The sequence below is a fragment of the Pararge aegeria genome, chromosome 11, assembly GCF_905163445.1.
Source record: "Pararge aegeria chromosome 11, ilParAegt1.1, whole genome shotgun sequence".
Lineage (NCBI taxonomy): Eukaryota > Metazoa > Arthropoda > Insecta > Lepidoptera > Nymphalidae > Pararge > Pararge aegeria.
Genome location: NC_053190.1, coordinates 4773099 through 4836958, shown reverse-complemented (window position 1 = coordinate 4836958; position 63860 = coordinate 4773099). Strand labels below are relative to the sequence as shown.

The 63860-nt window shown below is 36.5% G+C and overlaps 1 protein-coding gene across 1 annotated transcript; it reads left to right on the top strand.

Annotated features, from left to right (window-relative positions):
* The first annotated feature begins 3327 nt into the window (after positions 1-3327).
* On the top strand, positions 3328-61938 carry LOC120627291 (serine/threonine-protein phosphatase 6 regulatory ankyrin repeat subunit B). The gene is made up of 19 exons (XM_039895235.1): positions 3328-3657; positions 32169-32270; positions 39432-39533; positions 40163-40279; positions 43810-43902; positions 44687-44900; positions 46714-46910; positions 48751-48849; positions 50972-51116; positions 53158-53315; positions 53542-54769; positions 54839-55038; positions 55148-55684; positions 55946-56152; positions 56236-56929; positions 58605-58825; positions 60056-60184; positions 61224-61359; positions 61712-61938. Exons 1-19 carry the CDS (start codon positions 3328-3330, stop codon positions 61936-61938), a joined length of 5136 nt encoding a protein of 1711 aa, XP_039751169.1.
* The last annotated feature ends 1922 nt before the right edge of the window (positions 61939-63860 follow it).

Genomic DNA, 63860 nt, shown 5'->3' with positions numbered 1-63860 from the left:
GAACGTAGTGATTTTGCAGCGGGATCTTAGACCATTAGTTGCCAAATTCAGAAAAAAATCAAAATTTCTTTATTCATGTAGGCCTATCACAGGCAATTTTGAAGCGTTCATACATATATATGTTTACATAATTGTAAGGGGATGATAACTTCGTTCGTTTTTTTTTGTTATCATCATCTCACAGTAAATTAATATTAAGATATGAAGTTAGAGCAATTAACATCTAAGCTTTTTTTATCGTTTACGTAATCCTTAACATTTTAGTAGGATTTTTTTGTAAGCTTGCGTTTTATATAAACTTTGAACTTATTGAGAGACATCTCAAAGTTACCATTCGTTAATTTGTTAATAAAATAAAATAATACATAGGGTTCAGGCCCTTGAATGAATTAGCAATTTTATGTAGCCTAGTAAGCTGCACAACGAGTTTATTTTTGCATCAAATTTTTATATTGTTACAATCCATAACTTACAAGCAGGTGATTTTGCAGTCAACGGTTATCTAGAGCGGGCAGTTACCTTGGCCAACGAATTAGTTTGGTCATCCAAAGGGGCAATGCTGCCAGCATCTTAGGAACTGTGCCTCGCTGCGGTGGTTTCGAGGACGTTTTAGATTTTATTTTGTTTTAAATAGTTTATTTTAGGTTATATTTATAAAACAATTAGTTTATTTTAGGTTATTGGCACGGACGGCCGATTGGCGCAGTTTGCAGCAACCCTGCTTTCTGAGCCCAGGGCCGTGGGTTCGATGCCCACTAATGAAAAATGTTTATGTGATGAACATGAAGGTTTTTCAGTGTCTGGGTGTTTATATGTATATTATAAGTATTTATGTATATTATTTATAAAAATATTCATCAGTCATCTTAGTACCCATAACACAAGCTACGCTTACTTTAGGGCCAAGAGGCGATGTGTGTATTGTCGTAGTATATTATATTTATTATTTATTTATAAAACAAATGTGACGTTTATCTTGTAAAAAAATAATATTTGAAGGATACTTAAAAATGGAATCGCATAGTTGGTAATAATATGAGGGCCGTCTTGCTAGAATCCTTGAAACGTTCCATCTATTCACTTTTCTTATACAAATAATACTTTGGCTATTTCAGAGCGTAGGTAATTTTTCGGATTTGGATCGGACGTAGTGCTCAAGCGCTCTAAGGGGGTGGGGGAAATTTGCATGTTTCGTCACAGGCCGTCGCGTGTGCCTATATACACCCCACTTCCGTAGGGGTCGGCGCGGACTGGCCTCGATACGGCTAAGATCAGATACGGCAAGTTTAATTTTTCGCTATAATTTAGTGAATGAACACAACTTCATAGGGTAAACCTGCGACAAAACCTTTGGGCTTTGTGACAAAAGCGCTCATCTTCAGTGTATTGAACTGAAGGCAGACGTTACTTGGGATAGTCAACAAGTAAGAAACTTTTTTCTCAAAAAGAAACGCGCGTACCTACATAAGTGTGCACGTAAGATTTACCTTATACTTCTTAAGCGTTAACAACGATGATTAAGTTTGTACGTATTACTTATAACAAAAATAAAAAATAACCTCAGTAAAAATATTTCTCATTTGAGACTCGCCGTAACTTTTTCATCTTATTTTTTTTTAATTCTACTACAAGTTAGCCCTTGACTGCAATCGTACACGGTGGTTTCAACGCGACATCGCATCTGCAAGAGTTGCATTCGGAGAAGTGTCTTATGTATAAAACGTGCCGAATATACAATTAGATAAAAACAGAACGTGCCGAACTAATAAACCAATAACATAAATATATAACGAAAGTCCATCTACGAGTAGCCCCAAAGTAAGCGTAGCTTGTGTTATGGGTACTAGGATAACCGATGACGAAACCATTAAAATTCATCACACAAACATTTTTCCAGTTGTGAGAATAGAACCCACACCTTTGAACTCAGAAATTAGGGTCACGGCCCACTGCGCCAACCTGCCGTCCAAAAATATAACATAACATAAGTGTCACCATATCCAACCACACAACAAACCGTCTGTTAATCGCTGATTGTTAACAAAATAATTTTAATGTTAATTCGGTGCTTATATCACCTGTCTGAATAATGTCTCACTCTGCGTAGCCTTCATGAATTCCATCCCTTAAAGAAGAGGGCAGCGCGATTCTAATGTCAGTGAGCTTCGAATTTGATATAAAACATTGGTTGGTATATTTTTTTACACGGTAACTATTACAAAATAATCAAAAACAGTAATAATCAAAAAAAAAAAAAAAAAGCTAAAACCTAACTCAATATAAAGCTCCAACATATTTTTAGTTAGTAAGTAAATAACACACAAGCAGAGGCAGTATGCAGAGGGTGTCGAACTACAAACTAGATTTCGAATTGGAAACATCTTTAGGCTAAGCTAAAAGATTCGTGACGATGCTGTCTGTGGTTACATTGATAGCCATCTGTTAATCAAACGTTTAGTAAACGTTAACTATTTGAACGCATAAATAGTACCTTTGATAGCGCTGGTATTCAATAAAGCCGATTACTGACTGTAGATTTAAGATAAAATAAAAATGGAATGTTATATTGAAGCGTTTCCACCAAACCCCAAGGGGCCAGCGTGGAGGACTACGGCCCAAATCCTTCTTACTGTGGGAGGAGACCCTCGGTAATGGGTGGTTTGAAAGATGATGCTGGATGCGTTTAATAGCGATGCCGCCGCGTACCCTGGGAAGAGAAACAGCGATTGAATGAGTATACTCTAGTTGGTTTCTAAGCGGTATCTCGATATATCGTACGGATAGATTTATAATTGAACTTAAGATGAAAATTACCCAAACTTGGGGCACATGAGGTCACAGAGTACTTACATCGTTACATTTAAGTACCTTTTGCTAGAAATATTATCTCCAAAAATAACCCATTTCATGGTACATTATTATCATGACTAACTTGCAAAGTTGAGCAGCTCTTGAAAGAAGCGTCGGTATTCATTTATTTAAAAGTAAAAGAATGCAGAAAACGTCAATATCCCACAAATCAAATTCGATTTCGACGGCTTACGTAACGAAGAATACGTGCTTCATTTCAAAGCCTGTCTCCATTTCACAAAATATAAAAAATGGGTCAATGTATGAGACATTTTGAGACTTCGCCTTTTGTAAGTTTGTTTGTAAATCCAGCTCGTGTTGCCGTCGCCTTTATTTACTCGAATCATGCAAGAAGGCGGCTGGGCTACGCAAGTGCCGCAGTTATGGTCCGCCCGCCCTACGATTAACATCGCTAGCTAAACCGACCACCATGCTCCCGCGAAATGTGCAAGTGCCTTGTGATTTAGTAATGTGAGAATGTCTCAAGTCCCGGGTGGAAAAAAGGGCGGGAAGGGCCCGCCGAAGAAGGTTCCCGAAGAGGACAAGGAGAAAAAAGTAGAGGAGAAAGATGAGACGTCATCTAACAATGGAGACAAGAAGGAGGTTAAGGAAGGCAATGGGATACCTGATGTGCCCAAGCCCCCGAGTGCGGGGGTCAACATGCGGGAGGTGGCGGCGAAAATCCTGGTGCTGGCGCAAAAGAGTGAGTGGCCGGCGGTGGAACAGACCCTTAAAGTGCTGGAAAAGCTGGTGGCAGCTGGAGGAGAGGATACAGTATCAGTTCCAATGGCTGGTATCATAGATCCGGTAAGTTTATAGCAATATAAGATGGGTTAAACGCGATGTATACTTTGCAGTTGAAAATTTCTTAGCTTAGTTTGTTTAGCGTCTTTCTAGACCAAGTCGTGCTAAAAACCTTTCTAACTTAAGCATTTAAGTTAGCAAATAGAATAAACACTCCCAAACCTGAATAATAATATTCTGATTCACAACTTAAAATAACTTCCACATAATTTAAGCCTTTACACAAGTACAAGATTCTAGCGGAATTAATTCAATAATCTGAGTAATAGAGCAGCCAACTCTTCAGCGTGTAAATTATTATTTATGGTATAGAGCAAAATGCCTAGGAAGCAGCGCTCGAAGTAAGGTAATACCCAAGAACCAAGTCACGCATTCTTATATTTTGGTTTATATAATTGTACATAACTACATAAAACGTAAACATAGCACTCGTGCGTAATCTTGTAATAGTGCCCCGTTCGATGGAGGTTAATATTTATTGCTTTTCGGAAAGAATAAACCTACTTTTGTTATTTATTACATGCGCTAGGATTAATAAGTGCAGGAAGGAAGCCGGAGTACAGCTATTTCCATTCTCATTTAATTACTTAATTAACAGAATGTGTTTAGCAATATTCAGTCTATATCGAGTCGAATGCTTTTCTGGACAGGTATTTCACACGGCTTATGTTTAACAGATCATCGGATATAGTAAAATTTACTGACAAAATATAAATTTGCACTGCTAAAGATATGTAAAAAACGATAAACGAAATAAAAACCACATTAAAAATATTGATAATAGTGAAATTATAATCAAAAATATTGCAAGTACTTGTAAACAACATTCAGTGAACATTTCCCTACTAACTTTTGTGGCCTATCTTCAACTACTCAGATATATTTGTGGACTCTGAAAGCTTAGGGTCACAAAGTATTTTTTAGTATTTTCAAACAGTCTCATCTCCAGTTTGGCGAATTAAGTAAAGAGGTTCACATAGATGTTAAGTAAGAAACGAAAATGATGTAAGAAATCCGACATTATTTATAGGTTTTCAGTACCTTTAAATAATGTCGGATTTCTTACATCATCTTGAGGAGATTAGAACCAAAAATGGAATATTTGTTAATTTTTTCATAAATTTGCAACAGACTTCCAAAAGTATTGAAATAAAATGTGAAGAGTTACGTGCATGCCCCATCTAGTTGGCATCATTCAATGTTTGAATGTATTATATATATATATATATATATATATATATATTATATATATATATATATATAAAGGTATAGAACAGAGTTCCTCAAAGTTCTGAAAAACTTATGGAATCCCTCCGTTTTCTGTCCGTCCGTGAGTGTTTATATGTATATTTTGAGCATTTATAATATATATTATTCATGAACTTAAGTTAAGGCATATAATAAAAGACAATGAGGAAGACCAATCTGTCGATGGAGAGATGATATTGTAGAATTTGCAGACCCCTTGTGGCACAGAACTGCTCAAGATTTTCAAACCTGGAAATGGGATGGGTTACAGTGTAATTGCCTAATTACATACTAACAAAGCTTATAATAATAATAATTCTTAAAAATATTCATCGGTCATCTTAGTACCCATAACACAAGCTACGCTTACCTCGGATCTAGATGGCGATGTGTGTATTGTCGTAGTATATTTATTTATTTATTTTTATTTATTTATCGAATCTAATCCAATTAATTAAAGCTACTTGAACTAATCTTGAAGTTTGGAATGGGGGCATATCATCTGGCACAAGTTATAAGGAAAATCCAAAAAATAGTGCTTTCAATTCCTGTTTTAAATTAGAGCTAAAAATAGGATAAAATACTTAGTCATTACGTGGAGTATGTATAAAAGAAATGGATTGATTTGTAGATTCCTTAATAGGTTATTACTTTTTTTTCAGTTACTATAATAGTTTTAAGATGTGACCTGACAACGTCTTATAATTCGATGGAGCCGGCTGCACGCATGAAAAAACATGACGTATGCGGCGTTACCTCGCTCTGAGGCGTTCCATCCAAGGCTTGAAGTGCAAGCGAGAGCGCGGAACGAGCGACAAAGAGGCACAGTCAGCCTCCGCGTTTGACATCTGTCTCTCTCCTACTTGAGTGAGCGATGCGTCCGCGTGGACAGCTTCTATACAATAATACATTTACATGTTTTCGGAGAAAAATCATCAGTATTTTCTTACGACGTTGTCACGTTCAACTATAGTCAGTAAGCCGACTTTACAGACAACCAATTTTTTTTTAATATTAATAACGGGCAAATGAGCAAGCAAGGAGCCACCGATGCGTTGCCGGCTATGTAATGATTATTAATTCTGAGTGCTTGTTGCACTTGGCATGATTTTTCTTATGTCCGTACCCTGGAAAACCGATATATGATGATACACAGCGAGCACATAAGCTATGGCGGAAAATTATAGTGTATCCCGACAATAATCTCATCCTACATCCTGCAAAGACAACAGCATAAGTCCAGCAGATGATGAATTTTATGCCAATTTATTTAAGTGAGGTTTAAATACAACAATATAGCATACGAGATAATGCTAAAAGCTATCCACTTCAAATACATTATTGAGTAAAATTCAGTATATCTAACAATCGTAGTTTCACGCCGGATAGTTGCAGCGGGCAGCGACCCTGCTTTCTGAGACAAATGCCGTGGGTTCGATTCCCATAACTGAGAAATGTTTGTGTGATGAACATGAATGTTTTTCAGTGTTTGGGTGTTTATATGTATATTAAACAAAAATAAATATACTACGACAATATCGCCCATCGCCATCTAGCTCCAAAGTAAGCGTAGCTTGTGTTATAGGTTCTAAGATGAGTGACGAATATTTAAATGAATAATATACATAAATACTTATAATACATATAAATACCCAGACACTTAAAGAAATTCATGTTTATCACACAAACATTTATTAGTTGTGAGAATCGAACCCACCACCTAGGACTTAGAAAGCATGGTCGCTGTCCACTCCGCCAATCCGGCCGTCGAAGTGACTGAGGTTCAAGCGGAGGGCTCACTTGATGATAAGTGGAAAACATTGCCTATAAACCGACCAAAACTTCACAGGATGTACAAAGAATATGTCCTGCAACATGCCGCCCTGATTCCGTCGACCTGAGGACCAAGAACTTAGCACTGCAACAATACCGCTTATTGACTTATCCCTATCCCTACTAATATTATAAATGTCAGTGCAAGTTTGTTTGTTACGCTTTCACGCAAAAACTACTTAACCGATCCACATGAAGTTTTGTACACATATTCTTGGAAGTGTTAGAAGTAATAAAGGATACTTTTTATCCCGACATTAAGCTTGGTTCCTTTGGGAGAGAGGATCAGTGTTTGACGATTTTACACCATAACTCCGACAAATTATAACCGGTTTAAATAATTATTTTTGTTCTATAGAGGTTATAATGTGTTTAAATTTTTTGGTTGGAGATAGAGGATAGAACTCCTCGGCAAACCCCTCATTTAAGGCTTAGCGATACTGAATATTTTTTTAGATGAACAACTAAATTTAATGCCACATCAAAAAACAAAATCAAACGTAGACGAAGTCGCAGGCAACAGCTAGTAAATAATAAAATTAATAAATGAAAAAAATACTTCCTCGGACGAGCTCCATCGCAGAAAGCTCTTGAATGTATACACTTTTATTGTACACCAAAGAAAAAAAGTAGTTACAGAGATATAAATACATATCAAGAGAGTACAATTTGGTGGCCTTATCGCTACATAGCGATAAGGCCACCAAATTGTACTAATTGCTCTTCTACTACTATTAAAAAAAAATAGCGGATAATAGGAAACAAAGACAGTTTTCGCAATCCCCAGACATCCAGGATGAGGACAGGATGTTAGTATTAATTACCCAATAAAACGATACCCAAAAATTAAATATTTCGTTCCTCGTAAATATTTTATTTCAACCAACTTAAGTTCTTACCATACTACTAATTAGATTTGGAAGAACTCAGGTTGTAGGACACATGGCGGCCCATTGCATGACGTTGTTCCTTGCACGCGCTGAAGAGTTGCTCTGTTTTTAGGCGGTGGCTTTCCTCTTACCATCAGGTGGGAAATCTGCTTGGTCCGTCGATTATTATCACTTAAAAAAGATACAGGTTCATAGATAGAAAATGCCTCTGACGTTGCTCGATTTTTGACGTCAAAACGCATAGCAACGTTTGGATATATACCCATCAAACGTAGACGAAGTTAGACGAAGTTATTAATACACTTTATTTGTGTTGCACAAAACGAAAAAAAACAATTGACACAAAAAGAGGAAACTTAAAAAGTAGGATAGACAAGGCGGCCTTATCGCTCAGTAGCGATCTCTTCGAGGCAAGCTTAAGTTTAGGAAAACCAAGGGAAACCGATTGTTGTGGTGTACTATTACTATGTACATACTTACGAATAATTACACACTAAAACTTATCTAGAATACACACATAAGATGATAATAAATATAAAATATAAAAAATAATAAACTAAGCCAATATATAATAAATTAAGAAAGTATTTTCTACTTATGAAATCCTAACTAAAATGTGACGTGCACTTTTTCAAATCAAACCGAAACCGAATATTTTTTAGTTGTTCTATCAATTCACTTATACCGATGTGGTAATGTGATGCGGAACACCGAAAAATATGAAGTTCTTCAGCTAATCATACAAAGTAAAGTGGCAGGCAGAAAAAGGCCTGGCCGGAGAAGAATATCATAGCTCAAAAATCTACGACAATGGTTTGGAAAGAGCACCAAATCATTATTTAGAGCAGCGGTGTCCAAAGTAGAGATAGCTCTAATGATTGCCAACCTTAGAGCTTCGTAAGGAGAAGACACCCTTCGAAGAAGAAGACTTATACCGATATCCTTGATATAATTGTTAAGAGATTCAGGGATTAGCATTATAATAGAACTGGTTATATTATTGTTACGAGGTAAGGTCCAGTTATTTTTTTCTTCAGCGATGCTTTTATATCTATCTAGTGTATTTACTTCGCGAAAGTCAAAACTAATTAAAGCAGGTTTTACGGCTCTTTATACAGAAGCTGTAGCTTTCTACTTCTTAACTCTTCTTCCTTACTGCTTGGTATTCTCTCTTGTCTCTTCTTTACTGAACAGCACGTTGACCTTATTTTACATAGACCATCAAATCGCACTAGGTTGTCTACGAGTCAACACAGAGCCAGCGTGGTGGACTACGCCCTTAACCCCTTCTAATTATGGAAGACCCTTGGTCTGTATTGGGCCGGTAATGGGTGGATATGATGAACAGAAATGATACTATGCTGCTTCGTTTTTCTTACATAAGTATCCTGTAAGTTATATCATAAACAATCTTGTTATTACACTCTCATGAAATACGTTTAAATAACTGATAAACAGTACAACAATATAATAATAGTATGAAAAATATAAAACCTACTTATGTATATGCAGAAGTAGGTTTCATACGCTTGAAATAAAGGTAGGTAGTAAGTAACGTAATGTTCAATTGGCCACCTCTTAAAGCTGCTATTGCGGTTTAAAAATTATAGTAATATATTTATTTCCTCACGGATTTTTTGTAGATAATAATGAGTTTTTTATGTATCGTTAAGAGTTTTCTCAGCCAAATAATAGATTTTCTAGTCGAAAATAATTTGAGTCTCTCCAACTTTATTTTACTTGCTGATAATTAAAGTTTCTATAAGTATACACAAGTGTAACATCGGTCTATTAGTTTCAGAGACTACTTATTGGGTACTAACAAAACAACAATAAAATCTTTTAAGTATACTATATACTAATATTATACTTAATGCAATCTATAGGTAAGAAAGGGAAAGATTGTTTCAATATAGGATAAGTAAAAAAATTACTATACATACTAACCCTTCAAAAACATTATTGAAGCTAGATCTAACACTACTTATATATTATAGTAGCATTTTAAATTATTGACTTAAACACGTCAGGATACAAATTATCAACTATGTTATCACACAACATAATATAGCATATTAAACTATTCAGTACTATAAGCAAATTGTACACACTACAACCCAGTTACATTTTTGGTTGGTGTTAATGTTGTATACAGTCGTACCTGTACTGTACAGCAATATATTATTGCCGTCTGACCTTCTGTAGCCAATCTCGCGACTACCATAATTATACAAGTTAGCAAGGGCATACGTAGCCCGGATTTGCTTCATGCGGGGGCGAGACTTATCTAAGTATCTAAATCAAAGATTATTTGTGTACCTGCATTTTTTTTATTATGTAAAACTAGCACTTACAAACCTTCGGGGCTAACACCGGCAGTAGACAAAAATTATATCAAAGATTTTGAACTAAGATTTTCGTAGTTAATTAACATTTCTTACATATATGTAGTTCAACGGTTACATACCACGATAATATTGGTCACGATGGGACTTACGTGGTCCACGATCCATGCAGCTGGGTCGAAATATTGACAAATCCAAAAATATTATCGTGGTAGGTACCCGTTGAGCTATATTTAAGAAAAAACTATATCCCCTGACAGGGGATATAATTAACGTGTCCACCAGCACAGCTAGCATGGGCAGTCAAGAATTATCTCCTCTACACAATTTTTACCCATCCGAAACTAATAATTGATGTTTTTATACTTGGTGACAAGGTTGCCGGGAAACTTACGGCTCCGCTTTTATCTCTCACAAAATAGAAAATTCGTGTAATCTGCCGTACTAGCATTATTGAAATTCTTCCTGCAATACTTTTGAGAGCATACTAATGTACCACTAGGTGGCACAAGATAGTCTCATGGGAGAGAAAGAATTAAAGTATTAATCCAATACGCTACTCTAATGCCGGCTGGCGAGCTGGTGAGACATGAGACCGTTAAACTATAAATAAATAAAAATTCTGTACTCATCTTCATCACCATCATATTTGTATATTATAAGTATTTATGTGTATTATATTCATAAAGATATTCACCAGCTATCTTAGGACCCATAACACAAGCTATGCTTACATTGGGGCTAGATGGCGATGTGTGTACTGTCGTAGTATATTTATTTTATACGTTACTTGGGTTTAAATGGCTTTTTTATTTAATTTTATTTATTTATTCAATATAATTCAGGGAAAGAGAAGGGTTCAAGCCATAATCCACCTCGCTGGCCAAATGCGTATTGGTAGTCTTCACACGCCTTTGAGAACGTTATGCAGAACTTTCATGCATGCAAGAATCCTCGATTTTTTCCTCCACTGTAAAAACAAGTAATATTTAATTGCTCAAATTTAAATTCTGGGTTTCGAACTCGGTCTCACTGAATCGAAGGCTGAAGCTCTAAACCACTACGCCATCACCGCTCTTACCTTTGCCTTATAATAAAGTTGAATAAGTGCACTTGAAATGTCACAAACGCTTTGATGCATTTCAATATGAAAGTTTAAGTGTACAAGATTTAAAAATTCGGCTACATAGTCTAGAAGGGGGACTGTATGTTCGATATCATAGCAACCATCGCGTGCAAGCTGATGGCTCCCCGAGACATCTTTCCAACTTTTTACTGCTTCAACTTACCTCCCCTAAGCTGAATCGATCATGACAGTCATGTATGATTTGTTGAATATTTATATCCGTACATTTCTGTTTATATTTGCGGCAAGCTTGTCCTCCAATTTTAGCTTCTGATCAGTACATTTTTCTTCTCGAGGAGAATAATGTACATATACAGAATGTTTATAGCTTTCTAAGTGTTATCAACTCTCAGAGAATTTGCGAACGTGTGGAAATAATATCCAAATTAAATAGGTGTAATTGGACCTTCTAGAGCAGGGCTCGTTTGGAACCCTCGAAGCTTTTGGTTTACGTTAGCGAAAGAAGTTATCACCATCCCCTTACTATTATGTAAACATATATGTATGAACGCTTTATAAGTGCCTGTGATAGGCTTACATGAATAAAGAAATTTTGAATTTGAATTTGAGATTACTGCCATGTGGAGTGTTGGGCAACAGTTACTGTTCCGATAGTTGTTTCAGTCAATGGTCTTCTCGCGAAAAGCTTCGATCAACATCGTAAGAAGCTTTCGCTTGCCGGTTGCTTAGGTAATTAAAAGCCCCGCAAGCGGAGGTGTGGTATTTTTTAAATATAATTTAATAACATTGTTGAAAATTAAAAAAAAATGTGTGAAATAATATACGAGGATAAATTTCTCCTGTTACCCATTTTCATTATTGGGCAGGTGGACAAGTAAATTTTATCAGGTCAGCCAGGGTAAACATAATGTTTTGAATTCGTTTGTGGAAAAATAAATATGATTTAATATTTTTACAGGGTGACTTGGGTACATTATTTATTATTTTCTAATTCGGTTACACGTTGTAAGACAAAAAATATTGCTTGCTCCAAAACTTTAAAATATTTGGCATCACTTTCCTTGAATATATAATAGTAGTAGTATAGAATAGTTCCAATTAAGATACTTACATTTAATGAGAGGCGATTTCAAAGCAAGTTATAACGTACGCTCAACGTAATTTATCTCCTTACGTACGTACCTTCATTGCTCCATTCAGCGCCAAGTACAAGTGCCAAGTGTATAGACAAGTGAACCGACTCACTAGTCGAGACCTCAGAACAATAAATAGCTCAAAATTCTGAGATCGAGAAGCTTGTGTCTTAACAAGCAACCTAAGTCCCTTTAGAAAGTAGGTAGGTAGATGAGCTACAAGATGGTCCCTTAATAAAGCAATCTTAAAAACAGTTCCTGTTAATATGTTAAGCGCCTATTATACGCATTTGTGCGAAATACAACGAGTTCTCTTAAAAGATACCTGGCATCGATATCTTTCATGACTCACCCACAGCTTTTAGAGAAAAAACTCCCCGAACACTTATCGGTGAGTTAAATTTTGTGTAAATTTTTTTGCAAATTAAGTTTACACGACGCTTTATCAATGCTATGTGCACTTGTCATTGACGTGCATATCAGTCCATGTTTTTGTGTGTGTGCTATGTTTAAAAAACGTGTAATATGCTCGTTGTTAGTGCTCTTGAATAAATAAATTAATGAATATGTTAGGTACTCTCTCAAAAACCAACATCAGAGTGGTTTTCTAAAATACCTCCTCGTTCTGAAGGAAGACTGGGTTAATAATGATGATGATAGTTTATGTATCATCATCAACAGGTAAGAGGTTGGTGATCGCAGTAGTAGCTGTGATAGCCTAGTGCTTCGGTTCACTTTCGGGGTGCCGAGTGACGCACCTCTAACTTTTCTAAGTGCCAAGAACATACGTTTGAATTAAAACACTTGCTTCAACGGTGAAGGAAAACATCGTGTGGAAACCTGCATGCCAGAGAGTTCTCAATAATGTTCACAAGTGCGTGTGGAGTCCACCAATCCGCATTGGGCCAGCGTGGTGGACTAAGGCCTACACCCTTCAATTTGTTTTAGGAGACCCGTACTAGTGGGCCGGTAATGGGTTGATATGATGACGATGATGATGATGGCCGCAGAGGGCTTTCTAAATGTTATTTGGCCGCATAGTTTGGGAGTGACAAGTTTATGTTAGGTACGGATATACGGGAGTATTTAAGTGAGGTATCAGCGTGGCCAATACAACATTACGTTACGACCTTTAGTAATTATGTAGTTAAAGCGGGTGAAAACGCGGGGAACAACCAGTTAGTAATAAACTGGAAAGTTACAAAATACAAGCTTATAACACAAATAAACTCGAAGTAACATTATATTAATTACATTCATACCTATTGAATAACAAACGCAAAATAAACAAACTATCGTACACGTATAAAGGTGTCTGTCACCATTTCTTGGAGAGAAAGTTCTAATCCACTTTGGAAATTATACAAATTCATTAAGTTTTAAGGGTTCCTTACTGGAGTAATTCCAACAAGATTCTCCACTGTCCATCCATTTGTTCTGTCAATGCCACAGACTCTATATCCATATCCAGTGGCGTGCATACAGGGTATGCACAGGGTATACATAATGCACATAATGCAGATGATATAAAATGAGAAAAAGTTAACTTAAGTATTTATAACTCGTACTGGAGATTTTCTTCATTTATATAATCTGCATACACTGTGCATACCCACCATGCACGCCACTGTCCTATATCATGACTGTAATAGGTAGAAAATTAAAATTTATATTTCTGTTGTCAGTAAAAAGTTATTTTTTTTTCGATTATAAGTTGGACCTCGACTGCAACTCACCTTCTGATAAGTGATGATGAAAGCTAAGATAGTAACGGGCTAACCTCAGTGGCGTGCATAAAGGGTATGCACAGGGTATGCAGATGATACAAAATGAAGAAAATCTCCAGTACGAGTTATAAATACTTAAGGGTAAGCTTTTTGTAACTCATACAATGCCTATTCTTAAGTTTTGCATGCACGCCACCATTCTTATGCTCGCCACTGGCTAACCTGTTAGGGGTATAAAACCCATACCCCTAATCGGGGTCTTCGTGATATCATACCGGAACATCATTGTACCTATAAAAGGCCACTGCTGGACTAAAGACCTATCCCAACTGAAGGGTTGGTCCGTAATCACCACACTGGGCAAACGGGTTGGTGATCGCAGTAGAAGATGGAAGTAGCACAGGAGACGCTGCTACCGGATCTCTGTTATGTTCTCCCAGTCGCCTCTTATGACACCCGCGGGAAGAGAAGTGGTACGTCTTTATCAGTAGGGTGGTAACTACCAGTGGTGTGCATAGAGGGTATGCACAGGGTATGCAGATGGTATAAAATGAAGAAAATCTCCAGTACGAGTTATAAAAACTTAAAGGTAGACTTTTTATAATTCTTACAAAGCCCATCTTTAAGTTTTTAATAAATCAGCAGTGGCGTGCATAGAGGGTATGCACAGGGTGTGCAGATGGTATAAAATGAAGAAAATCTCCAGTACGAGTTATAAAAACTTAAAGGTAGACTTTTTATAATTCTTACAAAGCTCATCCTTATGTTTTTTATAAATCAGCAGTGGCTTGCATAGAGGGTATGCACAGGGTATGCAGATGGTATAAAATGATGAAAATCTCCAATACGAGTTATAAAAACTTAAAGGTAGACTTTTTATAATTCTTACAAAGCCCATCCTTAAATTTTTTTATAAATCAGCAGTGGCTTGCATAGAGGGTATGCACAGGGTATGCAGATGGTATAAAATGATGAAAATCTCCAATATGAGTTATAAAAACTTAAAGGTAGACTTTTTATAATTCTTACAAAGCTCATCCTTAAGTTTTTTTTAAATCAGCAGTGGCTTGCATAGAGGGTATGCACAGGGTATGCAGATGGTATAAAATGATGAAAATCTCCAATACGAGTTATAAAAACTTAAAGGTAGACTTTTTATAATTCTTACAAAGCCCATCCTTAAGTTTTTTATAACTCTCTCCAATACGAGTCATAAACACTTAAGGGTAGGCTTTTTATAACTCTTACAAAGCGTATCCCTAAGTTATTTATAACTCGTACTGAAGATATTTTCATTTTATATTATCTGCCCACTTAGTGTATTCCCTGTGCATAACCTGTACTCACGCCACTGGTAACTAGCAACGGCCGAAACCTTCCGCCAGACAAGACCAGACCAGAGAAAATTTGAACGAACCCGGTACCTCCCTTTTAAAACTACAGAGTTCACCGCAGCGTCCAAGACTCGCTCGTTGGTAACCTCGTTCAGCTAGTGCGTGTTATTGACATCGGTATGTATCGTGATTTTTCCGGAGATGTCAGAACTTAACAGAATGTCAATATTGGCGGGATGTCAGATTAGCGATTGCAGTCTGAGATTATTAATTTATTATTTTCATCACCAATCCATAACCGGCTCACGACAGGGTACGGGTCTCCTCTTAGAGTGAGAAAGGTTCAGCAAGTCCAAGCTGGTCAAGTGCGGATTAGTAGACTTCACACGCCCTTGAGAACAGCATCGAGAACTCTCAGACATTCAGGTGTCCTCGCAATGTTTTCCTTCACTGTTAAAGTTTAATTGCAAGTTATCAGAATTTCGATTAATTCAGTCCAACATCTTCGTATCACAGAATTTAGTCAGTATAACCTTTCTTATTAACAAGAAATAGCGACTAATAATCTTTATTCTGAAGATTTAGGAATTTCTTTATCACTTAGTTTAAACCGATAGACGCCCACTGCTGGACATAGGTCTCTTGTAGCGAATACCACAATCTACGTTCCTGAACCGCTTGTTTCCATTTGGCTCCTAGCGACTCAATGAATATGATATTTATTGATACTTACGGAATACCAATCCGCACTGGGCCAGCGTAGTGGACTACGGCTTTATTCCCTTCTCATTATGGGAGGAGAACGTCCTGAATGAATAATTGTTAAGAACTTTACTTCTAAGGAGGTAGTTCTTTATTTTACAATTATTCATTGTAAAGTAAAGAACCTCTCTTCTGAGGATGCTCCGGTTTCGGAGCAAAACGTGCGTAGATGGTACATTGCTGAATATCTGTTTGGTGTGGATTATAAGGATTAAAGAAATTATAAATAACACCATACAGATTCTTCTGCCTTTCACGGAGTATAGCAAATTAAGCTTAATTTTCATAACATATCATAGATTTCCGCAAAGTAAACGCCTGCTTCTATCCAATATATATATGCTGGATTTATATACAACAAATTGGCACCACAAAATTACTTACTTAATCCGTATTTCGGTACTAAAATGCCCCTATTACTCTATTCGTAAGCTAGCCCCGATGGTCAGCCCCTTATGTTGGTGGCGTGAGGAAAGTGTGTCAGACGCTATCGACTACGTCAAACAGTAAAATTATATAGTTCCTTGGGCCAATTTCGTATATGCATTTGTTGTGAAAGTATTCTTAGATATTATAATAATCCAAAAATACTTTCCTCAATTAGATATAGGTAAATGACGGTGATAGCCCAGTGGGTAGGACTTCGACTTTACTTTCGCGATACCAAGTTCGAATTTCGGCACGCACCTCTAACTTTACTAAGTTATGTGCGTTTTAATTACTAAAATATCACCCGTTTCAAAGGTAAAGGAAAACATCGTGAGGAAACCTATATGCCTGATAGTTTTCCATAATGTTCTCAAAGGCGTGTGGAGTACCTCCAATCCGCCATAGGCCAACATGGTGGACTACGCCCTTAACCCCTCATTGTGGGAGGAGCCCTGTGCCCTGTGGTGGGGACCAAGCGAGATAAGGCAAAGTCCACCACGCTTGTCCAGTGTGGATTGGTGAATTCATATTATTATAAAAATTATATTAAAATGCAATTGAAGAAAAAAGTGGCACGTGTAAATAAATACCTGACTAATACACCTACTAAACATCTTATCGAAAGTTTGTGTCAAATATTACTATATTATTAATGTACTGTGTATATTATAAATGCGAAAGCGTGTTTGTTTGTTTGTTCTTGCTTAGCGCCGTAACTAAGCGACCATTCAACTAGATTTTAGCATATAGTCTGTGGAACGGAGGGAGAGTTATATAGGCTTTTGATTCTAGGAAAACGATTGTTTAGGTTGTGAAAACCTCACTAAACGCGGATAAAGAAAGCGGGCCACAGCTAGTGAATCAATTAAACTTGATGAAATTATATAAATAAATCTACTACGACAATACACACATCGCCACCTAGCCCCAAATTAAGCGTAGCTTGTGTTATGGGTACTAAGATGATAGATGAATATTTTATTTCTGAATAATATACATAAATTAAAAAAAAAACATTCATGCTCATCACAAAAACATTTCGCTGTTGTGGGAATCGAACCCACGGCTTTAGACCTAGAAAGCAGAGTCGCTGCCCACTGCGCCAATCGGCCGTCAAATTAATTATATAATGCCCAATAATTGATAAGAAACGGTAAGCAAGCGGCGATAAGCACTGAAAAGTCAAGAGATATAGGCACATACTTAGGTACAATACCAGCGCGATACTGATACGATCGTGATAAGGCGATTGATTACATAGATCCCTGGCATTCTTCCAGCCGTCCGACTACCTAATGCTTTTAAAATCTTTGTTTCGTGCTCGATAAATGTTCCTACTTTAACATCCAACGGCCGACTGGCGCAGTGGGCAGCGAGTCTTGGCCGTGGGTTCGATTCCCACAACAGGGAAATGTTTTTGTGATGAACATGCATGTTTTTCAGTGTCTGGGTGGTTATCTGTATATTATAAGTATTTCTGTGTATTATATTTATAAATATACCAGCTATCTTAGTACCCATAACACTAGTTACGCTTACTTTGGAGTTAGATGGCGATGTGTGTAATGTCGTAATGTATTTATTTATTTACATACAAATACTTATACTGTGAGAATTACTCGTAAATATTGCTTACGCTGCATGTAATCAGTACATTTCACTTTTTTTTTATTTCACTACAAGTTAGCCCTTGACTGCTATCTCACCTGGTGGTTGATGATGCAGTCTAAGATCGTAGCGGGCTAACCTGTTAAGGAGTATGGTAGTCATACCCCTAATCACACTACATCACTTAGCGGCACGTCTTTGCCCGTAGGGTAACTAGCTACGGCCAAAGCCACTAAAGCAGACTAGAGAAAATTCAGAAATTAAAAATTTCCAAATTGCCCTGCCAGGAATCGAACACGGGACCTTTTCACAGAGCTAACCGTTGCACCAGGGAGGTCGTCTTAAAACTTGTACTGAATTTACCCTACTAGTATGTATTTTAAAATATTAATTGTTCCGCGATTTCTGAAGGCATGCATCCTGCTTAAAGTATGCAACTTATATTTTATTCCCAAAAATATTTTTTTTAAGTAAAATATAATATGTCTGGCATCGATAATTCAGGAAGTGCAGCCTCCAACAAAGAAAGCAAAATGACACTATAATTTTAATGCTTTAACTTTTCACTATGCCACATCTGTCTCCTGTTATTTTATGCATATAACTTATACAAAACAATTTCGATGTTTCACATCGGCCAGGCCTCTCGTGACGGATAACACATTTTTCTTTTTTATTATCACCAACTCACAGTCTATGAATTAATACAAAGCTTTTTTATCGATTAAGTTATCCTTAATGTTGTTAAGATCGTTCTTGATCGAAGTGGTCCTGATTGTTCTATATCCTAAAATTGAGGTCCCGCTTAAGACACTTGTTTACTTATATTCCTGAGCCTGTTTCCGTACTTCGTCCGATGTCAGAAGACTCATGCCACTACGTAGAACTGCCAGTTGCCAGTATGACCACTCATGCTAACCATTCTAGCTAACCGAGCTAACTAAACAAGCCTAACTGGCCGCCCGGTCGCCTAGTGCTTCAAGGAGTGATGCTGAGAAGCCAAAGAATACGGCGCGTCGCGTTGGTCAGCTACTCCGTTTCTTTTTCTACATTTATACTCTCGAGGACGGCCAGTTATATACCTAGGATAAAAAGGTTTTTTTAATGGATAGTTCCCTGTTCTAGTCCTTCAATCTGTTCATAATTTGAGTATAGGGATACAAAAACTCCTTAGCCATATTTAGGTTTTTTCTCTGGCCTTTGCGAATTATAACTAAACTCAACAGATTATTGTTAGAATTTGCACTAGGCAGCATATCTCGCACATTATTGATCGAAACGTAGATCAATGAGTATATAAACACTATACACCTACTTTAGCTACTGAGTGCTTATATACTAATTGTCCTTACCTATAACATCAAAGACTAGAAAAGAACTAACTCAATGTCACTTGTCACGGAAATAACATGCGTGTGCAAACATAGGTACTTCCGTTTGATTTTCTAGATACACCCGCAGTGAGCCACTGCAGGATACCCAGTGCTGCTAATTATGCTTTGAGTTGAACTTCTTTTGTTTTATTAACAAAGATACGCCCACGTTTCTGCATATTCATGGCCCTTTCATTTGACGCAGCATTAACTTTTCTAACCTTTTAACTACTTTCTAAACTTTTGAAATGCAAGTATTCATTATTCTGAGAGTAAAGCAAAGCAAGCTTCTCCTAGGATTAATATCGGGAAGGATAATGGCAAGAATGTATAAGAAAGTTTTACAGCACATGTAACACTTATTTGAATCTCTATTTGGATTTGGAGTGAAATAACTAAACCTAAGAAACTAAACGCGTAAAAGTTGGGTACTATTCCGTTTATTGGGTTTTTTTTTTCGTTACACGAACCATACATAAACTCTTTTATCTTTGAATAACCAACAAGCCACCATATCTGACAAATTCAGAACAATATATGTTCTTCTTTTTCTTTTGCTTTTTTGGCTTTTAGGTGTGCCAAATCGGCAAACAATATATGTTTAGTTGTTCCTTGTTTAAAAACGTGCAGAGTAACGCCTGCTTCAATACGAAGTCTTCCAAAGCTTCTATCGGTAAAAACGTTACGTTACTATTTCTTAATACAGTATGGCTCTAAGTTAGAGTTTGTTTACTCTTTGCTTGGGCAGTCTTTTACATGGCGGTAATAAATAAACAGGTAAAAAAGCATAGGAGTAAAAGACACAAAAATGTTAAAGAAGAAATGAATTAAAAAAATCTACTATCACATCTATCAAGGTAATCCAAAGCCGATTAAACCAAGGTCCCCCAAGAGCAATGTCCGTGAGTTTCAAAACGCACCTTCCGCCATTGGTACATTACTTACGCCTGCCCTACATAATTTTTGGCCGTAAAGACCAGCTCAAGTGACCGTTAGTGTGTCAAGGGTAAGAGGGCAGGAGTTTTGCGTGCGAGCCCAGAGTAATCGATGAGAGATTTCCGACCTTGGTTCAAACCACCATCCTTGGAAAAAGCTGACCTGTCTAATACCTACCAAGGCCATTTCTAATGTTTTAAACGGTAAAGTTAATTTGGTTCGGCACTTTTAGGTAGGTATATACAGAGTTTGACGTCACCAATTAACGGTTAAATATGATCATCGAGTTTATTTATGGATCAACTAATGTCAATCCTAAAACGATTGGGGAACGAATTTGTGAAGTTTAAAGCGAAGCAAGACCGATCATTGAGATAAGTTTTCATAGAACATGATGATTGAATAGCGTATTCAGCTTAACCCTCCTCGCTGCCTAAATACAAGTAGGTAGATTGCTAGATAGAAACTCTTTATTGCATTTACAGAAAAACAAAAAAACAAAATAAACAAAACAAAAAGTAAATAAATATATATACGCAAAGGCAAGCCTATCGCTTAAAGCGATCTCCTTCAGCCTTTGGTTGATGAAGAATGTTTGATACGGAAAACGGGATAGTAGGTAGTAGATAAACAGGTTAAGTAGTGGTCTTTCATCAACATTGTAATTTCGACTGATCGTCCGTTGCTGGACGGAGGTTTTTGTAAGGACTTCTACTACAACGCACGCACCCACGCACACAATTGGTCGGACAGAGTCATACTACAGCAAAAACAAATAATAAGCAGCATGTCAGAATAATTAGTCACTATTAAAAGATCGTAACGTTAATAAGTCTTTTATAATATTAAATCAGCTCAGTCAGTAAATGAGTCAATAAATTATGTTGAAGATAACTATAAAAAAGTAATACTATACAATGTCCATGCATACTTTTTATTAAACGGATGCAAGACATAATAATTGACGGTTTCTCAGTGGTCAAGCCGAGGATAGGTAACAAATAAAAAAAATAAAATAACAGACACTTTCGCATTTATCATAGTAGTGTCGATTATATAACATTTAACAACAATCTTCACTAAAATGTTTTGTTTAAAACAAAATACCTACCTACTTTTGTTTATAGGTACATGAATTAATTTTTAATTTTGAGATTATTTGTAAACGTTGTGAAAACCTGTAATAAGCTGAACATTCACTTAGCTCGCAACGTAAAAACTTGGACAAGAAAAAATGTATTAGCGGTTGGTTTTCCTAAATAAATAAATAAATGAAGTACGCCACGAAACCGATTAGGGGTATAATTTTAATATATGCCATACTCCAAATGGGTTAGCCCGCTACCATCATAGCATTCATTATTTACCAGATGAGATTGCAGTCAAGGGCTAACTTGTAGTTGTAAAAAAAAATATTTCACTATTTTCGAGTAGAAACAAGATAACCGTAATCTTGCAAGGTAATTAAACCCGCATTCAAATTAGGTATGCACGTAAATAAGAACATAGATAACGAATTAATTGTTTATTGACACACATATTTTACACAGTGGGATTTTAGTGGGTATTGACTTATAATATATATACGTACCAGTGTGTATTCTATAGCGGACTATAGGTTTTTATTATTATAAGGGATATCATAATTAAAGCAAATAAAATAATATTTATTCATAAGACACACCAGCAATCAATTGTAACAACATTCATAAAAAAAAAATTATGTGTTAGAATTATAAGTTCTGTCTAGTGGCATTATAATAATCAATTATATATGTGGTGTGGTGTGGTGTATACAGCATTATCGTTGTTACCTCCGGTCACATTATAAAAAAAAAAAACTAAAATAAAAATTTTACTAAAAACTATTAAAAATAATAACGTAAATATGAATTAAGCTATAACATAACAGCAGCAGCTTAACAACTTAACAGATTGATAAGTAATATTAAATTAAAATAAGTATTAAGTATATGACGACCGCTTCTTCTTCTTCTTCTGCTTGCGGCTCAGGTTCGTCTGGTCCCTGGTGTCACGTCGACCGGCTACGATCTATTGTGACGCCGCTGTCTAGATCTCCCAGCAAGCGTTGGTCGCCTTCAGGAAAAGCAGCACTTTCCTTGCTGGAAGAAATTTAGCATCCTCTGGTTGCATTATGTGTTTCCCCAAAAGAGTGCTGCGTTTATGCATCAGCGCGTGGCAGGAACAGATCAAATGTAGCGGCGTCTCCGCAGCCTCCTTACAGAGTCTACATAGATCTGTGTCCTGCAGCTTTAGGTTGAACATGTGAACGACCGCTAAGGAGATAATGTAATACTTTCATCATAAACCAATACGGGCCGACTACAGGGCACGGGTCTCCTCCCACAATGAGAAGGGGTTAAGGACGTAGTCCACCATGCTGGGCCAGTGTAGATTGGTGGACTCCAAACACCTTTGACATCATTATGGAGAACTCTCGGACATGCAGATTTACTCACGCTGTTTTCCTTTACCGTTGGAGCAAGTGATATTTTAATTGATTAAAACGCACATAAGTTAGTGGTGCGGACTGGGATTCGAACCCGTTCCACCTTAAGTGAAATCGAGGTCCTACCCACTGGGCTATCACCGCTTCTGCTTTCGCAATACTTTAGCAAGCAGCATTAGTAGAGCAATATTAAAGTAGGCAAATATAATTACTAAGTGGGCGAATTTCATAATTCATAAAATCAAAAGCGATAAATATCAGTCGACGTCCATAGGTTGATGTTATGATGATAATGTTCTGTCTTAAAAATGCTATATTGTTATAAATATATAGTGAAGCTACAGTAAGTATTTCTTTAAATTTTTACGAAGGGATTCGCGTGATTTAAGTTTATATGACCGTACGGCTCTTTTCTGCAAATTGATTGACAATGAGATCCGGTTGCTTGCATTGCAACAGAATTCCTAAAGGAACCGAAAACGAAGATACGGACATTCGGCTAGTATTTATTTATTATTATATTTTCTACAAGCTGTCATGAACGTTTTAAAGTAGGTACTGAGCCATTACTTATGGTTTGGTACATATACAAGTAACTGTACATGTATATTTAACATTCTTTTTTGCTTATAGCGACAATTAAATACCGTAACCCACTTGGACTAGTCACAGAAAACTATGAATTATTCATGAATTTTTATTCAGAAAGCAGTTATTACTAACGGCTGATATTAAGTAGAGTTTGTTCGTTAGTATTACCACATGTATTGCTGAATACTTTCAAGTATAAAGAATGTAGAGTAAAATTTCTTACTGTTCTACATTCTTAATGTAACTTTTTTGACAGTTCCTAACCCGTTACTGGGGTTCAGTTTTTGTTATATATATAAATAAAGCGGTGATGGCCCAGTGGGAAGCAGTGACTTCACTTTCAGGGGGCCTAGTTCGAATCCCAGCTCGCACCTCTGAATTTTGTATGTGCGTTTTAAGTAATTAAAATATCACTTGCTTCAAGCGTGAAGGAAAACATCGTGAGGCAACCTGCATGCCTGAGAGTTCTCCATATTGTTCTCATCGGTGCGTGGAGTCCACCGATCCGCACTGGGCCAGAGTGGTGGCCTAAGGCCTTAACCCCATGTCATTATGAGGAGACCCGTGCCCTGTAGTGGGCCGGTAATAGGTTTATGTGATGATGATACAAATAAATAAAATAATAGCTAAGTACCTACTGTTATGTCAAAATAACAGTTTTTGACTACCTGCCTGCGAAATGCTTATGAAAGGAGTTAAGCAGTATTTTCATTTAACCAAAACTTCTGTCTGGATGTTCGTTTGTTCTTTGTAATCCCCGTAATTACTGGACTGATGACTTCTTGTAGACAATTTAATATTATTAAACGTATATGGATAATTTTGGGGCAGACGTGTTCTGGAGTGTAGACTTTTTTCATCCCCAGGGATAGCACACTATTTTATCTTCTCCCACAGTTATACTTTCTATACGTTAACTCTCCGCACTTGAAAACAACATACGTATAATATCGAAAATGAAGAGTTCCTATGGGATTCATAATAACATGTGTTTCATAGTAAAGGTTACCTATGTTTGGCTCAACCGCTGAACCTATTATAGAGAAAGAACAATGGCATTTTTTTTTTTTGATACATTAGCGTCTACCAATGTGATTAATATAGATTTAAATAAAATGTTTACTTATTTATTTTTAAATGATGCTTATGTCTAAGTCTGGAAACAAAACCATTTTTAATGAGAACTCGATTGACTAGTAATATTTTTCAGTGCTGTGTACCAACCTGAAGTGCTAACACAGATAATCAAAGTCTCAGTTTGTCTTAAGTTTACCTAATGAAAATAGTTTGTAATGACAATGTTGCTTGGAAGCATCCGGCTTCGCTTTCATCTCTTACAAGATAGAAAAATGAATTTTAAAATGTGAAATGTAAATTGTTGATATTGAAAAAGAGCAACTGCTGAGTTTCTTGCCGGCTTCTTCTCGGTAGAATCTGCCTTCCGAACCGGTGGTAGAGTCACTACACACAGACAGACTTGACGTTTCAAAAGTGCTTATATTAGGTCTACTTGAAATAAAAGAATTTTGAATTTTTGAGTTTTATGCAAGCAAAACAGTAAATGTGAAAATGCAGATTTCTTTTATCTGAAATGCAGATGGTATTGATTTTAACTTTATGACAAAACTGAATATGTTTTCCAATATTTTTTATTCGATTTTAACTACCTACCTAAACCTTATATATTTGACAATAACGTATTTTATATATTTATTTGTTGAAAAAATCTTTGAAACCAAAGAGGATGCAAGCACTACGTTAGCAACTTCATACCACAGTATCGTTATTTCCTGACTTTATTTAAAGGTCCTTAAGAGGAAAATGTTTAGAAATTCATAACACATTAACTAATCTCATATCTTTAAACGAGCAATTCTTGTATATATATAATTGGAATCTCGGAATCGGCTCCAACGATTTTCATGAAATTTAGTATACAGGAGGTTTCGGGGGCGATCAATCGATCTAGCTGGGAAGAATTTTTAGAAAATGTCATTTTATTTGTGTTTTGCGGTAATAACCGATTTGGTGCAACAAAGTTGCACGGGTCAGCTAGTTTTTCGTTAATATACGCAAGAAAATAAACTCAACAAAAACTTGTTAGGAAGTTCGACATTGTTCGCAGCAGAAGTCACAAACACCTTTGCTGTGTCAAACCTACCTACTTGATACAAATATTTCTATAGTGTAATACAAAGCAACAGTTATTCCGATAATTCAACTTTTCCTCAATTTCATTGACCTGCATCAATTATATAGACATCCTTTATATTCAAACTTTTACACACAGCACAGTTGGTTCAACTTTAGTGACATTTGAAATCACACACACATATTTATCGGCGCTACAGTGTTTATTTATTTCATGACACGTTACAAAAATTTTAAAGTTTAAAAGCCCCCGATTTTTGTTAACGTGTGTAGTATTCTACTAGAAGAAAATATAATTCACCATTCAGGAATAGCAGCCATATTTTTTTTGAAAATTGTCATGGTTTACAAAATTTCCCATTTTCCCCATTTTATGGTAAACGTTTAGAACATTAGAGGTAAAATAATCAAGTGACTAACCGCCTGTTCGAGAAACACTGCTAAAATGGAGTGGTTTTATTTGCACGTTGTGGTTTTGTGTGTTCTTAATTCTGTGTAAAGCAGTGTCTCTCAACGTGTCCAGCAAAGGGTTGATATGGTGATGGGAGACATTAATGAGCAAAAGTAGGTACGTGTGATCCATTCTTAATAACGAAACAGATGAACATACCCGATAATGAGTAAGCAGTTCGGTCAGCGGCGTATTAATTCCACTAAAAGCCTTCCTATAACGGATATTGCAATTTGCAGGAAGCTCCTTTCAAAAGGTAATGCGGCTAACCCGAAATTCAGGACGATAGGAAATTGTAGGTTAATAGCAATTTCACTTTAACGAATTCTGACTATTTTGACATAGATATATTTAAGTTCTTAATTTTTCGCTCTATATTTATTATTGACCTAGCATTTCTTATTATAGTAGTACTGTTGTCAATTTTTGTTTAACTTTTTACGTAGTTTTAATTATAATTTGTAAGAGAAATATAATCATATTAATCGGTTATTTTGTACTAGAATCCTTTGGACACCTCTTAGTGGTTCTTCTCACTTATTACAAGCTAAATATTACGAGTAATGTATAAATTAACTTTAATATGTATGGTGATCAAGCTATTGGTGTTTCCTTAATAAATAAATAAATATTGAGTCTAGTCTAATTCTACCACGGATCTCGAGGACCTCAGATCGATTCCTGGCTCGGTACAAATATATAGTTATATTAATAAAGGTTTTTCTATTGATAATATATGCTAATACAAGTGGCGCCTGACTGCACTTTCACGTCGTAAGTCTAAGATAGCAGGCTAGTCTGTTAGGGTTAAAAATTAAGCCACACTTCTAAACGGTTTCGGAACGCTACATCGCTTAGCGGCACATATTTGTCAGTAGGGTGGTAGCTGGCCACGACCGAAACACCAATAAATCGGTCGACTAACTCATCTCCGTAGTTAGAGTAATAACTCAATCCACACCCATACCTCGGCGAAGTGCGAACACGTCAAGCGACTGTGATAACAATTGCTTAGCGTAATCTTAATTCCGCTGTCCTTTGAGAGTAGAGGCACCCTGCAACATTGATTGGGTGATGACAATGATGGTGATGACATTCATGGCCATACCATCGAAGTAAAAATGCGCCATACTTTCATTAACTTAAAAAGAAGATGAAAGTTTCTATGGAGAAATTATCTATAATAAAAAGTTATAAAAAAATGATGTCGTAGAAAACCGCTTGAAAAAACTAATATTATAAATGCAGAAGTTTGTATGTTTGTTTAATCATTTATTTTATATATTTAGAACATAAATATTTATGTGGACAGTATTATGGTATATTATAGTAGATATATAGACCGGCAATAGTTTGATAATGATGTGATAATTCCAAAGTTCAAAATATTGCCTCAATTTCCAATCATCAAGCCTTATCCTACTGTCCTAGGTTTTATCGCATAATAACAACTTTTCCTACTATTCCGCAACATATACTGATAAATCGGGCCATGTTTGGTCTCATGACTCGGTGGTATAATCTTTTATATGTAAATGACATTTTCTAACGGCTACATTTGGCGCACCCAAAACACCATACACAAAGTTTCAGTGTAATTCGGGTCAGAGTTTTATTAAGAGCAATAAAATTTTATGCTAAGCAAAATTATTATAATTTAAGACTGTGACTTTATTAGTAGCGTTGGGTACAACTGATCCGCAGGGTGAGTACAACATGCGTAAATCGTGCAATCTTTGCTGTCAGACGTAACTTTTGTATTTAAGTGTTGTATAAAGTCTATCTTTTTCCAACTTGTCGTAATATGTAAACGATGTTTTCATTACTTTCAGTAAGAACTATGTTTTTAAAATAGTACCAAAACTTATTAACATTTTCAGAACGATCTTTACGCTAAAAAGTAATTAAAAGATTGTTTACATAATAAGACGTTAGATAAAATGAGTGTACAAAACTGACGTTGGACAGCAAAGATCGCGAGTTTTACGCCTTTCGCATGCTTTCCGTAAGATACGTTATCACACTGCCGGGGTTAACTACCATTGCCTAAACCAGTACTATTTTAAAATTATTCTTTATACGGCATACCTTACCGATCTTAATCGATTCGAGATAAATTTTCCTAAATTTAAGACACTTAACAAGTTAACAAGTATTAGTAGTCATACTAAGTTTTATATCTTACTGTTTTTCTACAGTAGACTTAAATCATAAGGTATTTTGTAAAAAAAACTCAACGTCAAATTCAAATTTTTTATTTTATTTATGTTGGCCTATCACAGGCACTTATGAATCGTTGGTACATAATATATGTTTTCATTATCGTGAGTTGATTAGTGATTACTATGTTCGTTAACTTACACCTAAGCTAGGAGGGTTCCAAACGCGCCCTGGTCTAAACAGGGCCCACAGTTCACTTAGCAGATAAAGGTAAGGTACAACTATTTTTAGAGATCAGCAGCATTATCATCACGTCAACCAATGGAAGTCCTGATGGAAGTCCACTGCTGGCCATAGGACTTTTGTAGGGAGTTCGAAATACAACGATCTTGTGGCGCTTGTGTCCAGCGGCTTCCTGCGACTCGTTTGTCAACCTTGTCCACTGTCATGGCCAGAAATACCAGGGCGTCGGGTACTAGCAATAGATTAAAGATTTATATCCTAGATACATAGATTTGGCATCTGCTTTGATTCTCCTACCAGGTGATATTATAAAGCAGGTCGTCTGTTGTTCCCGAAAATCATTACGTCTCTCATACTCGTAGGTTTGACCCAACCTCTTTGAACCTCTTTGAATCCCAACCTCTTAAAATCTCTCCGGGATTCCACATTTAAAACAAATCTTAGTTACAAATTCCATATTTGAAATCACGGAAGAACGATATTACTCACTTTGTTTCAAACATTTAACTTAAGGGTCGTTTAAAACACGATTTAAACGCAATTATTCTTAATCACTAGCAGCTAATTATCACTAGGAGGGTCGCCATTATAAGCCCATTATTGTGTCACAGGGTGCAGGCGTCACGCGAATTTTCTCCTTAGCAGAACGCTTAATTCCTGGGAAATGTTAATCATGCAATGTTAAGATTGTACACACTTTGTGAGTTTACAAAGTAGTGCTGCCGGAAAATCGATTGTCCATTGATACTAACGTTAGTATTTACGATACGTTAGATAGTGTTGTATCATTATGATATAAATACTCGTAGTTACAGGCACACGAGACTTAACACCTATGCTGCAGGTTTATGGTTGGATATGTTCTTATATGCCCTGCAAAGTGTTGTTTTTTTATAGCCGATGATTTTAAGCCATCTGCTTGGTCACTATAAAAAAACTATTATGTCAATTTATTGTAACACGACACTGGTTTTTTTTTATGACAATACACACATCGCCATGTAGTCCCAAAGTAAGTAAGTAAGTAGTAAGGTTTATACAAAATGTTCCCAACTAAATAGTTTAAGCACTACCGACATCTGTTGTGAAGATATTAAATATTAAGTATATTATTTTAGACCTCACTGGATATAGGATAGAAGCAGGCATTACATTGCGGAATTCCATGATATATTATGATAATTAAGCTTAATTTGCTATACTCCGCGAAATGCAGGAGAATCTGTATGGTGTAATTTATAATTACTCAATCCTTACACCATACAGATCTTCGGCTTCGCACGTTTCTCTCTAAAACTGGAGCATCATCAGGAGGTGTTAACTTCACAATGAATAAGTGTTAAGTGACTCACTAAACAACTATTCAGTAGGAGTATAAGGATAGGCGTAATAATAAATTACACCATACATATTCTCCTGCTTTTCGGAGTATAGCAAGTTAAGCTTAATTTTCATAATAACTCACTAGTTGGTTTCAAAAGAAACATACATGGGACAAAACAAATCACAAACGTAAAATATATCGGATGGAAAAATTGGTCTTCAGGAGATTATTTAAGTTGGCAGTTAGGTAAGGTTAGAGTTAGTAAAATTGACCTCGTTAGCGTAATTAATATTCACTCTTCCCCACACCTTAAAGGTGTAAAGCATATTACAACTGTAAAAACTAATGGCGGTGAATAAGCAAAACAATTGACCAAAGGGTGAGGTTCGACCTTCTGTTACACTTTATAGCTGTGAATCAAGCTTTTTAGCGTTGAGGGTAAATCTAGCATTTTTTTATACTATACTAACTTAAAATGGATTAAGAATATAACTATGGTATCGGTATTTACGAAGCGGTGATAGCGCAGTGGTTAGGGCTTCACTTTTCGAGTTAGAAACCCAGCACGCACGTCTCACTTTTCTATGTTATGTGCGTTTTAAGTAATTAAAATATCACTTGCTTCAACGGTGAAGGAAACATTGTAAGGAAATTGTGAGTTCTTCATAATGTTTTCAAAAGCGTGTGAAGTCCACCATTCCACATTGGGCGAGCGTGGTGGACTAATGCCCAAACACTTTACATTATGGGAGGAAACTCGTGCCCTGTAATGATTGGTATGCAATGTTTAGGTAGTTCTAGAATGTTCATCAATCCAGTAAAGGTTACAGCAAGGTGAGCAGTGTTATATGTATAAGTTCTAAACTACTCCCTCTGGTGAGAGATAGGTAAATGTTGATTATTAAGACATTAAGAGGAAGATGTTGATACATTCACAAATATACGTTGGTACATGCAGTGGCGTGCATAGAGGGTATGCACAGAGTATGCAGATGATATAAAATGAAGAAATCTCCAGAACGAGATATAAAACTTAAGGATAGGCTTTGTAAGAGTTATAAAAAGCCTACCCTTAAATATTTATAACTCCTACTGGAGATTTTCTTCATTTCATTTCATCTGTATACCCTGTGCATACCCTTTATGCACGCCACTGGGTACATGGTTTGATTAAAAATACAGCTATCATTCAAATCTCTTTAAGTGTTTTCTGGTTTGAAGTGTCAAAGTCAAATTAAACACTGAAATCTAAGCGGCTTTGCAAATTATCAACACGAACTATTCAAACCTAACTGCAACAATTTGCATACTTAAACACTGTTTAGCACTGCAGATATAATTACGGAATATTAAAGACAGAGTTTGCGTAGCTGCAAAATATTAAACAATTTGTATATTTTGCGTTTTAAACAACTTTTTAAATATGCGTACTTAAATTAAGTTTAATTCGCTCGAATGCTTTATCTCGAAGTTTCATCAAGATCGGTGTAGTAGTTTGCTAAGACAGCTTAGATAGGATGCCCGGACATAGTTACTTTTACTCAAATAACGTGATTTTAATAGTATTATTGGTTCCCGGTATCAAAATATTGTACATAATATAATAATTTGTTAATTTATTGCTTAACAATAAATCATTAAAATATACCGGGAAAATAAACGGATCTCGATTGATTTTTAAAATCGAAATAATGTAATGTTATAAATGTGAAAGTGGAATAAATAAATAATTTCGACAGTACACACATCGACATCTAGCCCCTAAGTAAAAGTATCTTGTATATCGGTACTTCGATGACTGATGAATATTTTTGTTAATAATATACCTACATAAATACTTATAATATACAGATAAACACTCAGACATTGAGAGCATCCATGTTCCTCATACAAACATTTTCCAATTGTGGGAATTGAACCCACAGCCTTGGGCTCAGAAAGCAGGGTCCCTGCCTACTGCGCCAATCAACTGTCTAAATAGAATGGCTGTTTGTTATACAAAGTCGCCAAAACAGCTGAACGGTTTTGAATGAAATTTTGCTAAGCGATTGATCATAGTCTGGAATTTCACATAAGCTACTTTTTATACCGGAAAAATATAAGGTTCCTGTGGATACAGACTGGTTCAGTTTTTCACAGAGCGAGAGATAGACATAATGTTTTAGGGGTAGTTCGATTAGGGGTATCACTGCCATACTCCCTAACAAGTTAGCCCGCTACCATCTCAGACTGCATCATCATTTACCACCATGTGGGATTGCAAGTGAGATGGGCTAACTTTTATTGTAATAAAAAAATAACAAAAAAAAAAATTGGTTAGAGAATAACAATGGCATACTCATCAAACTTTCCATAGGAACGGAGGCGAGGAAAACAACTAGTTTAAAATAAATGTAAATAACCTAACTATTTGTTTCAGACGACTGGCATGACACCGCTGATGTACGCAGTGAAAGACAACCGGACATCCTTCGTGGAGAGGCTCATCGAATTAGGTTCTGACGTAGGAGCTAGAAATAACGTAAGTTTAGCCTAAAATTACCTTATCGATGGACATAGGTTATATTACGAGAAGAATCTTTAAGAGAAGAATTTATTTAGAAATAATCCGTGAAAACTTAGCTAATCTGCAAGGTGCAATTTCGGTTCGACATGGTGTAATACTTCATTGTGTGTGTTCCAAAATCAAATTCTTATGAAGATGCGCCCGTATCGGAGCCAAACGTGGAGTGTTTTAGAAGATCTATGTAGTTTGAAAAAAATAATTGTTTTAAGAAAGTTTGAGAAAATAATAAATTCCTCGATTCAAATTTTCCTGGTTATAGCTAATTAAGCTTAATTTTCATTGTTTTTTATGTAATGCCTATATTCTATTGAAATAATTCATTTTTCTTTTATATATAATATTATAGACAAGAGCTTGAATAAATCTCTCTAAATCGTACGTAGTAGGTACTGTACTCTGTGTAAAATCTTTCGTAAAATGTCCAAAACTATAAGATTCCTAGCGATATGTTATCTCTTGCAACCGTACGAAGTATTCCCTATTAATTATTTTGTAACTGAATTAACATTAAATGTTTCATTTAAATCAGGACAACATGAATCATGCAAGCTGTAATGCACTTACTTGTACATGTGTGTTGTAGCAAACTAGACGTGCGTAGAGAGCGTAGAGCAATGCATAGCGTGCTACAGATGCTTTGAATGTGAGGGATACATAGATAAATAAGTAGCTAATGAAGAATGCGTAGCAAGGGAGGACTGCATAGCCAAAAAGAGTTTGGTAGCGAGATAGGAACCGTAGCTAGATTGCGTAGCAAGAGGGTAATGTGTAGCTAAGCAGGAATGCGTAGCAAAAGAGTAGCATAGCGAGTGACGAAAGCGTAATGGACAACAAATCTATGAATGTTCAATCTATAAATATAATCTCTAATACATATATATATTAATAATACTAATGGTCAATGCTACTTCTTGAAATTTTGCTGAAATTGAGTTTCACATTTGTCCTTCATCCGCAAAAGGAGTATGTATTTTACTCGTTTTTTTTGGAAACCCGAAATGGAACAAATATAAAAAAGAGCTAGGTAGAGCTCTTTTTGCATATTTATCCAACTCTATTCCTGCTATGGTCTAAATGATGATAAATGCAAAAACCCATAACCCATTTTCCATTAGGATTTAGGGCACTCCATTAGCCACATTCGCTAATGCCTAGCGTTATATCTGATAAAATGAAGTGGCAATTTATAATCACGGATCACGCCTTACAGGCCACGGCGCATTTTATAGTGAGCTGAAGTCGCCGGTGTAAATCATGCAAGGATAAGGGTGAAGTCATAACTTTTTTCGCTACCTATGTGCAATTCGGTGCAATGTGTAGAAGCTCAGGTTAATATTTTTGAAATAGTTATAATTAACGCATATAGAAAAATCGGCACTACCCGTGCAACTTCCGACTTCCCCCACCACTGCGTTAGGGTAGGAATTAAATGTCAAAATATATCTGTACACCGTAAGGATAAATAAATACGAAATAGTAACATTTTAATGCCTATAAAAAGCTTTACCTTTAATGAGTAATATTATGAGGAAATTCTTACTAATACTAACGTTGAGTCGTTTAACGAATTTCCAAAAGATATGAGTAGGTAGGTACCACTTTCATTAATTAAATACCTTATCGTTGACGGTGGTGTACGGTAAAATTCGTAAGAATTTATGATTATACCATAATAATATTAAAATAACTTGTAAAATTTATTGGTTAAAAAGTCATCACATAATATTAACAAAATAGTGCCACCCTGTGTCCCACTCTGGCGTAGTTTTAAACGTAATGTGCCTGAAATTACACCTGAAACCACGTCTCACTTCAGACTGGAACACAGTGAGAGGCACAGTGAGTGCCGGGTGGCAGAAATAAACATGGCAGTAGTACTTCCCCGGACGAGCTCTGTCATCTCTCCACTACTATTAATTAATGGACATAATATCCAATTAATATACGTGTGATAAAAACGGGAGAAAACTTCTATTCCCAGTTCCCGTGCTCTAGCAGGAGAGGCACGTTAATTATATCCCTTGACAGGGGATATAATCGGGGGATATAATTTTGGTCTCATGCCTGTGCTAGCCCTGCTGAATTTTGTTCAAACTAAATTCACTATGTATTCATATTCATATGTAGACAAAAGCATAAATGCCAAAGTGTTTTTTATTCTTTTAAGCCCTTACCTATCACCTTGACTCTGGCAGAGAGTTAGTTTAAAGGATTGATATGTTACTAACATAGGCTGCTTTTTATTACAGGAAAAAAAAACTTTCCCCAAGTGTGAAAAACTGTTATAAAGGCGAGAAACAGCTAGTAGAATTATTTATAAAGTTGTAGGTACATTCCTATGCTATGTACTTCCAGGTTGATTACCAACTCCTGAAGCCTGCTTCGGAGATTGAGTATTATAATTTGTCTCTTGCGTGACGAGAATGTTGAAATCGTACCTAATCTAGATGTAACGGCATTCGTCATGTCGCGACCTTTGTGATTCAAACTTGATTCATTTACGCCTCGTTCTTTCATTATTGAATAGAATCATAAAGAAAAGGCGTAGGGAATAATGTCAGTTCAGTTGTGCGTAATCACTATTTTAGGATTTTCGAGAAATATTAGTTGTGTTTTTTTTTTATTCGATAACGTCCTACTCGTATACGCACACTTACATACCTGCCTAGCAATAAATGTACAGGGGTAAATGTATTTGAAACAAATGCCTGATTATTTTAACGATAACTTAATTGAAACTTAGGCTGTTAAAACTTTAGGGAAATACAGATAGATCATATTTGGATTAAAGTGGATTTAATAGACTTTTATTTAGATTTTTTTGTTCAAAAATATTTTAAATGCTAATTTAAGTAGGTATATTAAGTTTATCCTTTCTAGAAACATCTAAAATGTATATGTTTTTCTCGTTAATTTTATATTATGTTACTACTATATTTAAATCTCTCTGGCTTTTTTAAGGTTGTTTGTTGTAACAATAAGAAAATATTTCCATCAAACATTTTGTTGTTGGTCGTGATCCATTTTTAAACCTCCATTTTGTGGTACGTTTACATGTTTACACTACCTTTAAACAAATTTGAATTCTGTAAACTTAATAAAAATGAAATTCCTAATTTATATCTCATCTAAGAAAGCTATCAGCCAGGTGTTATTAATTAAATACATAGGTGCAAGGGATTTTGCTTTGGATTTGTTCATTTTCACGTAGCACCAACCCTTCGTTTCAATTATGTCTGATAGAGATTAGTATCACGCGATGCACTCGGTGTTTGATTCAAGTCAATCTTTAGACTACGAGTAAACTTTGAAACGAGTTCTCTGGCTTATAACTATTTTTCACATCATTATCTATCACAATTTGCTTAACTGGTAACAATCATGTCAACAAAAAATACGTGTTACAGTAATTTTATAAAATGGTTAATAATTAAAAAATTTAACTTTAAATAAATATAAATTCATATTGCTGGATATTTTATGAAATTGATTAGGTTTTAATCTGATAATATTTTACAAATACTCTAATAATTAATGAATATTTTTCAAGAAACAATAAAAATAATATATTTGATTAACAACTAATATTCATGACATTGAGTTGATGGGTATTTCAATAGAAATACGACTGCATTATCGATTCACTTCAGTCCTACTCGAACGATGCAAAGATACGTGTCTCTTAGTCGTTATCATACGTCAACGTCGTGAAATCAACGAAATTAAAAAAAAAACAAAGGAGGTCGCTACCATAGATATAAGGATAAAGAGGTGATAATTATTTCAAACGGTTCTGGTCTTATTTAAATGTGTTAGTATTAACTAAGTTGTAGGTATTTAGTTTACGTCTCGCCTCTACGGCGTAGGCCAAATCTGCGACACTTTTCAAACATAAAATAAATTATAGATGCATTCTCAAAGAGTAATTTTGACTTTTTCTCACTGCCCTTACTCTTCACTTCACTTCATGACTAATTATATCTAGCTACGTAAATGAACACGAAGCATTCTCAAAGTGCGTAAAATGTTACCATCTTCTCACTGCACTTCACTATAATTTCCAAGTTCCACGTATCTTTACAACATCTGCTCTTTACTAACTGAAGCCTTTAAAAACCAGTATGCAATTTACACGCAACCACTGTGCCCTTTAATCATTATAAAATATTATAATTGCCAAAGTGTCTGTGTGTTCGTTGTCCTTCTTTAATCAATAAAAAGACATTGGGGAACGTCGGTAGGGTGGTAATTAGCCTCGGCCAAAGCCAACCAGACCAGAGAAAATTCAGAAATTATAAATTCTGCCGGGAATCGAACCCAACCCAAGAAATAAATTGCTTAAGAATAGTTTGCATCATGGGGATGAGATACATTTTATCCCGGGAAAATAAAAGTTTCCTGGTATTTTTAAAAACCCAGAATAAACTCTGATAAAATTGCGGTCAACAGCTAGTACCTAAAATATGATTGCGCAAGTGTGTATTGTTGGTTTGTCCTTCGAATACGCAGAAACACAGTGACTGTTTGTCGTAATTTATTGTACTTATATGCACTGAAGAGAGAAATTATGCTACTCTTTTATTTTGGAAAATTTCCCAGTTTCTATGGGATATTTATCAATCGGGATACTTTTATTCCGAAAACACTTATAACACACAATATTTTTTATTCCGAAAACACTTCTAATATTATACATGCAAATTTGAATTTGGTTTGTTTTATACTCTTCTACAGTAGTAAGATATTAAATTATCGATTTTTAGTTATTACTTGAAGCGATGATAGTCTAGTGGTAAGAGCTACGATTTCCTCCTATAACTTTTTTAAGTTATGTGCGTATTTATCAATTAAAATATCACTTGCTTCAACGGCTACAAGTAACGGTTACGGTAAAAGAGTGATATTTAATTGCTTAAAACGCACATAACTCCGAAAAGTTTTCCGAAGTGTTTATCTTTATTAATCAAAACATAAGTAATTATAAACAAAACGTCGATTTAAACAGTCGACTAACTAGAAACGGACATAAATTAGTGATATCTGCATATCGTCTGAGAAAAGTACAGAAATCCTTTGTGGGGATGGGTATATGCTTATATAACATGATACCGAAGGTAATATTAGATCTACCTTTACCTAAGTTTAAACAATATATTAAAACACATTTAACAAATCGTGGTTACTACACGATTGATGAATTCCTAAACGACAAGGCTGCTTGGAAGCAGGCCACTCCGCTCTCATCTCTCAAAAAACAGAAAAATTCTAAAGATTGTTAAACTTTAAAATGATGTTGAAAAAGAGCAATCTGCTGAGTTTCTTGCAGGCTCTTCTCAGTGAAATCTGCCTTCCGAACCGGTGGTAGAGTCACTACAAACGGACTTGACGTTTCATAAGTGCTTATTAATTAGGCCTACTTGAAATAAATGAATTTTGAAAGTGGGAGATGCGAGATCGAACCCAATTCCCCTAAAGGCTGGCCGAAATCTTAACTCACTTGGTCATACACATAACAATCATTAAATTGGCACGGTTTTCACTTTAAAGCGTACGATTTAAGTCAATCTTGGCACTAGTTAACTAGTAGGAAACTTAGCGTGCAATAACTAACTTTGCCTTACCTCGTACTTATAACTAACCCGCAGCTTGCGCGTGACAAAAGAAAATTGCACTTTTAACTAGGTAAATACTATGATTAATTGCAAACAGTTAAATTAATAAGGCTAAGCTGCTTTTGTTGCTGTCGTAAGTAGCGGTGGGCGATGTTGACCCAAGTGGGTGACTGGATGGGTGGCGAAGGTGTACCGAATTTGACATCAATTTTGTCTTCGGACCTTAATATGTATGATACCTACTTGTGTCGAACAAATATTTTTATCACACACACACACACACAAACAGACACACAATCACACAGATAAACACAGTAAAAAACGGGCTTTGCATGGTATAGACGTGTATTTCATTTCACAACATAGCAGGTTCAGGTTTCAAACATAGCAGGTTCGCCATAGTATGGCCTATCTCTGCCATACTATGGCGAACCTGCTATGTTAATAATATTCCCGTTTATGTTAATAAATAATGTGATTGGTAAGTCTGCAACCTACATTAATAAACATATTATTATTTAAGAGGTTGTACTCTGGTTTTTTGATAGTGAAATTTAAGACAATTTAATCCCTATCCCTACTAATATTATAAATGTCAATGTAAGTTTGTTTGTTACGCTTTCACGCAAAAACTACTTAACTGATCCTCATGAAACTTTGTAAATATATTCTTGGAAGTGTTAGAAGTAATATAGGATACTTTTTATCCCGACTTTAAGCTCGGTTCCTTTACACTATAACTCCGACATATTATAACCGATTTAAATAATTATTTTTGTACTATAGAGGTTATAATATGTGTTTAATTTTGCCCAAACTGTGTAGATCTGATGAATGTGGTTGGAGATAGAGGCTCCTCAGTGGACAGGAGCGAACACCTCATTTAAGGCTTAGAGATACTGAATACTTAAATTTTTTTAGAGCTACAACTAAATTGAATACCACATCAAAAAACAAAATCAAACGCAGACGAAGTTGCGGGCAACACCTAGTAGGTTATATTATCTAAGAACCAATTAAATTATTTTAAGTACCAAGGCGCGTAACCCTCAATACTAACGTCTTACTTGCATATGGCTGATTTTCTCATACAATCATGTGCTGGTCAACTGTCCAATTCAAAGCCAACGGGAGTTTATGGTCGTTTCTTCATTACTGAAGATCGTGATCCTGGTGAGATCTCAGCTTCGAGTAGGTTACTTGTCTCCATTGGTTTCTGTTGGAGGCCATTTTGGATATTTTATAGAATCGGCTCGAGTTTGACTCTTTCAACTGGTCAGCTCCTCTCGTTGGTGAACGGTCTCTAGGTTTTTTGCCTTTGGTATTACGAACACTTGGCTGCCCAGGGTTTTCTTAAGATACGTCTCCAGCACCACATCTTGAACGCGTCTATAGATTCCCCTGTGTAGACAGGAGGAAATATAAAAAGAAAGCAGACATTATTCTTTTGTTTTTATATCTATGTCTTGCACGAATTAATATATTTTACATGTTTTAAATACAGGACAACTACAATGTGCTTCACATATCGGCGATGTATTCGAGAGAGGACATCGTCAAGCTATTGCTGTCCAAGAGAGGCGTTGATCCTTTTGCTACGGGAGGAGTAAGTGTTTTTGTAAAATTCGAGCCACCTCCAATAATAACTCATCTGGTTGTAACCACAATATTTTATTTGCAATATGAAAAAAAAAAATTGACGCTGTGCTCTAATCTGAATCGTCCACCAATCCGCACTGGGTCAGCGTGGTGGACTACGGCCTTAACCTCTTCTCGTTGTAGGAGTAGACACGTGCTCCGTAGTGGGGCGGTAATGGGTGGATGTGATGATGAATCTAAGTTTATTTATTTTAAAGTTTGTAACATCTAGTTAATATCAATTTCATTTTTTGAGTCTAATCAAGTCCTTTTCGGCCATCATCATCATCATCAACCCATTACCAGCCCACTGCTGGGTTCGGGTCTCAGTGTAAGTAGGGTTTAAGCCCCGGTCTACCACGCTGGCCAAGTGCGGTTTGGTAGACTTTACACGCCATTGAGAAAACTATGGAGATCTCTCAGGCATGAAGGTTTCCGGGATATTTATATTGCTTGAATTATACACGAACATAACTCCGGAAAGTCATTGGTGCGTGCCGGGGCTCGAACTCGGTCTCCACAAAAGGAAAGCCGAAGCCTTACTTACTAGGCCTATCGCCGCTAATGTTTTATTCACTAAAATCGTTTTATGCACAGAGTCGACAACAAACAGCTGTACACATTGTGGCTAGCCGGCAAACCGGAACTGCCACCAGCATACTCCGAGCGTTGCTCACAGCCGCTGGCAAGGATATAAGACTGCGAACTGATGGGGTAAGTCATAAAAATAAGTAATATAGTACTTACTAGTTACCAGTACCTTTGAATTTATGACGAATAAATTCGCAATATATTTATAATAATATAATCTTTATTAAACAAAACATAAGTAATTATAAAGAAAAAGTAGATATAAACAGACGACTAACTAGAAACGGACATAAATTAATGATATCTGCATATCGTCTGAGAAATGTACAGAAATCCTTTGTGGGGATGGGTATATATATGCTTTTATAACATGTTACCGAAGGTAATATTAGATCTACCTTTACCTAAGTTTAAACAATGTATTAAAACACATTTAACAAATCGTGGTTACTACACGATTGATGAATTCCTTAACGACAAGGCTGCTTGGAATCAGAACACTCCGCTCTCACCTCTCACAAAACAGAAAAATTTTAAAGATTGTTAGACTTTAAAATGATATTGGAAAAGAGCAATCAGCTGAGTTTCTTGCCAGCTCTTCTCAGAGAAATCTGCCTTCCGAACCGGTGGTAGAGTCACTACAAACAGATTGACTTGACGTTTCATAAGTGCTTATTAATTAGGCCTACTTGAAATAAAGAAATTTTGAATTTTAATTTGAAGTGCCGGTGCCCGTGGTGCCTATTAAACAGAGAAAATGCCTGAAGCACACCACTCCGTTAGGGGCAAAAGAAGTGGTTATGTGGGACTTGCACCCACTAAATACTCTGTGTGTCCCTCGACCAGTGGCGTGCACTTAATACATGTACAAAAGCAATGCCTACCCTAAAGTTGATATACAACTCGTATAGGAGGAGGATTTTTGGCGTTTTATGCAATTTTCCCACTGTATGTACACCCTGGTAAGTAACCCAGTGCACGCCACTGCCCTGGCGTAAACCTTTAAGTAAGAGTACGAGATTCACTTGCGTATTCACCGCACTCTCGCCAACGTTTTGGCGAGAGTGCGGTGAATATGCGTAGTGACCCCCAATGCATGGCGGGTCCCATCTTCGATGGCCAGGTCACGGTCGAATCCTCCAGGTAGGAGCACGCTACACGGCACGCCGCCTTCTCAGGCCTGTCAATAGTCGGGTGACGAAGTTCTTGACGACCTCCCTGGCGCAACGGTGAGCGCTGTGAATTTAAGCAGGGGGTCTCGGGTTCGATTCCATGCCATTTGGGAATATATAATTTCTGAATTTTCTCTTGTCTGCTCTGGTGGGAGGCTTTGGCCGTGGTTAGTTACCACCCTACCGAAAAAGTCGTGTCGCAAAGCGATTTAGTGTTTCGGTGCGATCTCGCGTAGAAACCGATTAGGTGTATGACTACCATTCTCCCTACCAGGTTATCCCGCTACAATCTCAGACCGCATCATCACGTACAATCGCAGTTCAGGGCAAAAAAAAAGCACCAGAATCACCAGAAAGAAAAGAAGAAAAAACCAAAAAAGAAAGCAAGCTATAGCTTGCTATAGCTTGCTTTCTTTTTTTGTTTTTTTGGCAAATGCCAAATTTCAAAAACAATTTAATTGGTTAGATTTGACAATTCGTGCCAAATTGCTGCTATTGGCGAAAACCAGTTAGATCTATACGGTCATCCGCAACCCGTTATCGACGCATTAGAGAGACGGTTTAAGAGCAGTAACCCACCACGCTACTACAATGCGTGTCTGTGGGCTTTAACAACGATTATCAAAAGTAAGTTATAATAACCGGGACCTTCAGCTTAAAGTGCTCTCCGGGGCCCCCATGGAGTTGACTCCGCCAATTTTCTAACTGCGAGCTGGTACCGACTGATAATCAGAAAGTATACACATTATTTAAACATTTTCACCCGATCCGGGATTCGTACCTAGAACCTCGTGATGCGTAGTTGATCATGCACCAAAATAACACTGGACTAAAGAGGCAGTGCTTGCACTTTACGGTGCTTCTTTATTTAAAAACGCAATTGTAACCATTACTTCAGGTTTATTGCCTCGTTGGTCTAGTGGATAGTAGGTGTTATAAAAAAATGTTAAATAGACGTCCAAATCTCCAGACCAGGTTTCGGTTTCGAAACGTGTGTTAAGAGCGTGTTACAGCTATATAACTGTACAATCGATGGATGTCGTTGCTCAGAAATAATTGTGAACTGTGATGGCCAAAAAGAGAAAATACTGATTTTTCTCGGAACCTGTTGGAGAGCCATTACAAACAGAATTACTTGATCTTTCCAAAGTGACGTTAAAGTAGGACCACTTAAAATGAAATAGTTGAATTTCAGTTATTACTCTTTAAAATGACAGCGTAGATGCTGAAACGCATTGTCTGATCATAACCGTATGAAAATTCATAAAAAGTTTACACCTGTGCAGAATATCATGTTTTTCAAATCTCTCAGTAATAAGCAATAAGCAATTTTCAAGATACAGCAACAAAAAAGCCCTATATAGTAATTTAATCTTCGCCTATTTCTTGAAAACGAGGAAGATTGACTTCTTTAACGAAACCAATAAATTATAGACTTTATACCTTTCTTATTAAGGTTATGATTTGTTAGTGACGTTTAAAGTAAATAGAGCTGATGCAGCGATGGTCATGACGATCGCGTGCAGCCCATGTCGCCTGGTACCGCCATCTCCATAGGGGACTTCCCCCCCTAAACAAGATTGTAAACAAAACGCACTCCAAGAAAACTTCTACTAAAAATGCAAGAAATAAAAGCCAAGCTTCATTATTCATTCTCGCATTCCTTTCCGACGCCTTACGCACGTCTCAAAACTTGAAAGAACAGAAACATTAAATCCGAAACTAGTACAAGGTTTTAATTTTAACGACATTCCGACATCGAAACCGAACCAACCCCCCCCGAATAGAAACTAGCTAATTATCCGGCGAGCTTTAGCTGCCGAGTAAACGTCACAACGCAAAATTTACAATGCAAATCAGTCGCGGAATATTAGTTATAGCTACGTCAGCGTTGAATTTCAAAATTAGTAATTTTAATACAATAAGTCTCAGTCCGCCCTACGGCGCGACTAGAGAAAGGCAGTTTTACTATGGGCGTGCACGCTTTAGTTTGTACGTAGGACAGTGGCGATGGAGGACCAAGTACGTATCTTGTGTGACAATCCAGGCGCAAACGCCAGGCTACCTATTGCATGCGAGGAACGATTGCTATTCGATTTAATGTTATGTCGAACCGCCTACGAAGATTGCGATGCACATAAGTCTCGAAAGTATTGCCGGTATTGTGAGTTGTGACTGTTAGGAAGCTCCGTGCAGGCACACCGCACTGGCGTGAATAGTTCGTGCATAGACATTGCACTGTATGGATTTCAGTGCGGGTGAGAAAATTCTAAATGTACGAATACTCCCGCAATGTCCGATAATGGCAGGGAGAGGGATGTGTCGCATAGCGCGAATTTGAACTCACGGTCGGGCATCCGGAGCCCGCCCGCGAACTTACCTAGGGATCTGCAGAAGCTTGAGCTTAGTTTCATCGAGTTGAATAAAGAGCGTGCGCGGCAAAAGGAATGGAAAAAGCTAATTCGCGACATGGTGTTCCAGAGGGGCAAGATTCCGCTGCTGCTTGCCGTAGAGGCCGGCAATCAGAGCATGGTCCGTGAGCTGCTTAGTGCGCAGACAGCGGAACAACTCAAGGTAAGTGGACACCTTCATTAGAAGTATAGACAACAAGAACATTTTGCTATCGGTAGTATTGTAACTTTTTCTTATAGTTTTTTAGAGTAGTCTTTGAGATATAGTTTAGAAAGTGATCAAGATGGAAACAGCTATTTCGAATGTACAATTTAGTTACTTGTGGCGCTCCAGAATGGAGCCTGCTCTAAAGTATTTCATTACAAGTAAATCGAACATTTTGCTATCGCTAGGATTGTCACTATTTCTTATAGTAAGTATTAACTAGTAGTTAGCAAAGTTTTAAAGGTGATCAATACGTAAACGGCATTTTAGAGTTTGGGTACTAAGATGTTAGTTGCCTCGTGACGCTCTAGAGATGAAACGCATGAAACAATTTTGAGGATTGTTGCATGAATAAATACATTATTACTAAAAAGTTAACAGTCAATATGGCAGCCATTAAACATCTTTTAAGGACAAACACGGTGCCCTTTTAGACATTCATTCGGAAAGGCATTAAAGTTTCTTTTAGATTGTTCAGTTTAGATTAAAGTATCCGCCGAATTTTGGTTAATACAATTATCCAAAAGAAATAATATAATTAGTAGATCTGTCTTTATCAACGGAAAAGAACAGCACATTTTGGGTAAGAATTTCAGGCGTCAGTTTTTGAACAATTAATTCTCTGCTTATGGATTAATATTGGCTATACTGTGTTTTCCGTTTCTGTAAAACCTGTTCAGCATTGTATGGTAAAATACCTAATGAATGTTGATCAGTTTTAGACTAAAGACCTTATATCTAGGCTAGCACCCCATCTGGCGACACGGCCTTGCACCTCGCAGCTAGGAGAAGAGACGTGGATATGTCCCGCATCTTGGTAGACTACGGTTCAGTAGTCGACGCAGTCAATGGAGCTGGTCAAACCGCGTTACACATAGCAGCAGCTGAAGGTGACGAACCTTTGGTGAAGTACTTCTATGGTGTTAGAGCTAACGCCGCCATCGCAGATAATGAAGGTAAGACATCTAACAGCTACCTGTTCTATTATTTATCCTTTCAAATTAAAAAGGGATCCTCCAATATAGATCTGTTAAGTCTGCACATTACATATACTATAATGTAAGGGAGATTCAGTATTGCAATAAAATAAATCCTAAGTCATTAAACAATTATTAGAAGTTATTATAACTTCTAATAATTTGCTATTTGGTAATATATTAATATTACCTTCAGAAAATATTATTATGTTTAAAGAACGTGATTTGGAACCCCGGGAAAGTCAAGGTTACCATGTAAATAGTGAACAATGCATCGAAGGTAGCTATGTCAGTGAAACCTAAGGTTATGAATAAAATAATACGAAAAGATAATCATCTCGTATTATGTTAACCTATGTAAATTAGAAATTACGGGCATAATATGTTACATGTCAAAAATAATGCTAAACGCAAATTATTATGTAAATATGAAATAGAATTTCTGCTACATTCCTTCGCTTACAGATTGCTTATCATTATCCTTTACCCAGAAATTTAACGTTATTAAACTAAGGTCACTTATGTTTAAGTTTTCACTTTTTAACTCATACTTCATGACTATATATTGCAATTACTTATTTAACAAATTATTATTTCAGTTTATTTCGTTCTTTCAAATATATATATCTTCTTCAAGTATAAATATGGTTTCAACTCAAAATTCAAATATATTGGCTATTGTATGTATAGTATTAACTTTGATCAGTGTAAATTAGATATATTGAAAAGACTTTTAAGGAATGCTGTGGTTAATAAGTATAGTAACCCTAAATATAAACCCTACGATAAACTAAATTTCGAAAATGCTACAATATCGTTTTCATTCGTTGAGTGAGAAGGAATCCCTATAATCCCGATAAATATTATAGGGATAAATAAAAAGGAGGAGGTTATCGATCATTTATAGACGGATTTTAATATTTTTTTTTTGTGTTTTAAAGAGATTTATTCCAAAATGGTCCCTATACGGATTTGCAAACAAAAATATTTTTTCAAAAGAGAGAGCGACCTTGGCTTGTATATTGATAAAGAGTTATCGTAGTCCGTGCAAGTTAGGGATTTTAGTAGAAGGAATTTTTGTTTTTTTAGGTCGCTGTGCCGTCTGCGATCCATTCTCCCAATCCCGACTAAAATTATTTCTATCTTTATTCTCGACTATGCGGACGCAAGCTATCTTAAATTGACCGAGGACTATCTTAACAAACTCGAGCGTTTTCAAAATCTGGCTATTCCATTTAAATTTGGCTTACGCAAATATTACCATTTATCTAAATTTCGTCAGAAGCTTAAGTGGCTATTCGCCGTCGCCGGGTTTTCATGTACTTTCACTTCTGTACTGTGTGTTCTTTAATCCTAAGACTCCTTCTTTTCTAATGGAGAAGTTTAAATTTCTTGGAGTCAGTCTGAACTTAGATCGAGTCGTACGCTGACTTTGAACATGCCGTTCCACAAAACGAAGTTTTACAAGCATTCGTTCACTGTCAAAGCTACTGAATTGTGGAATGCACTCCCATTGAACATAAGACAGTCGAAGTCACCCACTGAATTATATAAGTGATCACAACTTCGAGAGACAACAATGCCATAGCAAATTTTAACAATTTCAATGCGTTGTTGAAGCGTGTATCGTTGCATTTTATTAATGACGTAGTTTCTTTTTGTCAAATGTCACCAAATTACAGCTTCAAAAGTGAAATAGCAATTAGCAGGCTATTCAAAATAACATTTTTTATTGGAAAACACTTTATATATTGAGTCTGCTCTATATTTTAACATTTAAAGTACTTTACAGATAGAACCCCAATGCATCTAGCAGCTGAGAATGGTCATGCAGCGATCATCGAACTGCTGGCGGACAAATTCAAAGCTTCAATATTCGAGCGAACTAAAGACGGAAGCACTTTAATGCACATCGCTTCATTGAACGGCCACGCTGATTGTGCTATGATGCTATTCAAGAAAGGTGTCTATCTCCATATGCCAAATAAAGTGAGTACAACACTAGTATAAATTGATTTCAAGTATTCTTTTCCGTTGCAATGGACTTAGGTTATTTTTTTTACGATAGGCCAGCGCTTGATGACGATCAATCATGCCGTAAGAAAGCAATGTTGAGGTCTCGCGTTGGAGCACGCTTGCCTAGAAAGAGCCTATTCACTCATGCCTTGAAGGTACTCAAGTTATACGTGGCAGGAAACACAGTTACCGGGAGGGCATTCCACATCCTAGCGGAAATACGGATGAAAAAACGTGAGGGCAACTCTTGTCTGGTCTGGTGGGATGCTTCTGCCCTGACTTATACCTGCAAAGACGTGCCGCGAAGCGATTTTGCGTTCCAGGTCGATACCGCGTAGAAACAGATAAGAGGTGTAATTTTAATATAACTGAAATAGCCTTAACAGGTTACAACGCTACCTTTTTAGACTTCCTCATCATTTATCACCAGGTAATATTGCAGGGGAATTAAAAAAAGGTATGCACGTTAAAAAAGTTAACGTACTTACATTTTCCTAGAAACTGGCTTCGCTCACGAATGCCCTTGGTAATAAGGAAATGAGCTCATAAGTTTGTGGGCGCATAAATCACTTTAAATTCTGCTAGATATAAAATCGCTGAAATGTGTGTATACCTCAGACCTGACCGTACTTTTTAACCGAAAAGGGGAGGTCTATGAACGACTGTAATTTTTGACATTTTTTAATGTTCGTCCACTTAACTCTCCTTCAACTATGAACCGAATGTAAAAATTATATAATTGTATGAATAAAATATGCTCTGGAGATAATAAGCGGTGATGGTCTAGTGGTTAGGACCTCGGCCTCCCTTTCGGGAGCACAGAGTCCGTTCCCGGCATTAACCTCTACATTTTCGAAGTTATGTGCGTTTTAAGTAATTAAATATCAGTTGCTTTAACGGTGAACGAAAACATCGTAAGAAAACCGGCACGCCTGAAAGGCTAACATGGGCAGGAGACAGTTATCCTTACAGTTACTAATACTATATGCTAGACAGTTAATAATAATACCTAATAATTTATTTCAGACGTTTCATATATCTTAAGTATATTAGTAACAATTTTTCCTTAATCAAGTTGGTATTGATTAGTTTAAATATAAAAAAAATGAACAATACTATACTCCCCCGATTGCGCACTTTGACACAGTGGCACAGTATAAGGCAGTCGAATCTGGTAACAATTACCTTTAGAATGCCGTTGTCGCTGGTACGTAAACGCTGTAGGAGAGAGTCTCTGTTACGCTCTTCTTCTTCTTCAGCCATTTTCGACCAAATTGGTTTAGGCATCCTTCAACATCTTCCACTTCTCGCGAAATTGAGCTGTGTGAGTCCGTCACAGTCACGCCCACCAGTTTTCGCTCCACTGTCCTATGAGCCAGTTGCAACTTGTTGTTGATTTCTCTGGTGCACACCCAAGTTGCGGTTCCGTTAGTGAGCACTGGTGCACTGGTGCACTGGTTGAAAACGCATCTTTGTTACGCATTATGGCAACAAGTAGGTAATCTGTTACTGCGTCTGCGAAAATTTTAAAGGCGCTTCAGCGCCACGGCAGCCGTAACAGCATTCTAAAGGCGTTATTATATTGAACACGCAGGACGTTGTAGGCCCGGCGCGTACAATCATCCACAGTCCACCGGTATAGAAGGACTGTAAAGTAATCTTCACGTCTGCTGTGCACCGGGTGATACTTGTGATACTTGTATACTGCTTCCGTCTGTGTTTTTCATCTTCTGTATTTTTTTGTGTGCAAATAAATAGTATTAATAAAGAAATAAATTATGCATTCCTCAATAAAGTTATTTATTTTTGATAGGATGGTGCCCGGAGTATCCACACAGCTGCTAGATACGGACACGTTGGTATTATCAACACATTGCTGCAGAAAGGAGAAAGCGTAGACGTCACAACCAATGTACGTAATTTTCTGGAAAAATTCATAATACAATTCCATTTATTCTATGTACTTGTTGTGGTGTGCAAAAAAAGTATATTCATTCATTCATTCATTCATCCATTCCCTCATTCATTCATTCATTCATTCATTCTGTCATTGATTCATATAATAGTAAGTAATAAATGAACACGCTCAGTAGTAAAATATAAGACAGCGTCGACCTGACTATTAAGAGAAGATAATTGTTTTCTTGTAACTAGAAGAAATAGCGCGTACAGTCAGTGCGTACACTAGTTTTTGCGATAAGTTGCTTGCACTTCATAGGTGCACAAAAGCACAGCGAAACCTTACAGTTTTATTTAAATCGTATTTGAAGAGGATTTTTCTATACTATGACATCTTCTTGCATTCCTATCCAGGTTAATAACCCTGTGCATGCCCCAGAATGAAAGTATCTCCATAGGTAAATTAATTCTAAGGTGGTGATAAAGGTGTTTCTTAAAAACTTATTTACTTAACTAAAGATTAAAGCCAGAAAATAAGTAAAAACAACTTTAAACTATCGCTAACACCTGTTAAACAAGAACACACGAATTGGGAGGTCAATAGTGCAATAATGAAATGAATATGAAAAAAACAAATTGATGCATAAACGTTATTAAAAAAATCAACATCAAATACTAGGCAAAGGAAATTGTGACAAAGAGCCTTATTACCTACCTTGGTTAGAGAAAGAATAAACTCCCAGTAGTGTGATAATATAAATATCAATATACTACGACAATACACACATCGCCATCTAGCCCCAAAGTAAGCATAGCTTGTGTTATGGGTACTAAGATGACTGATGAATAAATATATGAATAATATACATAAATACTTATAACATATAGATAAACACTCAGACACTGAAAAACATTCGTACTCATCACACAAACATTGTCCAGTTGTGGAATCGAACCCACGGCCTTGGCTCAAAAGCAGCGTCGCTGCCCACTGCGTCAATCGGCCGTCAAATATATAGGTAATACCAAACCATACAAAATCTTCATTATCATCCTAGCTCTGAAAAGCGATGTTCAAATATCCCAGGGTGAATGTACCTAGATATAATATTATAACTAATTACCACACTACCGACAAAGACGTGCCGCTAAGCGATTTAGAGTTCCGGTGCGATGGAAAATACCGATGGATGGTAGAAACCGAATAGGAGCATGGGTTTAATATAACTGCCATACTCCCTAACAGGTTAGGACGATGGAGAGTAGCCATAGGTGTATCCAGTAGATATAAAATTAAGAAAATCCCCAGTACGAGTCATAAATAAGTTAAGTTTTTTATAACTCTTACCCTGTTATCTGCATACCCTGTGCATACCCATGCACGCCAATGCCTGCTACCATCTTAGACTGCACCTTTACTTACCAACAGGTGAGATTGGTGTCGAGGACCAACTTGTAATGGAATAAAAAGAATGTAGAACAAATCGGAATTCTGTGAATAAATGTTTCAATTTACCCTAGTTTGTGGTTAAATACTACCTACTTTAGTAATAGTATAGTTTTTTGTGACAAAACTCGTCCGGGGAAGTTCTACCGCCATTCTCATATCTGCCGCCAAGCAGCATTGTTGTATTCCAGTCTGAGAGGCGTGGTTGCCGGTGTAATGAATGTGGTAACAACCGATTGGCGCAGTGAGCAGCGACTGTGGGTTCGATTCCCGCAATTGGAACTCGTTTGTGTAATTAAGCCCAACCCACGATTCGACCGCTACGTGTCACGAGGTCTTGCCTCGTGACACGTAGTTGAACATGCTAACCACTGAACCAACGAGGTAGCTTGTTGATATAATATAAAAAGAAAAATGTACATTTTATTTTTCTTTTCTTATTAATACATAATCTTTACCTACAATCTGCTACCTTCTACTAACACTGTTTCTTGAAATATGAGATACATGTATACCCCCGTGGCATGTACAGGGTTTGTGAACAGGGTATGCATAAAGCAGGTACATGGCATAAAATGGGAAAATTCCCCTCCAATACGAGTTATATAAGATAATTTGGGTATGCAGTGCTTTTGTGCATGTATGAAGTGCACGCCACTGATGGCTGCATGGGTATAATTCTATACAGGACAACTACACAGCTCTGCATATAGCAGTTGAGTCTTGCAAGCCGGCGGTCGTTGAAACACTTCTCGGTTATGGCGCTGATGTGCACATACGGGGGGGAAAGCAGAGGGAGACACCACTACATATTGCAGCAAGGATCCCAGACGGTAAACAAATCTACAGGCTAAGATCGTGCAGTGACCGGCAGGTGTTGTATCTCAGTTGACACCTAACTTAGCTGGCCACTGTGGAAAGCCATCAATAAACCTGTTTATCCATATTTCGTATACTGAAACCTAAGTTTGCAACTGAGTTCATTTCAACTTGTTTTTCAGATACAATTAGGTACGTTATTATTCAATATTATAGCAAATAATTACTCAATGTTAAAAGCGGTGGTAGCCCAGGTTTTATATCTATATGTGGGATGGTCATTTTTAGGTTTAAGTATTTCTATTTTATCATTTTATTACCGTAGGGACTGTGTTTGGGGGAAAAAGTATAAAACAGCAGATGTAACAACGGTCATTTTATTGCACCTTTGTAATTAGTAGTTAGTAATATCTTTTAAAAGAGGTTGTAAACCAAGGGATCAAAGAGAATCCCAAATGGTTAACGAAACATATTTAGTAATGTCTGTATACGTGAAAACGATACGATAGATTTGTGTCGTGGCAAATGACCGATGCGGGTTGAGGGAACCCGGGTAGAGATGTGAAAAAACCATGTAACAAATTTGGGAGTCCCAAATTAACCTTGATGTAGGAAAGACCTCTGTCTTTTTATCTGGTATCTTCGTATGAAAATAAATACACTTATATTTTAACCGTCCCGTGATTCCTTTAATATTCAATAATATTCGTATCATAACATCCGATACCACATATATAACAAGTGATCTCAGAAATATTTAGAGTTGCAAATAAGTATATTTTAAGTTTTCAAATCTACTATCGCATTAGATTAGGTTATAAGGATTATTCTGCAATGATATGTGTTAGGATTAGAATAAAAATAAATTAAATATAATAAATGTATAATAATAGTTCGGCGTTATTTGATGGCAAATTTCCACAGTGGCTTGCTATATTGGTTGTGAGATGCAGATAGACCTGCAAGTTTTTAAGCCACTTCTAGCCACTCTCCCGGTCCGCCTTTGCCTAGATGCCATTTCCAATTTTTACTTCTTTCCGATTTGGTTTAAAGCCCTAGAAACTAACATTGTAAAACGTTAGAATGCAGTGTTTTGTCAAACTGTGACTTACAACACCTTACAAATGACAAAGAGTGAATAAACAATGCAGAACTATTCGGACGTTATGCCAAGTTTATTATTAAAGCCCTTATTTTCTGGTAGGAGGCTTCGGCCGTGGCTAGTTGCAACCTTATATGCCGCCAAGCGATTTAGCGTTCCGGTGCGATGTCGCCTAGAAACGTATTAGAAGGGTGTGACTTATTACTACCACACCCCTAACAGGTTAACCTGCTACCATCTTAGACTGCATTATAGCGTAAAATAATAAAAACTGACTGCAGAGGGCTAACCTTTATTCAAATTAAATTCAAATTCAAAAATGTTTTATTCATGTACACCTTATTACGGGCACTTATGAAGCGTTTATACATTTAACATGTTACACTAATGTTAGTGATGGTAATAACTGCATTCGTTAACTTTAAATTAAAGCTAGGAGAGTTCCAAACGTGCCCTGGTCTAAGAAGAGCCGACAACAAACTTAGCCAGGTTTTTTTTTGTTATCACCATCTCACAATCTAGTTTATGTTAAGCTATGAAGTAAGAGCAATTCATACTTTATTCATATTATGAGCAATTAATAATTTATTTTGTTTATAGCTTCTAAGATCGAAAGGTTACATTTCTAATTTTGCACGCATATAAAATAAATCAATTTCCAAACATCGCAGACATTGTGGTGATTGCTATTACCGTTTTATTTCAAAACAACGTCCATTATGTAACAAAAGTGGTTTTAAAGTTTTCCTACTGTCCAAATTTTTCGAAATCACATTTTTAGTACAAGTCTTATGTAACTCTTAATTCACTTAAAGTGCTTGTGAAGGTATTGTTAAACTCTAAATTTTGTTATTCTGCTTTTAAAACAACGCTTCTTGTACATCCTTCGTTGGTATACCTACTAGGTATTTGTCCAAAATTATAACTGAAATTACCATAATTTACACCTGTAGGTGACAAATGTGCGTTGATGCTATTGAAATCAGGCGCTGGACCAAATAAAGCAACTGAAGACGGTATGACTCCTGTCCACGTAGCAGCAAGATACGGAAATTTGGCGACCTTGGTACTACTTTTAGAAGATGGAGGTGATCCACTACGAAAAACAAAGGTAATATCTAAATTAAAGGAGAAGTAATGGTTGTGCAATCTATGCTGGAAGAGAATTCGAAGCACAAATATAATATGTGCCCAATTAATTGCTTAATCATAGAAATGTATATATTCACTCGAAAACCGAAGGAATGAAACCAAAAACGTCTGTAAAACTATTCTATTCAAGAAAATTTCTTTTCTTTTTTATTCATTGATGTAGATAAATGCATTTTTGTTTACAGACTGGGGAAACACCTCTTCATATGGCATGTCGAAGCTGTAAACCAGACATTGTAAGGCATTTAATAGATTTTGTAAAAACACGTAAAGGCGAAAAAATTGCCACGTTATACGTTGACTCTGTTGATGAGGATGGCGCTAGTGCGTTACATTTTGCTGGCCAAATAACTAAAGAAGAAGTTAAGATTGCTTCTGCAGATAGAGAGGTAGTGAAGTGTTTAATGCAAAATGGCGCTGACGTTAATTTACAAACGAAACATAACCACGAAACAGTTTTTCACTTCTGTGCGATAGCAGGCAACAACGATGTGTTAACAGAAATGATTACTGATATGTCAACTGCCGATGTCAGTAGAGCGCTGAATAAACAGAATTCAATAGGATGGACCCCATTGCTTATTGCATGTAACAGAGGTCATATGGAACTCGTCAATACCTTACTTTCAAATCACGCAAGAGTAGATGTTTTTGATATTGAAGGCAGATCAGCTTTACATTTAGCCGCCGAACATGGATTTCTTCAAGTATGCGATGCTCTACTGACAAATAAAGCTTTCATCAACTCGAAAGCAAGAAATGGGCGGACTGCGTTACACTTAGCAGCTATGAATGGCTATGCCCATTTAGTAAAGTTTTTAATAAGAGATCATAACGCTATGATCGATGTTTTAACATTAAAAAAACAGACTCCGTTACATTTGGCAGCAGCGAGTGGACAAATTGAAGTCTGCAAGTTGTTGCTTGAACTAGGTGCCAATATTGATGCAACAGATGAGATGGGTCAAAAACCTATTCACGCTGCTGCACAAAATAATTACTCGGAGGTAGTTCAGCTATTCCTACAACAACATCCAAACTTGGTAATGGCTACTACAAAAGAAGGGAATACGTGTGCACATATTGCAGCTATTCAAGGGTCAGTTAAAGTAATAGAAGAGCTAATGAAATTTGATAGAAATGGTGTAATATCAGCGAGAAATAAGTTAAATGAGTCTACCCCACTGCAATTAGCCGCTGAAGGCGGTCATGCAGATGTAGTTAGAGTATTAGTCAGAGCAGGAGCTTCTTGTACAGATGAAAACAGAGCAGGGTTAACGGCAGTTCATTTAGCAGCTGAACACGGCCACACCAATGTGTTAGACGTTATGCGCTCAACTAACACATTAAGGATATCAAGTAAAAAGTTAGGCTTAACTCCACTACACATTGCAGCTTACTACGGGCAAGCAGGTTAGTTTTCATTGCAAAATTGTAATATTGCTTAAATATAAAAATCACTATTTTTTTATTTTTATTTAGAAACGGTACGTGAACTGTTGTCGTTTGTACCGGGAACTGTAAAGTCTGAACCACCAACCGGAGTCTCATTGGTTCCAATCTTGGGAGCGGAATCTGGCCTAACCCCTTTGCACCTTGCTGCATACAATGGTAACGAGAACGTTGTAAGGTTATTGTTGAATTCACCTGGAGTTCAAGTTGACGCTGCAACGAATGAAAATGTAAGTTTTAATATATATTTTTAGTAAATCTTTATTGATCTGTTTACAGAATTCTTTTATCCGATTTCGTAAACATAATTATAATATTTACGTCCTTCATTTATTTCAGGGTTACAACCCACTTCATTTAGCATGCTTTGGAGGTCATATGTCAATAGTCGGTTTACTATTAAGTAGATCAGCAGAATTACTTCAAAGCACCGATAGGCATGGAAAAACAGGCTTACATATCGCGTCGACTCATGGGCATTACCAAATGGTTGAGGTGTTACTTGGGCAAGGAGCTGAAATCAATGCAACAGATAAGAACGGATGGACTCCTCTCCACTGTGCATCAAAAGCTGGACACTTAAATGTAGTTAAGTTGTTGTGTGAATCAGGAGCGTCGCCTAAAAGTGAAACAAATTTGAATTGTGCACCAATATGGTTCGCGGCTTCCGAGAATCACAACGATGTCCTTGAATACCTCTTGCATAAAGAACATGATACGCAATCACTTATGGATGACAAAAGGTTCATTTACAATCTGATGGTGTGTTCAAAAAACCATAACAACATACCGATAGAAGAATTCGTCTTAGTTTCACCAGCACCAGTCGATACAGCGGCTAAATTATCAAATTTATACATTAATTTATCCACCAAGGTATGAGTTATTCAAGTGTTAACATTATTGAAGTTATTAATTAAGATTTATACTATACTCACTCCTTTATTTACTGTATATTTGAGTAGTTGCAAACAAATTCATTTCAAAATTAAATCTTGGTTTGGATTTCCATTTTCAATATTTATCATATTATGGACTCTATCCTCTTAGAAAGTAAATTATCCCTTCAGTTGTGCAATTCTAGATGTGTATTTTAAAAAAAGTTGTTTCAGTAATATAATTATCATTTTATAACAGGAAAAGGAGCGTGCCAAAGATCTCATAGCAGCTGGAAAACAGTGTGAAGCGATGGCTACAGAGTTGTTGGCTCTAGCAGCCGGTGCTGACTCAGCTGGCCATATACTCACAGCTACAGATAATAGAAATATAGAATTTTTAGATGTATTAATAGAAAATGAGCAAAAAGAAGTCATCGCCCATACAGTCGTCCAGAGATATCTTCAGGTAAAAAATAGGTAACTTCGTCTGCTACAGCAATAGCTTCCTTTCTCGCATTTTCTATTGTTACATTTTCGCTTTTATTTCAGGAACTCTGGCGGGGGAGCCTTAAATGGACTGGCATCAAAATTATGTTCCTTTTTTTCGCGTTTATAATTTGCCCGCCAGTATGGGTGGTGTTCTCCCTTCCACTGGGGCATAAATATAACAAAATTCCTATAATTAAATTTATGTCATATTTAACGTCTCATATTTACTTAATGATATTGTTATCGTTAGTGGCCATAACGCCAATATATAATTCTATATTTAGGGAAAGCTTGGTACCTAGATGGTATGAATGGATACTTCTTATTTGTTTGAGTGGTCTTTTACTTTTTGAGTTAACAAACCCTAGTGATAAATCAGGTTTAGGATGGATAAAAATTGCAGTTCTATTATTAGGTATGGTTGGAGTAGCCACCCATGTCGTTGGATGGATTTTTATACTACCCAAATATTGGCCAACATTAATGTACTGTAGGAATCAATTTTTTGCCTTATCATTTTTATTAGCATGTGTTCAAATCTTAGACTTCTTATCCTTCCACCACCTTTTCGGTCCTTGGGCGATTATTATCGGTGACCTAATGAAGGATCTAGGAAGATTTCTTGCAGTTTTAGCGATATTTGTATTTGGATTCTCGATGCACATTGTAGCACTGAACCAACCGTTTAGAAATATATACAAACCAGAAGATAACAAATATGCAAGACAAGCTAGAAGAAGGCTATTTTCAGACGGTAAGGACTCTTTTGTACTATTAACGTTAGCTTGACACGAAAATGCGTCTTTATTTTCCATATATTTCATATTAATTTCAGTACTTTTGACTTATATCATCTAATCCAAAGATCCATTATTGAGAGAATTATATGCATCAATATTTAATTATTTCCTTTCAATGCTATAATTTTTATTTTTATATTATTACACGGTAGATAATAATCTCCGAACGAAGCGACAGTTATTTGATTCTCGATGGATTGATCCTGGAGAATCATATCGAAGAAAACAAGGTCCAGCGAGTCGTAAGTCTATGTTAGAGATAGACGTGAAAACTAATACTTACCAATAATTTATTATTTCGCAATATATATGACTCATTCATACGATGATTGCATTTTATCGATGTGCTTGTTTTATTTTAATTTACATCCCATTCGCTTGCAAGCTTGAACGTTTGCCACCATATCGAGAATGTTATCATCGTCGATCGTTTTTTTTTTTGTTTTTTTTTAATTTTGTTTTTTTTTTCAATTGACCGTTGCAACAAACACAAGATGTGTGTGGAATGAGATAGGTCCATGTATACATACACTACTTGCAGTGTTTATAGCATGTCTTCATTGCAATGCAGTCGGTGTTGCCATGAACGATGGCAAAATGTTAATGTTAGTTTTAGATTATAACAAAACTTACTGCCTAATGCATTTTCTATTTTCTTTTATTAAAATGAATAAAATAATTCATCGAAACGATTAAATATCGAAACAAAATATCAGTATTAATACTATTTTTCAGATTTAAAATTAACAATAGAAAATGCATTTCGCATCACAAGGCTAGTTTTTAGAGGAATGAGTGGCCGACTTCACCGCATTCAATGGAGCAAGTTTGATTTGCGCATGGCGTGGCTGGCTTTTGTCCTGCGTTTGTTCACCGGCGTCTTGAGGTACCTTAACTCCAACATGTTTGGCTAATGTCGTCGATGTGGCGTCATCGTTGCGCCCACGCTGACCTTTCCCGACACGAGTAGAGGGGATTGGGGTAGATTGATGCAGGCACGAAATACTTTGAAATATTCTATGATACATTTATTATCAAAAACACTTCTCAATTTACACCGTACATGTCTACACAAATCAATCTACCTCATAGCGCACACGATTATAGTTAGTGGACTTAATATACTAGATGTGGTTTTTTTCGTTGTCATACCGAAATTTCTGTTTTGAGTGTAGAGCACCGCCTTAAGTGTTAATATACTGTCTACAAGTAAAAATGAAGGGGTAAATTGATGCTGTTTAAGTAATACATTCAAATTCACAAACGAAATTTACTGTACAACATTCAAACATTTAAGTTGTAGTCAAAAACCCAACCTGCATTAACCTACCCCTACATGAAATAGAAAACAGAATATGGTCCATTTGCGTGTTGTCTTCTAGCGACGCTATCGCCGATCGAAGCCATGGAGAAATTGTTCTTCGCCCTTTTCGGCCAGATTACTTTGTCAGACCTTAACTACGTGTCGAGTTTGCGACCTCTGTGGACACAGAACCTGTTCAAGTTCGTCTTCGGTGCCTACTTGTTGATGTCCATCGTGGTGCTCGTTACGCTCCTTATTGCGATGATGTCGGACACTTACCAACGCATACAGGTAACTGCCATCAACTTCACCTCGATTGTTCACAGTGACTATGAACCCGTTGTATTCCTTCGAGCTTCTGTTCTTCGCGGTGTTCGGCCAAACAACCACGGAGCAGACGAGAGTGCACAGGAATGACAGCAACACGCAGCCTGCGTGGACGAACTACCTGTTCAAAATCGTGTTCGGCATCTACATGCTGGTCTCTGTAGTTGTATTGATCAACTTGCTCATTGCCATGATGTCAGACACGTATCAGAGGATACAGGTATTGTACACGTGAACTGACTAAACATTAGCTTTCAGCGTTACTAAAACATTTTAACATCAATAAAAATGTTTTTAAACCTGATTATGGGAAGTATTAAAAGCAAATTAAAATACAAATCAGTTTTTCAAGGTTTAAATTTATGATTATCAGAATGAGTTTAAACTGCATGCATTAAATGTTTACCTTAAATAATAAGTAGGTACCATTTAAATATAAAAATATGCACGGATAGGTTAATCGAACACATAAATTAGTATTTTTATCCCATGACCCATTCTTTAGTTGATATTGCTTTTTATATCAGTTTAACGTTCTATCTTAACTTATTTTATTATTAAAATAAAAATAGATATATTTTCTACGACATCTTAAAAACAATCCCACAGTAAAATCATAATTAAAACTTGTGACCCTGAATGGTAACAAAATATGTTTCTAAATGGTGATCATCCTAATATTAATGGGAGGCTTATGGGCAATTTAACTCTAGCCTTCCGAATCATTGAACTGGACTTTCCTTAGCAGGCAGCCCAGTCAGGTTTAATTTTAGTATTTACAACCGCCCAATCTAGTACTTAAAAAGTTCCACGAAGTCCTTGGTTTGATTCTGAGGTTGTTGACAGGTTGACATTGGTTTCTGCTCAAAAAATCATATCATCAGTTCGCAGTCAAAAATTCGGGTTAGACCCTAATCTTTAACTCCGAACTGGTAATGATTTTAACCTTCGATACCCGTGAATCAGAGGGCAAATAAAGTCGTCAGTTGCGCATTCCTGACATGAGAGCAACTCATTACCGGCCCTCTACAGAGCACGGTTCTCCTCTTAGAATGATAACTGTTTAGGCCGTAGTCCAACCAGGCCAGGCTAGCCATTGGATGGTGCGGATTTGACTTTGAGAACATTATGAAGATCTGTCAGGCATGCATGTATCCTGACGATGATTTCCTTTACCGCTAATACAAGTGATATTTAATTGCTCAATTAACAAAGCAGCGATGATAAGAGCGGAAGTCTATGATTAGAAGTAGGACATTAATGAGCGAGCATGCTAATGTCAATAATGAGGTACGAATTCCGTGTCAATGAGGATTATATCAACTGGGACTTTAAAAACTACCGAGATATTCGCCGGCTTCTTCTCGTCAAACTGACAGATTTAACGTTTCAAAAGTACTCTATCTAAAAGCCAATCTCAATTTCTAAATGAACAATTTAAAATTTACAGGCGCAATCAGACATAGAATGGAAGTACGGCCTGTCTAAACTAATCCGGAACATGCATCGAACTAACACTGCGCCGTCTCCGCTGAATCTGGTCACTACTTGGCTCATGTGGCTTATACACAGGTGTAAGGTGAGTTTACGGAGGCGAGCTTGTACTTACACAGTACAGCAGGTCAGTAAGTTACATTAGTTTCATTTCGTAAAATATACCCCATAAATTCTCCGTACCATAATCCGAACTATCTACGAATCGGTAAATTTTCGGTGTTCAGATTAAAGAGGTCCGTCCTGCTTTAAGAAATCCTAGTTAAAATAACATAAATAATGTGTTCCTTACAAAACTATATTAAGTGATACTCGCATTTAAAGATGCACAGGTAGTTAGTACTAGCTGACCCGTGCAACTTCGACTGCACCAAATCGGTTATTACCGGAAAACAAGTAAAATGTCACTTTTTTAAAAATGAATCCTAGCTAGATCGATTTATCGCCCCCGAAACCCCCTGTATACTAAATTTCATGAAAATCGTTGGAGCCGATTCCGAGATTCCAATTATATGAATACAAGAATTGCTCGTTTAAAGATATAAGATATGATACTATTTAGATACCTTTATCATAATCATACGAGTGATACTCGTATGATTATGATAAAGGTTACCGGCCAACTTTAGGGCACGGGTCTCCTCCCACAATAAGAAAGGTTTAGGCCGTACAAGGTTAGTAATAATTAATCGTAATAAGTAAGTTATTAAAAGTAAACACTTTAATTTGCACTAATCATACAGTTTCCGTGCTTCTAAGACAATTTTAACTTAAACTTCAAACCCCTAAATGTATAATGAAAAATACCCTTTTGACAGATCTATACCAAATAGCCCAATCCGTACAGTGATATAGATCAGTTATTCAGTAATTTAGTCAGACAGTCAGTCACTTTTTATAAATATAGATATCATTAAATTGATTTAGGGTTATATAGCTTACATAGGATTGTCTGGAGGAGATCGCTTAAGACCGTCTTTGCGCATTTTGTATATATATATATTTTTGTTTTTGTTTTTTCTTGTTTTCAGTTTTAATTTGTGCAATAAAGACTTTATCTATCTATCTATTTACTACGGCATTTTATGTTTATATCAGAACTGACTATTTAAATATTCATGCAGGATCGGCTCAACAAAAAGAAGAGGCCTAGCTTGGTGCATATGATCGGGCTGCAGCGTCAAGACCAGATGAGTGCCAGATCTAAAGCCGGCGCTAAATGGCTATCCAAAGTCAAAAGAGGACAGGTTGTTCCTAAAGGTATATCAAAAAATTTACGTCTTTCTTAAAATTATAAACGATATAGCAGTGCTTAATTTGTTAAAGGCGGAAGAAAACTAAGAAGGTTTGTCGAAAGGACGTATATCAAATATTTTTTTACACAAAATCAGTATATAATCAGTATATATGTGTGTGTTAATAAATGAACATTTAGGGGAAATATTTTATAATAACGATCACCGAAAATCTTCCGCAATGGCAAAAAAAAAGAATCCTATTTATAACAATGTTCTGATTTTATAACTTGAAAGGTTCAGGTTTTTCCTTAGGCTACGAGTTTCAACTTATAGTATGCAAATGGACTAAATAATTAAGATTAAATTATTTCCAGATTCAACGCGTCTCTCAGTTGTCCACCTAAGTCCGTTAGGATCTCAGATGAGTTTCAGCAATATGACAAGAATAGAAAACGTAGTCGACTGGGAAGTTATCGCTAAAAAATACCGAGCTCTAATGAGGGACGAACCAGAAGAGCCAGCAAATAAGGAAAATGAGTCAGACTCGGTTGACGAAGAGTCAGAAATAGTTCCTAATAATATCGCCGCGGCGCCACCTTGAAGAGACAATAGTGGCGTCTGGGTTATTGAACTAAAAAAAATATATTTTAAATGGCACAAGCAGCGATCGAAAAAAACATAGCGGTCGCCCTTTCTAACAAAATGCCTGTCGAAATGGCTACCAATCAGTATTTGCGCGAGTCTTGAATTGAATCGTAAAAACATGATTGGTTCTACCTTATGGCATGCAGCAGGGGACCAGCCGTGATTGGCCGGCAGTTAATCTGTCAGCATTGTGACTGGCTACACCACCGGTAATTTTGGAAGGGACTACTTTTGAGCAGTAGTTATGCTTTTATGTTGTTTTCGTTCGCTTGTGCCCAACAAGTAATAAAATTAAAATGTTTAAAAATCCATAATGAATCTTATGCAGCGTTCCATTGTTGCCTATGATTTTCAAATATATCTAAGAATCTACTATAAATTGATACCTTTGTAAAACAAAAAGCAAGACAAGAAAAGCAAGTGGTTCTCACGGGATTTTACAAAGCCGAAAACTTATATATAAAATAACAAATTCGCAATCAGGTTACCTGTTGTCTGTAAACTTGTTGTAAATTTTGTTTCTGTATGGATTGTATGATATGCTGTGTAATTTGTATGTATGGAAACGTGTTGTGAGTAATCTAAAAATACAGTGCTATGTTACAATGTAATGCGATAGTTTAAAAAGCAATAAGTGTAAAATAATAATTAATATACAATTATCTTTAAGTCCAGTAGAATTTAAATCAAGTTATCTTTTTATATAACTTAACTGTAACCATAGTGCAATTAAATATTTTTTCAATAAAATGTCTGTGTAAAATGTCGTGTTTATGATAATAATTAGAAATGATTAAATGTGAAAATAATAGTTAATTAGAATCTAATATTAAGTGTAGAATAATAAATGTGTAATAACTTAATTCTTAACATATTTTTGTAAATAAAAACTAAAAAAATTGTGTTTTATGTACCTACCAAACTTGTAAATTGTTTGAAATAAAACTCATGAATTTTGTGACTTTTTTTTAAAGTTCTGTATCTAAGTAATAGTGAAACTAGATCATTTTTCGTACAATCTTTATACAAACCAATAAAACAGAATTACGCGTCTGGTATTTTAAAATATGTTTCTGTTGTTCTTACTTGAACGATAACTCGTTGCATTATATAGCTCTATAAAAAACTACTGAAATTTTTGTCCGTCTTTCTATTTGTCTGTTTGAACTGGCTAATCTTCCGAACGGCTGAACCGACTTCCACAGGCAGGATAACACGGTAAATATCCTAGAATAGTTTTTGATTTTGAATTCTACCACTAAAGGGTGAGGTGGGGCTTTGGAGGGTCTTACCTTTTCTGAATGAGGATTATATGTTCTTAATTCAATGAGTTGAGTATACCCTTAAATACAACATGATTCCTAAGGTATATATAAATTTGAAATTCAAGATGGCCGTCACCACAAAATGGTGAATTTTTTTTTTTTTGTTACAACGCCCACAATATAGACATCAATTTAGTGTGACGGGGATTTTTATTATGTATTATATTATATATGTAATAACTATAACTATTCATTTCGAGAAATAGGTGAACCGACGAATCCAACTCGGATGGGCAGCGTTCGGGAAACTTCGTGACATATTCTCGTCCAAAATCCCTCAGTGCCTGAAGACTAAAGTCTTCGAACAGTGCGTGTTGCCCGTGATGACTTACGGAACTGAGACATGGCCGCTAACTATGGGCCTCATAAGAAGGCTCAGAGTCACTCAGCGGGCGATGGAGAGAGCTATGCTAGGAGTATCTCTACGTGATCAAATCAGAAATGAGGAGATCCGTAGAAGAACTAGAGTTACCGACATAGCTCAGCGAGTCGTGAAGCTGAAGTGGCAATGGGCAGGGCACATAGCTCGGGGGTCTTAAGGCGCTGGAATGGC

Coding starts and splice junctions, on each gene's coding strand:
- LOC120627291 (XM_039895235.1), top strand. CDS start 3,328: ATGTCTCAAGTCCCGGGTGGAAAAAAGGGCGGGAAGGGCCCGCCGAAG. Junction 56,153..56,235: donor TCGTCCAGAGATATCTTCAG/GTAAAAAATAGG, acceptor CTTTTATTTCAG/GAACTCTGGCGGGGGAGCCT. Junction 58,826..60,055: donor ACACGTATCAGAGGATACAG/GTATTGTACACG, acceptor TAAAATTTACAG/GCGCAATCAGACATAGAATG.